General features: G+C 46.0%; 28 non-coding genes across 28 annotated transcripts; all 28 read left to right on the top strand.

Annotated features, from left to right (window-relative positions):
- Positions 1-1,134: 1,134 nt before the first annotated feature.
- LOC130306069 (U2 spliceosomal RNA) lies at positions 1,135-1,321 on the top strand. The gene has a single exon (XR_008855468.1). It is a non-coding gene; the product is annotated as a U2 spliceosomal RNA (small nuclear RNA).
- A 2,090-nt stretch (positions 1,322-3,411) lies between these two features.
- On the top strand, positions 3,412-3,602 carry LOC130306055 (U2 spliceosomal RNA). The gene has a single exon (XR_008855455.1). It is a non-coding gene; the product is annotated as a U2 spliceosomal RNA (small nuclear RNA).
- A 2,084-nt stretch (positions 3,603-5,686) lies between these two features.
- Positions 5,687-5,877, top strand: LOC130306053 (U2 spliceosomal RNA). The gene has a single exon (XR_008855453.1). It is a non-coding gene; the product is annotated as a U2 spliceosomal RNA (small nuclear RNA).
- A 2,090-nt stretch (positions 5,878-7,967) lies between these two features.
- Positions 7,968-8,158, top strand: LOC130306052 (U2 spliceosomal RNA). Its single transcript, XR_008855452.1, has one exon. It is a non-coding gene; the product is annotated as a U2 spliceosomal RNA (small nuclear RNA).
- Positions 8,159-10,249: 2,091 nt separating this feature from the next.
- Positions 10,250-10,440, top strand: LOC130306051 (U2 spliceosomal RNA). Its single transcript, XR_008855451.1, has one exon. It is a non-coding gene; the product is annotated as a U2 spliceosomal RNA (small nuclear RNA).
- A 2,091-nt stretch (positions 10,441-12,531) lies between these two features.
- On the top strand, positions 12,532-12,722 carry LOC130306050 (U2 spliceosomal RNA). The gene has a single exon (XR_008855450.1). It is a non-coding gene; the product is annotated as a U2 spliceosomal RNA (small nuclear RNA).
- A 2,086-nt stretch (positions 12,723-14,808) lies between these two features.
- Positions 14,809-14,999, top strand: LOC130306049 (U2 spliceosomal RNA). Its single transcript, XR_008855449.1, has one exon. It is a non-coding gene; the product is annotated as a U2 spliceosomal RNA (small nuclear RNA).
- A 2,091-nt stretch (positions 15,000-17,090) lies between these two features.
- On the top strand, positions 17,091-17,281 carry LOC130306048 (U2 spliceosomal RNA). The gene has a single exon (XR_008855448.1). It is a non-coding gene; the product is annotated as a U2 spliceosomal RNA (small nuclear RNA).
- Positions 17,282-19,378: 2,097 nt separating this feature from the next.
- On the top strand, positions 19,379-19,569 carry LOC130306047 (U2 spliceosomal RNA). Its single transcript, XR_008855447.1, has one exon. It is a non-coding gene; the product is annotated as a U2 spliceosomal RNA (small nuclear RNA).
- Positions 19,570-21,661: 2,092 nt separating this feature from the next.
- On the top strand, positions 21,662-21,852 carry LOC130306046 (U2 spliceosomal RNA). Its single transcript, XR_008855446.1, has one exon. It is a non-coding gene; the product is annotated as a U2 spliceosomal RNA (small nuclear RNA).
- Positions 21,853-29,523: 7,671 nt separating this feature from the next.
- Positions 29,524-29,717, top strand: LOC130306068 (U2 spliceosomal RNA). The gene has a single exon (XR_008855467.1). It is a non-coding gene; the product is annotated as a U2 spliceosomal RNA (small nuclear RNA).
- Positions 29,718-31,818: 2,101 nt separating this feature from the next.
- On the top strand, positions 31,819-32,009 carry LOC130306045 (U2 spliceosomal RNA). The gene has a single exon (XR_008855445.1). It is a non-coding gene; the product is annotated as a U2 spliceosomal RNA (small nuclear RNA).
- A 2,079-nt stretch (positions 32,010-34,088) lies between these two features.
- On the top strand, positions 34,089-34,279 carry LOC130306044 (U2 spliceosomal RNA). Its single transcript, XR_008855444.1, has one exon. It is a non-coding gene; the product is annotated as a U2 spliceosomal RNA (small nuclear RNA).
- Positions 34,280-36,357: 2,078 nt separating this feature from the next.
- LOC130306042 (U2 spliceosomal RNA) lies at positions 36,358-36,548 on the top strand. The gene has a single exon (XR_008855442.1). It is a non-coding gene; the product is annotated as a U2 spliceosomal RNA (small nuclear RNA).
- Positions 36,549-38,649: 2,101 nt separating this feature from the next.
- LOC130306041 (U2 spliceosomal RNA) lies at positions 38,650-38,840 on the top strand. The gene has a single exon (XR_008855441.1). It is a non-coding gene; the product is annotated as a U2 spliceosomal RNA (small nuclear RNA).
- Positions 38,841-40,931: 2,091 nt separating this feature from the next.
- Positions 40,932-41,122, top strand: LOC130306043 (U2 spliceosomal RNA). Its single transcript, XR_008855443.1, has one exon. It is a non-coding gene; the product is annotated as a U2 spliceosomal RNA (small nuclear RNA).
- Positions 41,123-43,211: 2,089 nt separating this feature from the next.
- Positions 43,212-43,402, top strand: LOC130306032 (U2 spliceosomal RNA). The gene has a single exon (XR_008855432.1). It is a non-coding gene; the product is annotated as a U2 spliceosomal RNA (small nuclear RNA).
- Positions 43,403-45,497: 2,095 nt separating this feature from the next.
- On the top strand, positions 45,498-45,688 carry LOC130306040 (U2 spliceosomal RNA). The gene has a single exon (XR_008855440.1). It is a non-coding gene; the product is annotated as a U2 spliceosomal RNA (small nuclear RNA).
- Positions 45,689-47,778: 2,090 nt separating this feature from the next.
- LOC130306039 (U2 spliceosomal RNA) lies at positions 47,779-47,969 on the top strand. The gene has a single exon (XR_008855439.1). It is a non-coding gene; the product is annotated as a U2 spliceosomal RNA (small nuclear RNA).
- Positions 47,970-50,065: 2,096 nt separating this feature from the next.
- LOC130306038 (U2 spliceosomal RNA) lies at positions 50,066-50,256 on the top strand. The gene has a single exon (XR_008855438.1). It is a non-coding gene; the product is annotated as a U2 spliceosomal RNA (small nuclear RNA).
- Positions 50,257-52,280: 2,024 nt separating this feature from the next.
- LOC130306037 (U2 spliceosomal RNA) lies at positions 52,281-52,471 on the top strand. The gene has a single exon (XR_008855437.1). It is a non-coding gene; the product is annotated as a U2 spliceosomal RNA (small nuclear RNA).
- Positions 52,472-54,558: 2,087 nt separating this feature from the next.
- Positions 54,559-54,749, top strand: LOC130306036 (U2 spliceosomal RNA). Its single transcript, XR_008855436.1, has one exon. It is a non-coding gene; the product is annotated as a U2 spliceosomal RNA (small nuclear RNA).
- A 2,095-nt stretch (positions 54,750-56,844) lies between these two features.
- Positions 56,845-57,035, top strand: LOC130306035 (U2 spliceosomal RNA). Its single transcript, XR_008855435.1, has one exon. It is a non-coding gene; the product is annotated as a U2 spliceosomal RNA (small nuclear RNA).
- A 2,029-nt stretch (positions 57,036-59,064) lies between these two features.
- Positions 59,065-59,255, top strand: LOC130306034 (U2 spliceosomal RNA). Its single transcript, XR_008855434.1, has one exon. It is a non-coding gene; the product is annotated as a U2 spliceosomal RNA (small nuclear RNA).
- A 2,093-nt stretch (positions 59,256-61,348) lies between these two features.
- LOC130306033 (U2 spliceosomal RNA) lies at positions 61,349-61,539 on the top strand. The gene has a single exon (XR_008855433.1). It is a non-coding gene; the product is annotated as a U2 spliceosomal RNA (small nuclear RNA).
- A 2,097-nt stretch (positions 61,540-63,636) lies between these two features.
- Positions 63,637-63,827, top strand: LOC130306071 (U2 spliceosomal RNA). The gene has a single exon (XR_008855469.1). It is a non-coding gene; the product is annotated as a U2 spliceosomal RNA (small nuclear RNA).
- A 2,105-nt stretch (positions 63,828-65,932) lies between these two features.
- On the top strand, positions 65,933-66,123 carry LOC130306066 (U2 spliceosomal RNA). The gene has a single exon (XR_008855465.1). It is a non-coding gene; the product is annotated as a U2 spliceosomal RNA (small nuclear RNA).
- A 2,086-nt stretch (positions 66,124-68,209) lies between these two features.
- On the top strand, positions 68,210-68,400 carry LOC130306054 (U2 spliceosomal RNA). The gene has a single exon (XR_008855454.1). It is a non-coding gene; the product is annotated as a U2 spliceosomal RNA (small nuclear RNA).
- Positions 68,401-69,055: the final 655 nt, after the last annotated feature.

Here is a 69,055-nt window from a genome sequence, read left to right as displayed (position 1 = left end):
GGCATGGTCTTTCCACCCCCCGAAATGATTTTAAATAAAATTATTAAAGCATGTTTTACCTTTTTATGGAGCTCCAAGAGTGAAAAATTGAGAAGAGAGATCGTCATGATGCCAAAAGGTATGGGTGGAAAGGACTTCCCCGACATCAGGGCGTTCCTTTTTACCAAGTTTTTTAGCATGTGTGTTAGCACACTTTTTAAGGATAGTTACTGGTCATATTTTATCCGTTTTAATACAGGTTTTTTTATGAGGAGGAATGGGTGGTTTAAAACTGTTTTAAGCTGTCCTTATGCTTTTAATCTTCCCCAACAATACAAGATTTTAGAGAAAATTTTCAACCTGTACAACTTTAACGGAAAAAGTATTAATGAAGTAACTAATAGCAAAAAAATGTTAAAATATATTAAAGAAAGTGGTTTTATTGCCCCTGTGAATAATTTTAATGAAGAGAAATGCAGGAAAATATGGAAGATGGCAAATATGATTTATCTTTTTAATTCACATAAAGATCTGGCCTGGAGCTGCATACACGAGTGTCTTCCATGCCGGGCATTCCAGCACCGAAGAAGGATGGCCAACACTGCAGTATGCCCGAGGGAGGGCTGCCAGGAACCCGAGACCGTGTACCACCTTTTCTGGACTTGTTTTTATGCAAAAAGGATATGGACTAAAATACTCCCTCTGGTGAAGAAGATAACAGAAATAAAGGACTTAAACTCTGCAGCTGTTTTTTATGGATGTCTGGAATGCCCAATACGGACTCAAGAGACAATGGCATGGAAGATAATAAACTGTGTTAAAGCAGCTCTATGGAATGCCAGAAACATTTTACTTTTTAAACATGAGATTTTATCTGTGAATGATGTTTTAGCTCTTTGTTTTAGTGATTTGTACCAGTACTTTTTATTAGACAAGAAATATTATCCTTTATTAGCTAGAAAATGGTATTTTAATGAATGGAACGCCCTTTTGTAAAGCCACCAAGTGCCCATTTTAAGTGTATTATGATTGTATTTATGTGAACTTTTATTGTTATATGTGATTTTATTATCAAAATTTGTTTTTATTGAAAAAAAAATTATATTTATAAATCGTAATGCACTTTGTAAAATGTTATGAATTCTAAATAAAAAGATACCCCTCAGGGGTAGCCAAGTTAAAAAAAAAATCTGTTCTTATCAGTTTAATATCTGATACGTCCCCTATCTGGGGACCATATATTAAATGGATTTTTGAGAACGGGGGCCGATTTCGAAGCTTGCTTCCGTCGCCCTATGCATTGACCCGATATGGCAGTATCTTCGGGTACAGTGCACCACCCCCTTACAGGGTTAAAAAGAAAGATTCCTACTTTCATTGCTACCTGCTTGCTGGCTAGCCAGCTAGCCAGCCCTGTGGGCCTTGCTGCTGCTGCAGCCAAAAAACAAAAGGTGGTGCTGCTGCTGCTTCTGCTGCTTCTGCTTCTGCTTGTGTCTGGCCCCTGTTGGAGCGTCCAGGCACAGGACTTCTGCTGCTGCTGACTAAATGGCCTCCTTAATTGGATCATTTGAGTAGCCAGCACACCTGTGCAGGTAGGGCATGACATGATAGGCAGCTGCCTTGATAGCGGGTGGGTGCTGAATGTTCCTAATTGACAAAATAAGATTAATGCTTATGAAGAAATATAAAATCTCATCCCTTCCCCAATATCGCGCCACACCCCTACCCCTTAATTCCCTGGTTGAACGTGATGGACATATGTCTTTTTTCGACCGTACTAACTATGTAACTATGTAACATAACATGGGGGGGGGGGGGGGGGTCTCCTGGCTGTTCACACAGGTGTGTCATTGCTGTACATTGACCATGCATTGCTTCTGTGGTATTGCAAAGGCAAAGACAAATGCTTCCAGCCATCCATTGCACTAATGGATTGGTCATCAGCTGGCTGTCTATGTCCCGCATCAATATAGACCAAAGTACAGAGGGTTAGGCTATGCTATTGTGCACCTACCTGATGCATCAGAAGGTGCGAGGCCCTTGCTAAATTCTGTGCACAGACTTTGAGATCTATGCTTTAGACTGTATCTAAACCTGCTCCAACATGGACTGACATTCTGGCCTACTTTCAGCCGATGCGACTTGTCTGTCGCTGAACAGTCGCTTTTTATGTATTCAGCACCTATGTATAATGTTGTAAAAATGCTCTAGAAGCTAAAGTCGCAGAAATGTCACACATATTTGGCCTGCAACTTTCTGTGCGACAAATTCAGACAGGAAAAATCAGTATAAATCCTTAGAAAATTATCCCCCAGTGTCTCCATCTGCTGGCGGTATTGAATAAGCATTGCTGCACTGATGGGGTATGCATTAGACGAAAAAAAAGAAGAAAAAGAAGAATAATACGCCCAGAAAAGAGGCGAAAAGGAGAAAAACGTAAAAAAACGTGAAAAAAAAGTAAGAGGAAGAGAAGGGAAAAAAAGGTGGAAATGGGTTTAAAAGTGATTTCGGCGGAGAAATATATATATATATATATATATATATATATATATATATATATGCGCACACACACACATAGATATAAACGTATTCTCCGTTGAGATATTGCAGCCGCTGCTGTGTCCAGGCCCAGGAGCCTTAGCACTGTGCTGTGATGTCACTCAATACCACTGACATCACTAGGTGTAAACAACATCTCTCCTTTGCTGTGTATGTGACTATGGAGCTGTTTGGTGATGTCGTCTATTACGGCCTTCATAGAAGCAACAGGAGATTGTTGCATCCATCTTGAACCCTCAGAACTACAGTGCTATGATGTCACTCACTTCCACAGGCCTTGCAGAGTGTAAACAACAACAACCCAGCTTTGTTGTGTATGTAACCATAGGGATTTGTGATGTCACCTAGAACCTTCACAGCAGCGACAGCTTTATGAGGAGCATCAGCACTGCTCTGCCTGAGCAGAACCATCACCGCCATAGGTTGTCAAATAACCCGGATTTAACCCACACAGGTAAGTCCAATGGGGTGCAGGCATGTCCTCTATGCTTACAGCTTCCCGTGGGTGTTGGTTTGATACCGTTTGGGGACAGCCAAGGAGGCATCTGCAGGCAACAAAGGTAGGTGTGTGCTTGTGTGTGTGTTTCCTATGCAGATCCTAAGCCCAGTGTCACATGCAAGTAGGAGGAGTAAGAAGGGTTCCTGGCAAATCCGGGTTATGGATTGCATTTAAAAAGGCCCCGTGGGAGTGCAATGGGCCCCTGTCTTGCTGCTTAGCAATAATGGTATGGGTTTAGGTTCTGCTGTGTGTACTGGTGGTTGACTGCCCCCCAGCCCAGAGTGTGCATGGAAAATTGTCTGGCAGCCTCCCTGACAGCAAGCAGTGATAGTGCCCATGAAGGGGACCTTGTTGGGCCCGCCCCTTTCACGGTTATCGCTTCTCGGCCTTTTGGCTAAGATCAAGTGTAGTATCTGTTCTTATCAGTTTAATATCTGATACGTCCCCTATCTGGGGACCATATATTAAATGGATTTTTGAGAACGGGGGCCGATTTCGAAGCTTGCTTCCGTCGCCCTATGCATTGACCCGATATGGCAGTATCTTCGGGTACAGTGCACCACCCCCTTACAGGGTTAAAAAGAAAGATTCCTACTTTCATTGCTACCTGCTTGCTGGCTAGCCAGCTAGCCAGCCCTGTGGGCCTTGCTGCTGCTGCAGCCAAAAAACAAAAGGTGGTGCTGCTGCTGCTTCTGCTGCTTCTGCTTCTGCTTGTGTCTGGCCCCTGTTGGAGCGTCCAGGCACAGGACTTCTGCTGCTGCTGACTAAATGGCCTCCTTAATTGGATCATTTGAGTAGCCAGCACACCTGTGCAGGTAGGGCATGACATGATAGGCAGCTGCCTTGATAGCGGGTGGGTGCTGAATGTTCCTAATTGACAAAATAAGATTAATGCTTATGAAGAAATATAAAATCTCATCCCTTCCCCAATATCGCGCCACACCCCTACCCCTTAATTCCCTGGTTGAACGTGATGGACATATGTCTTTTTTCGACCGTACTAACTATGTAACTATGTAACATAACATGGGGGGGGGGGGGGGGGTCTCCTGGCTGTTCACACAGGTGTGTCATTGCTGTACATTGACCATGCATTGCTTCTGTAGTATTGCAAAGGCAAAGACAAATGCTTCCAGCCATCCATTGCACTAATGGATTGGTCATCAGCTGGCTGTCTATGTCCCGCATCAATATAGACCAAAGTACAGAGGGTTAGGCTATGCTATTGTGCACCTACCTGATGCATCAGAAGGTGCGAGGCCCTTGCTAAATTCTGTGCACAGACTTTGAGATCTATGCTTTAGACTGTATCTAAACCTGCTCCAACATGGACTGACATTCTGGCCTACTTTCAGCCGATGCGACTTGTCTGTCGCTGAACAGTCGCTTTTTATGTATTCAGCACCTATGTATAATGTTGTAAAAATGCTCTAGAAGCTAAAGTCGCAGAAATGTCACACATATTTGGCCTGCAACTTTCTGTGCGACAAATTCAGACAGGAAAAATCAGTATAAATCCTTAGAAAATTATCCCCCAGTGTCTCCATCTGCTGGCGGTATTGAATAAGCATTGCTGCACTGATGGGGTATGCATTAGACGAAAAAAAAGAAGAAAAAGAAGAATAATACGCCCAGAAAAGAGGCGAAAAGGAGAAAAACGTAAAAAAACGTGAAAAAAAAGTAAGAGGAAGAGAAGGGAAAAAAAGGTGGAAATGGGTTTAAAAGTGATTTCGGCGGAGAAATATATATATATATATATATATATATATATATATATGCGCACACACACACATAGATATAAACGTATTCTCCGTTGAGATATTGCAGCCGCTGCTGTGTCCAGGCCCAGGAGCCTTAGCACTGTGCTGTGATGTCACTCAATACCACTGACATCACTAGGTGTAAACAACATCTCTCCTTTGCTGTGTATGTGACTATGGAGCTGTTTGGTGATGTCGTCTATTACGGCCTTCATAGAAGCAACAGGAGATTGTTGCATCCATCTTGAACCCTCAGAACTACAGTGCTATGATGTCACTCACTTCCACAGGCCTTGCAGAGTGTAAACAACAACAACCCAGCTTTGTTGTGTATGTAACCATAGGGATTTGTGATGTCACCTAGAACCTTCACAGCAGCGACAGCTTTATGAGGAGCATCAGCACTGCTCTGCCTGAGCAGAACCATCACCGCCATAGGTTGTCAAATAGCCCGGATTTAACCCACACAGGTAAGTCCAATGGGGTGCAGGCATGTCCTCTATGCTTACAGCTTCCCGTGGGTGTTGGTTTGATACCGTTTGGGGACAGCCAAGGAGGCATCTGCAGGCAACAAAGGTAGGTGTGTGCTTGTGTGTGTGTTTCCTATGCAGATCCTAAGCCCAGTGTCACATGCAAGTAGGAGGAGTAAGAAGGGTTCCTGGCAAATCCGGGTTATGGATTGCATTTAAAAAGGCCCCGTGGGAGTGCAATGGGCCCCTGTCTTGCTACTTAGCAATAATGGTATGGGTTTAGGTTCTGCTGTGTGTACTGGTGGTTGACTGCCCCCCAGCCCAGAGTGTGCATGGAAAATTGTCTGGCAGCCTCCCTGACAGCAAGCAGTGATAGTGCCCATGAAGGGGACCTTGTTGGGCCCGCCCCTTTCACGGTTATCGCTTCTCGGCCTTTTGGCTAAGATCAAGTGTAGTATCTGTTCTTATCAGTTTAATATCTGATACGTCCCCTATCTGGGGACCATATATTAAATGGATTTTTGAGAACGGGGGCCGATTTCGAAGCTTGCTTCCGTCGCCCTATGCATTGACCCGATATGGCAGTATCTTCGGGTACAGTGCACCACCCCCTTACAGGGTTAAAAAGAAAGATTCCTACTTTCATTGCTACCTGCTTGCTGGCTAGCCAGCTAGCCAGCCCTGTGGGCCTTGCTGCTGCTGCAGCCAAAAAACAAAAGGTGGTGCTGCTGCTGCTTCTGCTGCTTCTGCTTCTGCTTGTGTCTGGCCCCTGTTGGAGCGTCCAGGCACAGGACTTCTGCTGCTGCTGACTAAATGGCCTCCTTAATTGGATCATTTGAGTAGCCAGCACACCTGTGCAGGTAGGGCATGACATGATAGGCAGCTGCCTTGATAGCGGGTGGGTGCTGAATGTTCCTAATTGACAAAATAAGATTAATGCTTATGAAGAAATATAAAATCTCATCCCTTCCCCAATATCGCGCCACACCCCTACCCCTTAATTCCCTGGTTGAACGTGATGGACATATGTCTTTTTTCGACCGTACTAACTATGTAACTATGTAACATAACATGGGGGGGGGGGGGGGGGGGTCTCCTGGCTGTTCACACAGGTGTGTCATTGCTGTACATTGACCATGCATTGCTTCTGTGGTATTGCAAAGGCAAAGACAAATGCTTCCAGCCATCCATTGCACTAATGGATTGGTCATCAGCTGGCTGTCTATGTCCCGCATCAATATAGACCAAAGTACAGAGGGTTAGGCTATGCTATTGTGCACCTACCTGATGCATCAGAAGGTGCGAGGCCCTTGCTAAATTCTGTGCACAGACTTTGAGATCTATGCTTTAGACTGTATCTAAACCTGCTCCAACATGGACTGACATTCTGGCCTACTTTCAGCCGATGCGACTTGTCTGTCGCTGAACAGTCGCTTTTTATGTATTCAGCACCTATGTATAATGTTGTAAAAATGCTCTAGAAGCTAAAGTCGCAGAAATGTCACACATATTTGGCCTGCAACTTTCTGTGCGACAAATTCAGACAGGAAAAATCAGTATAAATCCTTAGAAAATTATCCCCCAGTGTCTCCATCTGCTGGCGGTATTGAATAAGCATTGCTGCACTGATGGGGTATGCATTAGACGAAAAAAAAGAAGAAAAAGAAGAATAATACGCCCAGAAAAGAGGCGAAAAGGAGAAAAACGTAAAAAAACGTGAAAAAAAAGTAAGAGGAAGAGAAGGGAAAAAAAGGTGGAAATGGGTTTAAAAGTGATTTCGGCGGAGAAATATATATATATATATATATATATATATATATATATATATGCGCACACACACACATAGATATAAACGTATTCTCCGTTGAGATATTGCAGCCGCTGCTGTGTCCAGGCCCAGGAGCCTTAGCACTGTGCTGTGATGTCACTCAATACCACTGACATCACTAGGTGTAAACAACATCTCTCCTTTGCTGTGTATGTGACTATGGAGCTGTTTGGTGATGTCGTCTATTACGGCCTTCATAGAAGCAACAGGAGATTGTTGCATCCATCTTGAACCCTCAGAACTACAGTGCTATGATGTCACTCACTTCCACAGGCCTTGCAGAGTGTAAACAACAACAACCCAGCTTTGTTGTGTATGTAACCATAGGGATTTGTGATGTCACCTAGAACCTTCACAGCAGCGACAGCTTTATGAGGAGCATCAGCACTGCTCTGCCTGAGCAGAACCATCACCGCCATAGGTTGTCAAATAACCCGGATTTAACCCACACAGGTAAGTCCAATGGGGTGCAGGCATGTCCTCTATGCTTACAGCTTCCCGTGGGTGTTGGTTTGATACCGTTTGGGGACAGCCAAGGAGGCATCTGCAGGCAACAAAGGTAGGTGTGTGCTTGTGTGTGTGTTTCCTATGCAGATCCTAAGCCCAGTGTCACATGCAAGTAGGAGGAGTAAGAAGGGTTCCTGGCAAATCCGGGTTATGGATTGCATTTAAAAAGGCCCCGTGGGAGTGCAATGGGCCCCTGTCTTGCTGCTTAGCAATAATGGTATGGGTTTAGGTTCTGCTGTGTGTACTGGTGGTTGACTGCCCCCCAGCCCAGAGTGTGCATGGAAAATTGTCTGGCAGCCTCCCTGACAGCAAGCAGTGATAGTGCCCATGAAGGGGACCTTGTTGGGCCCGCCCCTTTCACGGTTATCGCTTCTCGGCCTTTTGGCTAAGATCAAGTGTAGTATCTGTTCTTATCAGTTTAATATCTGATACGTCCCCTATCTGGGGACCATATATTAAATGGATTTTTGAGAACGGGGGCCGATTTCGAAGCTTGCTTCCGTCGCCCTATGCATTGACCCGATATGGCAGTATCTTCGGGTACAGTGCACCACCCCCTTACAGGGTTAAAAAGAAAGATTCCTACTTTCATTGCTACCTGCTTGCTGGCTAGCCAGCTAGCCAGCCCTGTGGGCCTTGCTGCTGCTGCAGCCAAAAAACAAAAGGTGGTGCTGCTGCTGCTTCTGCTGCTTCTGCTTCTGCTTGTGTCTGGCCCCTGTTGGAGCGTCCAGGCACAGGACTTCTGCTGCTGCTGACTAAATGGCCTCCTTAATTGGATCATTTGAGTAGCCAGCACACCTGTGCAGGTAGGGCATGACATGATAGGCAGCTGCCTTGATAGCGGGTGGGTGCTGAATGTTCCTAATTGACAAAATAAGATTAATGCTTATGAAGAAATATAAAATCTCATCCCTTCCCCAATATCGCGCCACACCCCTACCCCTTAATTCCCTGGTTGAACGTGATGGACATATGTCTTTTTTCGACCGTACTAACTATGTAACTATGTAACATAACATGGGGGGGGGGGGGGGGGGGGTCTCCTGGCTGTTCACACAGGTGTGTCATTGCTGTACATTGACCATGCATTGCTTCTGTGATATTGCAAAGGCAAAGACAAATGCTTCCAGCCATCCATTGCACTAATGGATTGGTCATCAGCTGGCTGTCTATGTCCCGCATCAATATAGACCAAAGTACAGAGGGTTAGGCTATGCTATTGTGCACCTACCTGATGCATCAGAAGGTGCGAGGCCCTTGCTAAATTCTGTGCACAGACTTTGAGATCTATGCTTTAGACTGTATCTAAACCTGCTCCAACATGGACTGACATTCTGGCCTACTTTCAGCCGATGCGACTTGTCTGTCGCTGAACAGTCGCTTTTTATGTATTCAGCACCTATGTATAATGTTGTAAAAATGCTCTAGAAGCTAAAGTCGCAGAAATGTCACACATATTTGGCCTGCAACTTTCTGTGCGACAAATTCAGACAGGAAAAATCAGTATAAATCCTTAGAAAATTATCCCCCAGTGTCTCCATCTGCTGGCGGTATTGAATAAGCATTGCTGCACTGATGGGGTATGCATTAGACGAAAAAAAAGAAGAAAAAGAAGAATAATACGCCCAGAAAAGAGGCGAAAAGGAGAAAAACGTAAAAAAACGTGAAAAAAAAGTAAGAGGAAGAGAAGGGAAAAAAAGGTGGAAATGGGTTTAAAAGTGATTTCGGCGGAGAAATATATATATATATATATATATATATATATATATATATATGCGCACACACACACATAGATATAAACGTATTCTCCGTTGAGATATTGCAGCCGCTGCTGTGTCCAGGCCCAGGAGCCTTAGCACTGTGCTGTGATGTCACTCAATACCACTGACATCACTAGGTGTAAACAACATCTCTCCTTTGCTGTGTATGTGACTATGGAGCTGTTTGGTGATGTCGTCTATTACGGCCTTCATAGAAGCAACAGGAGATTGTTGCATCCATCTTGAACCCTCAGAACTACAGTGCTATGATGTCACTCACTTCCACAGGCCTTGCAGAGTGTAAACAACAACAACCCAGCTTTGTTGTGTATGTAACCATAGGGATTTGTGATGTCACCTAGAACCTTCACAGCAGCGACAGCTTTATGAGGAGCATCAGCACTGCTCTGCCTGAGCAGAACCATCACCGCCATAGGTTGTCAAATAACCCGGATTTAACCCACACAGGTAAGTCCAATGGGGTGCAGGCATGTCCTCTATGCTTACAGCTTCCCGTGGGTGTTGGTTTGATACCGTTTGGGGACAGCCAAGGAGGCATCTGCAGGCAACAAAGGTAGGTGTGTGCTTGTGTGTGTGTTTCCTATGCAGATCCTAAGCCCAGTGTCACATGCAAGTAGGAGGAGTAAGAAGGGTTCCTGGCAAATCCGGGTTATGGATTGCATTTAAAAAGGCCCCGTGGGAGTGCAATGGGCCCCTGTCTTGCTGCTTAGCAATAATGGTATGGGTTTAGGTTCTGCTGTGTGTACTGGTGGTTGACTGCCCCCCAGCCCAGAGTGTGCATGGAAAATTGTCTGGCAGCCTCCCTGACAGCAAGCAGTGATAGTGCCCATGAAGGGGACCTTGTTGGGCCCGCCCCTTTCACGGTTATCGCTTCTCGGCCTTTTGGCTAAGATCAAGTGTAGTATCTGTTCTTATCAGTTTAATATCTGATACGTCCCCTATCTGGGGACCATATATTAAATGGATTTTTGAGAACGGGGGCCGATTTCGAAGCTTGCTTCCGTCGCCCTATGCATTGACCCGATATGGCAGTATCTTCGGGTACAGTGCACCACCCCCTTACAGGGTTAAAAAGAAAGATTCCTACTTTCATTGCTACCTGCTTGCTGGCTAGCCAGCTAGCCAGCCCTGTGGGCCTTGCTGCTGCTGCAGCCAAAAAACAAAAGGTGGTGCTGCTGCTGCTTCTGCTGCTTCTGCTTCTGCTTGTGTCTGGCCCCTGTTGGAGCGTCCAGGCACAGGACTTCTGCTGCTGCTGACTAAATGGCCTCCTTAATTGGATCATTTGAGTAGCCAGCACACCTGTGCAGGTAGGGCATGACATGATAGGCAGCTGCCTTGATAGCGGGTGGGTGCTGAATGTTCCTAATTGACAAAATAAGATTAATGCTTATGAAGAAATATAAAATCTCATCCCTTCCCCAATATCGCGCCACACCCCTACCCCTTAATTCCCTGGTTGAACGTGATGGACATATGTCTTTTTTCGACCGTACTAACTATGTAACTATGTAACATAACATGGGGGGGGGGGGGGGGGTCTCCTGGCTGTTCACACAGGTGTGTCATTGCTGTACATTGACCATGCATTGCTTCTGTGGTATTGCAAAGGCAAAGACAAATGCTTCCAGCCATCCATTGCACTAATGGATTGGTCATCAGCTGGCTGTCTATGTCCCGCATCAATATAGACCAAAGTACAGAGGGTTAGGCTATGCTATTGTGCACCTACCTGATGCATCAGAAGGTGCGAGGCCCTTGCTAAATTCTGTGCACAGACTTTGAGATCTATGCTTTAGACTGTATCTAAACCTGCTCCAACATGGACTGACATTCTGGCCTACTTTCAGCCGATGCGACTTGTCTGTCGCTGAACAGTCGCTTTTTATGTATTCAGCACCTATGTATAATGTTGTAAAAATGCTCTAGAAGCTAAAGTCGCAGAAATGTCACACATATTTGGCCTGCAACTTTCTGTGCGACAAATTCAGACAGGAAAAATCAGTATAAATCCTTAGAAAATTATCCCCCAGTGTCTCCATCTGCTGGCGGTATTGAATAAGCATTGCTGCACTGATGGGGTATGCATTAGACGAAAAAAAAGAAGAAAAAGAAGAATAATACGCCCAGAAAAGAGGCGAAAAGGAGAAAAACGTAAAAAACGTGAAAAAAAAGTAAGAGGAAGAGAAGGGAAAAAAAGGTGGAAATGGGTTTAAAAGTGATTTCGGCGGAGAAATATATATATATATATATATATATATATATATATATATATATATGCGCACACACACACATAGATATAAACGTATTCTCCGTTGAGATATTGCAGCCGCTGCTGTGTCCAGGCCCAGGAGCCTAAGCACTGTGCTGTGATGTCACTCAATACCACTGACATCACTAGGTGTAAACAACATCTCTCCTTTGCTGTGTATGTGACTATGGAGCTGTTTGGTGATGTCGTCTATTACGGCCTTCATAGAAGCAACAGGAGATTGTTGCATCCATCTTGAACCCTCAGAACTACAGTGCTATGATGTCACTCACTTCCACAGGCCTTGCAGAGTGTAAACAACAGCAACCCAGCTTTGTTGTGTATGTAACCATAGGGATTTGTGATGTCACCTAGAACCTTCACAGCAGCGACAGCTTTATGAGGAGCATCAGCACTGCTCTGCCTGAGCAGAACCATCACCGCCATAGGTTGTCAAATAACCCGGATTTAACCCACACAGGTAAGTCCAATGGGGTGCAGGCATGTCCTCTATGCTTACAGCTTCCCGTGGGTGTTGGTTTGATACCGTTTGGGGACAGCCAAGGAGGCATCTGCAGGCAACAAAGGTAGGTGTGTGCTTGTGTGTGTGTTTCCTATGCAGATCCTAAGCCCAGTGTCACATGCAAGTAGGAGGAGTAAGAAGGGTTCCTGGCAAATCCGGGTTATGGATTGCATTTAAAAAGGCCCCGTGGGAGTGCAATGGGCCCCTGTCTTGCTGCTTAGCAATAATGGTATGGGTTTAGGTTCTGCTGTGTGTACTGGTGGTTGACTGCCCCCCAGCCCAGAGTGTGCATGGAAAATTGTCTGGCAGCCTCCCTGACAGCAAGCAGTGATAGTGCCCATGAAGGGGACCTTGTTGGGCCCGCCCCTTTCACGGTTATCGCTTCTCGGCCTTTTGGCTAAGATCAAGTGTAGTATCTGTTCTTATCAGTTTAATATCTGATACGTCCCCTATCTGGGGACCATATATTAAATGGATTTTTGAGAACGGGGGCCGATTTCGAAGCTTGCTTCCGTCGCCCTATGCATTGACCCGATATGGCAGTATCTTCGGGTACAGTGCACCACCCCCTTACAGGGTTAAAAAGAAAGATTCCTACTTTCATTGCTACCTGCTTGCTGGCTAGCCAGCTAGCCAGCCCTGTGGGCCTTGCTGCTGCTGCAGCCAAAAAACAAAAGGTGGTGCTGCTGCTGCTTCTGCTGCTTCTGCTTCTGCTTGTGTCTGGCCCCTGTTGGAGCGTCCAGGCACAGGACTTCTGCTGCTGCTGACTAAATGGCCTCCTTAATTGGATCATTTGAGTAGCCAGCACACCTGTGCAGGTAGGGCATGACATGATAGGCAGCTGCCTTGATAGCGGGTGGGTGCTGAATGTTCCTAATTGACAAAATAAGATTAATGCTTATGAAGAAATATAAAATCTCATCCCTTCCCCAATATCGCGCCACACCCCTACCCCTTAATTCCCTGGTTGAACGTGATGGACATATGTCTTTTTTCGACCGTACTAACTATGTAACTATGTAACATAACATGGGGGGGGGGGGGGGTCTCCTGGCTGTTCACACAGGTGTGTCATTGCTGTACATTGACCATGCATTGCTTCTGTGGTATTGCAAAGGCAAAGACAAATGCTTCCAGCCATCCATTGCACTAATGGATTGGTCATCAGCTGGCTGTCTATGTCCCGCATCAATATAGACCAAAGTACAGAGGGTTAGGCTATGCTATTGTGCACCTACCTGATGCATCAGAAGGTGCGAGGCCCTTGCTAAATTCTGTGCACAGACTTTGAGATCTATGCTTTAGACTGTATCTAAACCTGCTCCAACATGGACTGACATTCTGGCCTACTTTCAGCCGATGCGACTTGTCTGTCGCTGAACAGTCGCTTTTTATGTATTCAGCACCTATGTATAATGTTGTAAAAATGCTCTAGAAGCTAAAGTCGCAGAAATGTCACACATATTTGGCCTGCAACTTTCTGTGCGACAAATTCAGACAGGAAAAATCAGTATAAATCCTTAGAAAATTATCCCCCAGTGTCTCCATCTGCTGGCGGTATTGAATAAGCATTGCTGCACTGATGGGGTATGCATTAGACGAAAAAAAAGAAGAAAAAGAAGAATAATGCGCCCAGAAAAGAGGCGAAAAGGAGAAAAACGTAAAAAAACGTGAAAAAAAAGTAAGAGGAAGAGAAGGGAAAAAAAGGTGGAAATGGGTTTAAAAGTGATTTCGGCGGAGAAATATATATATATATATATATATATATATATATATATATATGCGCACACACACACATAGATATAAACGTATTCTCCGTTGAGATATTGCAGCCGCTGCTGTGTCGAGGCCCAGGAGCCTTAGCACTGTGCTGTGATGTCACTCAATACCACTGACATCACTAGGTGTAAACAACATCTCTCCTTTGCTGTGTATGTGACTATGGAGCTGTTTGGTGATGTCGTCTATTACGGCCTTCATAGAAGCAACAGGAGATTGTTGCATCCATCTTGAACCCTCAGAACTACAGTGCTATGATGTCACTCACTTCCACAGGCCTTGCAGAGTGTAAACAACAACAACCCAGCTTTGTTGTGTATGTAACCATAGGGATTTGTGATGTCACCTAGAACCTTCACAGCAGCGACAGCTTTATGAGGAGCATCAGCACTGCTCTGCCTGAGCAGAACCATCACCGCCATAGGTTGTCAAATAACCCGGATTTAACCCACACAGGTAAGTCCAATGGGGTGCAGGCATGTCCTCTATGCTTACAGCTTCCCGTGGGTGTTGGTTTGATACCGTTTGGGGACAGCCAAGGAGGCATCTGCAGGCAACAAAGGTAGGTGTGTGCTTGTGTGTGTGTTTCCTATGCAGATCCTAAGCCCAGTGTCACATGCAAGTAGGAGGAGTAAGAAGGGTTCCTGGCAAATCCGGGTTATGGATTGCATTTAAAAAGGCCCCGTGGGAGTGCAATGGGCCCCTGTCTTGCTGCTTAGCAATAATGGTATGGGTTTAGGTTCTGCTGTGTGTACTGGTGGTTGACTGCCCCCCAGCCCAGAGTGTGCATGGAAAATTGTCTGGCAGCCTCCCTGACAGCAAGCAGTGATAGTGCCCATGAAGGGGACCTTGTTGGGCCCGCCCCTTTCACGGTTATCGCTTCTCGGCCTTTTGGCTAAGATCAAGTGTAGTATCTGTTCTTATCAGTTTAATATCTGATACGTCCCCTATCTGGGGACCATATATTAAATGGATTTTTGAGAACGGGGGCCGATTTCGAAGCTTGCTTCCGTCGCCCTATGCATTGACCCGATATGGCAGTATCTTCGGGTACAGTGCACCACCCCCTTACAGGGTTAAAAAGAAAGATTCCTACTTTCATTGCTACCTGCTTGCTGGCTAGCCAGCTAGCCAGCCCTGTGGGCCTTGCTGCTGCTGCAGCCAAAAAACAAAAGGTGGTGCTGCTGCTGCTTCTGCTGCTTCTGCTTCTGCTTGTGTCTGGCCCCTGTTGGAGCGTCCAGGCACAGGACTTCTGCTGCTGCTGACTAAATGGCCTCCTTAATTGGATCATTTGAGTAGCCAGCACACCTGTGCAGGTAGGGCATGACATGATAGGCAGCTGCCTTGATAGCGGGTGGGTGCTGAATGTTCCTAATTGACAAAATAAGATTAATGCTTATGAAGAAATATAAAATCTCATCCCTTCCCCAATATCGCGCCACACCCCTACCCCTTAATTCCCTGGTTGAACGTGATGGACATATGTCTTTTTTCGACCGTACTAACTATGTAACTATGTAACATAACATGGGGGGGGGGGGGGGGGTCTCCTGGCTGTTCACACAGGTGTGTCATTGCTGTACATTGACCATGCATTGCTTCTGTGGTATTGCAAAGGCAAAGACAAATGCTTCCAGCCATCCATTGCACTAATGGATTGGTCATCAGCTGGCTGTCTATGTCCCGCATCAATATAGACCAAAGTACAGAGGGTTAGGCTATGCTATTGTGCACCTACCTGATGCATCAGAAGGTGCGAGGCCCTTGCTAAATTCTGTGCACAGACTTTGAGATCTATGCTTTAGACTGTATCTAAACCTGCTCCAACATGGACTGACATTCTGGCCTACTTTCAGCCGATGCGACTTGTCTGTCGCTGAACAGTCGCTTTTTATGTATTCAGCACCTATGTATAATGTTGTAAAAATGCTCTAGAAGCTAAAGTCGCAGAAATGTCACACATATTTGGCCTGCAACTTTCTGTGCGACAAATTCAGACAGGAAAAATCAGTATAAATCCTTAGAAAATTATCCCCCAGTGTCTCCATCTGCTGGCGGTATTGAATAAGCATTGCTGCACTGATGGGGTATGCATTAGACGAAAAAAAAGAAGAAAAAGAAGAATAATACGCCCAGAAAAGAGGCGAAAAGGAGAAAAACGTAAAAAAAACGTGAAAAAAAAGTAAGAGGAAGAGAAGGGAAAAAAAGGTGGAAATGGGTTTAAAAGTGATTTCGGCGGAGAAATATATATATATATATATATATATATATATATATATATATATGCGCACACACACACATAGATATAAACGTATTCTCCGTTGAGATATTGCAGCCGCTGCTGTGTCCAGGCCCAGGAGCCTTAGCACTGTGCTGTGATGTCACTCAATACCACTGACATCACTAGGTGTAAACAACATCTCTCCTTTGCTGTGTATGTGACTATGGAGCTGTTTGGTGATGTCGTCTATTACGGCCTTCATAGAAGCAACAGGAGATTGTTGCATCCATCTTGAACCCTCAGAACTACAGTGCTATGATGTCACTCACTTCCACAGGCCTTGCAGAGTGTAAACAACAACAACCCAGCTTTGTTGTGTATGTAACCATAGGGATTTGTGATGTCACCTAGAACCTTCACAGCAGCGACAGCTTTATGAGGAGCATCAGCACTGCTCTGCCTGAGCAGAACCATCACCGCCATAGGTTGTCAAATAACCCGGATTTAACCCACACAGGTAAGTCCAATGGGGTGCAGGCATGTCCTCTATGCTTACAGCTTCCCGTGGGTGTTGGTTTGATACCGTTTGGGGACAGCCAAGGAGGCATCTGCAGGCAACAAAGGTAGGTGTGTGCTTGTGTGTGTGTTTCCTATGCAGATCCTAAGCCCAGTGTCACATGCAAGTAGGAGGAGTAAGAAGGGTTCCTGGCAAATCCGGGTTATGGATTGCATTTAAAAAGGCCCCGTGGGAGTGCAATGGGCCCCTGTCTTGCTGCTTAGCAATAATGGTATGGGTTTAGGTTCTGCTGTGTGTACTGGTGGTTGACTGCCCCCCAGCCCAGAGTGTGCATGGAAAATTGTCTGGCAGCCTCCCTGACAGCAAGCAGTGATAGTGCCCATGAAGGGGACCTTGTTGGGCCCGCCCCTTTCACGGTTATCGCTTCTCGGCCTTTTGGCTAAGATCAAGTGTAGTATCTGTTCTTATCAGTTTAATATCTGATACGTCCCCTATCTGGGGACCATATATTAAATGGATTTTTGAGAACGGGGGCCGATTTCGAAGCTTGCTTCCGTCGCCCTATGCATTGACCCGATATGGCAGTATCTTCGGGTACAGTGCACCACCCCCTTACAGGGTTAAAAAGAAAGATTCCTACTTTCATTGCTACCTGCTTGCTGGCTAGCCAGCTAGCCAGCCCTGTGGGCCTTGCTGCTGCTGCAGCCAAAAAACAAAAGGTGGTGCTGCTGCTGCTTCTGCTGCTTCTGCTTCTGCTTGTGTCTGGCCCCTGTTGGAGCGTCCAGGCACAGGACTTCTGCTGCTGCTGACTAAATGGCCTCCTTAATTGGATCATTTGAGTAGCCAGCACACCTGTGCAGGTAGGGCATGACATGATAGGCAGCTGCCTTGATAGCGGGTGGGTGCTGAATGTTCCTAATTGACAAAATAAGATTAATGCTTATGAAGAAATATAAAATCTCATCCCTTCCCCAATATCGCGCCACACCCCTACCCCTTAATTCCCTGGTTGAACGTGATGGACATATGTCTTTTTTCGACCGTACTAACTATGTAACTATGTAACATAACATGGGGGGGGGGGGGGGGTCTCCTGGCTGTTCACACAGGTGTGTCATTGCTGTACATTGACCATGCATTGCTTCTGTGGTATTGCAAAGGCAAAGACAAATGCTTCCAGCCATCCATTGCACTAATGGATTGGTCATCAGCTGGCTGTCTATGTCCCGCATCAATATAGACCAAAGTACAGAGGGTTAGGCTATGCTATTGTGCACCTACCTGATGCATCAGAAGGTGCGAGGCCCTTGCTAAATTCTGTGCACAGACTTTGAGATCTATGCTTTAGACTGTATCTAAACCTGCTCCAACATGGACTGACATTCTGGCCTACTTTCAGCCGATGCGACTTGTCTGTCGCTGAACAGTCGCTTTTTATGTATTCAGCACCTATGTATAATGTTGTAAAAATGCTCTAGAAGCTAAAGTCGCAGAAATGTCACACATATTTGGCCTGCAACTTTCTGTGCGACAAATTCAGACAGGAAAAATCAGTATAAATCCTTAGAAAATTATCCCCCAGTGTCTCCATCTGCTGGCGGTATTGAATAAGCATTGCTGCACTGATGGGGTATGCATTAGACGAAAAAAAAGAAGAAAAAGAAGAATAATACGCCCAGAAAAGAGGCGAAAAGGAGAAAAACGTAAAAAAACGTGAAAAAAAAGTAAGAGGAAGAGAAGGGAAAAAAAGGTGGAAATGGGTTTAAAAGTGATCTCGGCGGAGAAATATATATATATATATATATATATATATATATATATATATATATATATATGCGCACACACACACATAGATATAAACGTATTCTCCGTTGAGATATTGCAGCCGCTGCTGTGTCCAGGCCCAGGAGCCTTAGCACTGTGCTGTGATGTCACTCAATACCACTGACATCACTAGGTGTAAACAACATCTCTCCTTTGCTGTGTATGTGACTATGGAGCTGTTTGGTGATGTCGTCTATTACGGCCTTCATAGAAGCAACAGGAGATTGTTGCATCCATCTTGAACCCTCAGAACTACAGTGCTATGATGTCACTCACTTCCACAGGCCTTGCAGAGTGTAAACAACAACAACCCAGCTTTGTTGTGTATGTAACCATAGGGATTTGTGATGTCACCTAGAACCTTCACAGCAGCGACAGCTTTATGAGGAGCATCAGCACTGCTCTGCCTGAGCAGAACCATCACCGCCATAGGTTGTCAAATAACCCGGATTTAACCCACACAGGTAAGTCCAATGGGGTGCAGGCATGTCCTCTATGCTTACAGCTTCCCGTGGGTGTTGGTTTGATACCGTTTGGGGACAGCCAAGGAGGCATCTGCAGGCAACAAAGGTAGGTGTGTGCTTGTGTGTGTGTTTCCTATGCAGATCCTAAGCCCAGTGTCACATGCAAGTAGGAGGAGTAAGAAGGGTTCCTGGCAAATCCGGGTTATGGATTGCATTTAAAAAGGCCCCGTGGGAGTGCAATGGGCCCCTGTCTTGCTGCTTAGCAATAATGGTATGGGTTTAGGTTCTGCTGTGTGTACTGGTGGTTGACTGCCCCCCAGCCCAGAGTGTGCATGGAAAATTGTCTGGCAGCCTCCCTGACAGCAAGCAGTGATAGTGCCCATGAAGGGGACCTTGTTGGGCCCGCCCCTTTCACGGTTATCGCTTCTCGGCCTTTTGGCTAAGATCAAGTGTAGTATCTGTTCTTATCAGTTTAATATCTGATACGTCCCCTATCTGGGGACCATATATTAAATGGATTTTTGAGAACGGGGGCCGATTTCGAAGCTTGCTTCCGTCGCCCTATGCATTGACCCGATATGGCAGTATCTTCGGGTACAGTGCACCACCCCCTTACAGGGTTAAAAAGAAAGATTCCTACTTTCATTGCTACCTGCTTGCTGGCTAGCCAGCTAGCCAGCCCTGTGGGCCTTGCTGCTGCTGCAGCCAAAAAACAAAAGGTGGTGCTGCTGCTGCTTCTGCTGCTTCTGCTTCTGCTTGTGTCTGGCCCCTGTTGGAGCGTCCAGGCACAGGACTTCTGCTGCTGCTGACTAAATGGCCTCCTTAATTGGATCATTTGAGTAGCCAGCACACCTGTGCAGGTAGGGCATGACATGATAGGCAGCTGCCTTGATAGCGGGTGGGTGCTGAATGTTCCTAATTGACAAAATAAGATTAATGCTTATGAAGAAATATAAAATCTCATCCCTTCCCCAATATCGCGCCACACCCCTACCCCTTAATTCCCTGGTTGAACGTGATGGACATATGTCTTTTTTCGACCGTACTAACTATGTAACTATGTAACATAACATGGGGGGGGGTCTCCTGGCTGTTCACACAGGTGTGTCATTGCTGTACATTGACCATGCATTGCTTCTGTGGTATTGCAAAGGCAAAGACAAATGCTTCCAGCCATCCATTGCACTAATGGATTGGTCATCAGCTGGCTGTCTATGTCCCGCATCAATATAGACCAAAGTACAGAGGGTTAGGCTATGCTATTGTGCACCTACCTGATGCATCAGAAGGTGCGAGGCCCTTGCTAAATTCTGTGCACAGACTTTGAGATCTATGCTTTAGACTGTATCTAAACCTGCTCCAACATGGACTGACATTCTGGCCTACTTTCAGCCGATGCGACTTGTCTGTCGCTGAACATTCGCTTTTTATGTATTCAGCACCTATGTATAATGTTGTAAAAATGCTCTAGAAGCTAAAGTCGCAGAAATGTCACACATATTTGGCCTGCAACTTTCTGTGCGACAAATTCAGACAGGAAAAATCAGTATAAATCCTTAGAAAATTATCCCCCAGTGTCTCCATCTGCTGGCGGTATTGAATAAGCATTGCTGCACTGATGGGGTATGCATTAGACGAAAAAAAAGAAGAAAAAGAAGAATAATACGCCCAGAAAAGAGGCGAAAAGGAGAAAAACGTAAAAAAACGTGAAAAAAAAGTAAGAGGAAGAGAAGGGAAAAAAAGGTGGAAATGGGTTTAAAAGTGATTTCGGCGGAGAAATATATATATATATATATATATATATATATATATATATATATATATATATATGCGCACACACACACATAGATATAAACGTATTCTCCGTTGAGATATTGCAGCCGCTGCTGTGTCCAGGCCCAGGAGCCTTAGCATTGTGCTGTGATGTCACTCAATACCACTGACATCACTAGGTGTAAACAACATCTCTCCTTTGCTGTGTATGTGACTATGGAGCTGTTTGGTGATGTTGTCTATTACGGCCTTCATAGAAGCAACAGGAGATTGTTGCATCCATCTTGAACCCTCAGAACTACAGTGCTATGATGTCACTCACTTCCACAGGCCTTGCAGAGTGTAAACAACAACAACCCAGCTTTGTTGTGTATGTAACCATAGGGATTTGTGATGTCACCTAGAACCTTCACAGCAGCGACAGCTTTATGAGGAGCATCAGCACTGCTCTGCCTGAGCAGAACCATCACCGCCATAGGTTGTCAAATAACCCGGATTTAACCCACACAGGTAAGTCCAATGGGGTGCAGGCATGTCCTCTATGCTTACAGCTTCCCGTGGGTGTTGGTTTGATACCGTTTGGGGACAGCCAAGGAGGCATCTGCAGGCAACAAAGGTAGGTGTGTGCTTGTGTGTGTGTTTCCTATGCAGATCCTAAGCCCAGTGTCACATGCAAGTAGGAGGAGTAAGAAGGGTTCCTGGCAAATCCGGGTTATGGATTGCATTTAAAAAGGCCCCGTGGGAGTGCAATGGGCCCCTGTCTTGCTGCTTAGCAATAATGGTATGGGTTTAGGTTCTGCTGTGTGTACTGGTGGTTGACTGCCCCCCAGCCCAGAGTGTGCATGGAAAATTGTCTGGCAGCCTCCCTGACAGCAAGCAGTGATAGTGCCCATGAAGGGGACCTTGTTGGGCCCGCCCCTTTCACGGTTATCGCTTCTCGGCCTTTTGGCTAAGATCAAGTGTAGTATCTGTTCTTATCAGTTTAATATCTGATACGTCCCCTATCTGGGGACCATATATTAAATGGATTTTTGAGAACGGGGGCCGATTTCGAAGCTTGCTTCCGTCGCCCTATGCATTGACCCGATATGGCAGTATCTTCGGGTACAGTGCACCACCCCCTTACAGGGTTAAAAAGAAAGATTCCTACTTTCATTGCTACCTGCTTGCTGGCTAGCCAGCTAGCCAGCCCTGTGGGCCTTGCTGCTGCTGCAGCCAAAAAACAAAAGGTGGTGCTGCTGCTGCTTCTGCTGCTTCTGCTTCTGCTTGTGTCTGGCCCCTGTTGGAGCGTCCAGGCACAGGACTTCTGCTGCTGCTGACTAAATGGCCTCCTTAATTGGATCATTTGAGTAGCCAGCACACCTGTGCAGGTAGGGCATGACATGATAGGCAGCTGCCTTGATAGCGGGTGGGTGCTGAATGTTCCTAATTGACAAAATAAGATTAATGCTTATGAAGAAATATAAAATCTCATCCCTTCCCCAATATCGCGCCACACCCCTACCCCTTAATTCCCTGGTTGAACGTGATGGACATATGTCTTTTTTCGACCGTACTAACTATGTAACTATGTAACATAACATGGGGGGGGGGGGGGGTCTCCTGGCTGTTCACACAGGTGTGTCATTGCTGTACATTGACCATGCATTGCTTCTGTGGTATTGCAAAGGCAAAGACAAATGCTTCCAGCCATCCATTGCACTAATGGATTGGTCATCAGCTGGCTGTCTATGTCCCGCATCAATATAGACCAAAGTACAGAGGGTTAGGCTATGCTATTGTGCACCTACCTGATGCATCAGAAGGTGCGAGGCCCTTGCTAAATTCTGTGCACAGACTTTGAGATCTATGCTTTAGACTGTATCTAAACCTGCTCCAACATGGACTGACATTCTGGCCTACTTTCAGCCGATGCGACTTGTCTGTCGCTGAACAGTCGCTTTTTATGTATTCAGCACCTATGTATAATGTTGTAAAAATGCTCTAGAAGCTAAAGTCGCAGAAATGTCACACATATTTGGCCTGCAACTTTCTGTGCGACAAATTCAGACAGGAAAAATCAGTATAAATCCTTAGAAAATTATCCCCCAGTGTCTCCATCTGCTGGCGGTATTGAATAAGCATTGCTGCACTGATGGGGTATGCATTAGACGAAAAAAAAGAAGAAAAAGAAGAATAATACGCCCAGAAAAGAGGCGAAAAGGAGAAAAACGTAAAAAAACGTGAAAAAAAAGTAAGAGGAAGAGAAGGGAAAAAAAGGTGGAAATGGGTTTAAAAGTGATTTCGGCGGAGAAATATATATATATATATATATATATATATATATATATATATATATATGCGCACACACACACATAGATATAAACGTATTCTCCGTTGAGATATTGCAGCCGCTGCTGTGTCCAGGCCCAGGAGCCTTAGCACTGTGCTGTGATGTCACTCAATACCACTGACATCACTAGGTGTAAACAACATCTCTCCTTTGCTGTGTATGTGACTATGGAGCTGTTTGGTGATGTCGTCTATTACGGCCTTCATAGAAGCAACAGGAGATTGTTGCATCCATCTTGAACCCTCAGAACTACAGTGCTATGATGTCACTCACTTCCACAGGCCTTGCAGAGTGTAAACAACAACAACCCAGCTTTGTTGTGTATGTAACCATAGGGATTTGTGATGTCACCTAGAACCTTCACAGCAGCGACAGCTTTATGAGGAGCATCAGCACTGCTCTGCCTGAGCAGAACCATCACCGCCATAGGTTGTCAAATAACCCGGATTTAACCCACACAGGTAAGTCCAATGGGGTGCAGGCATGTCCTCTATGCTTACAGCTTCCCGTGGGTGTTGGTTTGATACCGTTTGGGGACAGCCAAGGAGGCATCTGCAGGCAACAAAGGTAGGTGTGTGCTTGTGTGTGTGTTTCCTATGCAGATCCTAAGCCCAGTGTCACATGCAAGTAGGAGGAGTAAGAAGGGTTCCTGGCAAATCCGGGTTATGGATTGCATTTAAAAAGGCCCCGTGGGAGTGCAATGGGCCCCTGTCTTGCTGCTTAGCAATAATGGTATGGGTTTAGGTTCTGCTGTGTGTACTGGTGGTTGACTGCCCCCCAGCCCAGAGTGTGCATGGAAAATTGTCTGGCAGCCTCCCTGACAGCAAGCAGTGATAGTGCCCATGAAGGGGACCTTGTTGGGCCCGCCCCTTTCACGGTTATCGCTTCTCGGCCTTTTGGCTAAGATCAGGTGTAGTAACTGCATTTGGTCTGGTCGGAAGGTGTCTGTGGTACCCCGCTTCTCGGCCTTGGGGGATTGTCTCTCCTTACGGAGGGACTTCACCCCCTTGCTGCTATTGGGGAGCGGGCTGCGATCCCCCTGTCTCTGGGACCTTGTGTCTCAGAAGGCATTTTCGGTACGTTGAGCGTTACCTGTAGCTTCGGAAGCACCTAGGGTACCCCCGACCTCTGCCTTGGGTAAGGGTTCCGCTTTTATAGCGGGATTCCGAGCCCCTGCTGCTATTGGGGAAGGGGCTTAGTCCCTGGGTGTGGAAGATGCCGTTCTCCTGGGCTTTCCCCTCTGGGGAAATGTCGATGCAAAATACCATCCGCATAGAGGTGTCGGAGAGCCATCGTCAGTTGAAGAACCTCCGCTTCATTGCGGAGGTGATTCTTCTTGACTACTTCCGCCTCAATAGGGAGGACATCCTGTGTCTAAATGACCAGGAAAGCCGTGGCCTGTATACCGTCACCTTCACGGCCACGGCGTGTTGCGATAACATCTATGCAACCTTGTCTGGTGCGGACCAGAGGGACGATCGACTCGACGGTCTTTCGTTCCAGTTCCTCTATGGTGAGGAACATATACCGTTGGTGGTGGCTATGCACAGCCCTCATGTGACCACGGAGGATATAGCCACTTTTCTTCAGCGATACTGCGAAGAGGTGCGATTCGCAAACAAAATCTTGAACTCCGTGCGGTTCTGGAACGGCAAGAGGAAGTTCTGGGTCAAGCTCCGTAAGGATCCCGGTGGTATTGGGGGTCTTTGCCATCCGCCCCCAAATTTTGCCATCGGGAGAGTTCGGGGCTTCCTGTTCTATCCTCAAATGCCTATGTATTGCCGAAATTGCTTGAGGTTTGGCCACACCCAGGAGACCTGCGGCGCGGAGCGTGTGATTCGCTGCAATAGGTGTGGCCAAGAAGGTCACATAGCCTCAAGATGTAGCCATACGATAAGGTGCAACCTCTGCGGAGAGGAAAATCACGATTTTAATTCCTGTCCCCATAAAGCAAAAACTACGATGGGTGGGTCAAGGCTGGGCCCACCCAAAGAGGGGACAGGACAAAAGACGTCCTTTTTTAAGATGCCCAAACCCCAGATGGCAGGTACTGATGGGTCCAGGCCCAAGACCTCTGGTGCTCCATCGGGGGGCCCACCGGTGGTAGTGCTAGGGGGAGGCCATGGGGATTCCACGAAGCCCGGGCGGGTGATCGAGTTTACTGCCCGGGAAATTGAAAGACGTCGATCGACTTCCTACCTGGCTCAAGAGCCCGCCGAAACTTCTGAAGGGGGCTCACCTGTGGCGGGTGGCAGCCGACGGGCCTCGGTGGGGGCAGAGGTGGACCCAAAATTGCAGCATAAGCCAGGTACTGGCTTGGCCCAGGGTCGCCCTGCTCCGGACGAAGAGGCCCCGGTGAAAGCCCGCCGGAAGGGGAGCCAGGTGGCCAGGTCTGAGCCTGGTCCTGTTACTCCGCCTATACAGGACAGGGCCAAGAAGACAAGTGGCGCCAAACCAGGGTTTGCTGCCCCGCCAGCAGTGGACCCGGTGGGTAAAACTGGCCATCGTCGATCGATGGGGAAGTTGGAGCAACAGTCCTCAGCAACGCTTGCTGGGGAACAAGCGATGAAAACTTCCCAAGGTAGCGGCAAAGGTTCCGGAAAAGAGGCCTCACAGGCCCCTGTGCAGCAGTTCCAGTCGTCAAAAGATGAAAGAAGACGCAGATCCATCAGCCGGGGGCCAGAGATTACATCGAGTGAGAGCAACACAGAGGATATGGATAGCAGTGTGACATTTAAAAGACAAAGAGAAGAAGAAGAGGAAGACATTCAAAGGAAAGCGGCGTGCCGTAGTTCGGACGAGAGCGAGCTCAGGGTCGGGGCATCATCGATCTCAAGCTCCGACCCTCAGAACATCAAGGAGCTGATGACCCCGCAGGCGGGGGATGACGGTACGCAGCTTATTATTGACTTTGATTCTCCAAGCACGGACTCTCCATAAACTATGCCTATCCCTGTAAAAATTGCCTCACTCAATGTGAGGTCCTTAAAGAGCCCTGATCGCAGGGCTGCTTTATTTTCTTATCTAGAGACATGTGACTTTGACCTTTGCCTGCTACAAGAATGTGGAATCCCTAGTAAAATGGACTATAAAGACTTAAAAGAAGACTGGAAGCTGGGCCCATCCATATGGTCCGGTGCAAATGACTGTCGTTCTGTGGGTGTTGGGCTGCTCTGCCGAGGCCAGTCCTTTTCTATTCATACAGTAACTGAGATTGTGCCTGGCAGAGCTCTTTTAATTCATCTATATTTTAATGGACTTTTAATTCGTGTTTTAAATGTGTATGCCCCTCCTGATAAACAGGAGCGGGCAGAACTATTTGAAATTTTACCACTGTTTTGTGTTGGGTCTTCCCCCCTGCTGGTGGGAGGTGATTTTAACTGCATACGTGATGGGGAACACCGGCAGGGTGGGGATATTAATCGTAAAGACCGCACTTCTTACCTGCTTAAAAATGTTATTGATGATTTTAATTTGAAAGATTGCTGGAAGGATCTCTTGCCGGAGGACCCGGGCGCCACATGGTCCAATGGAAGAGTGAGCTCCAGAATCGATTTTATTTTTTCCTCTAGAGCTTTTAAACCCCTGAAATGCACGCTCGAGCAGAATATCTTCTCTGATCATAAGCTCCTCTTGGTGGGCCTGGAGCTAGAGGGGGAGCAAAAAGCAAAAAGGGGCCTCTGGAGATTAAACACCACACTCCTAGAGGACCCTGAGATAAAAGAGGAGTTTGTGCGGACCTACCAATGCTGGCAATCACAAAGAAAACCCCACGAGCCTATGCTGCACTGGTGGGAGGGCACCAAATCTAAAATCAGATTTTTTTTTATCAAAGCAGGTAAGAAGAAGGCAAAAATGGAAAAACAGTGGTTTTATGTTCTTAACATGCGTTTAAATGTACTTTTTAAATTGAAAGAAGCTGGTATGGATGTAGAAAATGATATTTTAAACCTTAAAACTGAAATAAAACATGCCATAGAAAAGAAAGGGAAACAAATCATTTTTAACTCACATGTGCAGCACCTGGAGGAGGGCGAGAAATGTTCCCGTTTCTTTTTTAAAAAAGTGATGAATAGGAGGGATATCATCCAAAACCTTGAGGGTGAATCCACTCCAAAAGGCATGTTAGATGCAGTTTTTAACTTCTACCAGCTTCTTTTTAATAAGAAAGATCTTAATCCATCCTTTTTAGAACATGTTCTTAATTCCCTTGATTTTAAGCTAGATGTTTTAGACCAGGAGGTTTTATCCCGTGATCTTAACTTAGATGAACTTTTATTTGTTTTTAAAAGTTTTTCTAGTGGGAAGGCCCCTGGGGAAGATGGTTTACCCATCGAATTTTATTTAGCTTTTTGGGATATTTTAAAGGATGATATGGTTTTATTGTATAAAGAAACTTTTATTGTTAATGAACTTCCCCCTTCCTGGAGGAGGGGGATTGTATCATTACTTTTTAAAAAGGGTGAAAAGGATATGCTAAAAAATTGGCGCCCCATCACACTTTTAAATGTCGATTATAAAGTTTTAGCCAAGTTATTAGCTGTCCGTTTTAAACCTTTTATTCATAAATTAATTCACCCAAATCAGGTTTGTGGGGTACCTGGAAGGTCTATAGCTGAATCCCTAAATATTTTAAGAGATGTTTTATGGTATTTTAAGGATAGAAATCAAACTGTAGCAATTTTATCCTTAGACTTTGAAAAAGCCTTTGATAGGGTCTCCCATGAATACCTGTTTTTAGTTCTTAAAAAGATGGCAGTGCCTGAAACGATTTTAAGCCGAATCATGCTTTTATACCGATCCTGTTTTAGTCAAGTCTCTGTTAATGGCTTTTTAACCAGCGGTGTTCCTCTTTTATCAGGTGTCAAACAGGGCTGCCCCCTGTCCCCACTCCTTTTTATTTGCGCAATCGAACCACTGATGGCCCTCCTCAGAAAAGACCGGGTAGTAAGAGGCGTACCGATACCTGGTGGAGGAGGGACCCATCTAAAGGTGTTGGGGTACATGGATGATGTCACCATACTGTGCCCGGACTCTCCATCCATGAGGGGGGCATTGAGGAACACCAGCTATTTCTGCGAGGTCTCTGGTTTTAAGCTAAACACAGATAAATGTGACTGTTTTTATATTGGCTCCTGGGATTCATCCATCACCCCAGGAGTCACAATGCAACAGGATCAAATTAAAGTTTTAGGTATTGTTTTTAACCAGGTCAATGATGGGAGCCCTAACTGGGATTCAGCTATAGCTAAGATGGAGAAGAAGATTTTAATGTGGAATCTTAGAAACCTTACCATGGAGGGGAAGATTTTAATAATAAAGATGGTTTTACTCCCTATTATGCTATACATTGCCATGGTATTTCCTCCATCTATTTTATACATAAAAAAAGTAACTAGAATTGTTTTTACTTTTTTATGGGGTTCAAAAATGGAGAAATTAAAGCGTGATTTTATGTACAAAAGTAAAGATAATGGCGGGAAAGATGTTCCTAACCTTTTTACTTTCTTTTACATAAAGTATTTCTGTTTCTGTTTTAAAATTATTAAATCCGATGGCATTTTTAGCTGCTTTTTAAGGTACGCTGCGGGCATGGTTTTTAAAAGATGGTTGCGCATCCCTCTGAACGCTCCGGTGCTTCTGTGTCCCCCAAAACATTATGTGGTGTTGGAAAAGACAGTCAGGCTCCTAGGTCTCCAAGATTTGGAGCCTGACATACTGGGGGACCAGAGAAAGGTATCAAAGGTCCTCAGGCGGAGTGAGGTTACCCTGGCAGTGTCCAATTTCACACAGGCAAGATCCAAAAAGGTATGGCGGAACGTGTACGGGAAGTTTCTGGCGAATGTACACAGGGATCTTGCCTGGGCAATCGTCCACCAGTGCCTCCCTACTCGTGAGTTCCAGCACAGGCGAGGACTGGTGGCGAGAGCCAAGTGCCCGAGAGATGGCTGCGGAGTGGACGAAACGGTGCTGCACATATTTTGGAACTGCCCTTTTGCACGGGAGCTTTGGAGGAAGGTAGGCCCACTTTTGAAGTGGGCCTGCGGCCTAAAAGATTTTAATCACGAATGTGTCTTTTACGGTCTTTTTAACTGCCCCAATTTTAAACAGCAGATGATCTGCTGGATGATTATTAATTGTTTTAAAAATGCCATCTGGAAAGTTAGGAACATCTTACTTTTTAAACATGATTTTATTGATGTTAAAAACTGTATAAAGCTGGCCCTGAGTGAGATGTACATCTATTACCTAAGAGACAAGAAACAGTTGGGGGCCAGCGAGGCAGCATCCATGTGGTGTCTGCCTCTATGGAACGAAATAACAATATAATCAGTTTTTATGACATTTGTATAATGTTTTATCCTGCCATTTTTATTTTTTCTCCTTTTATTACTGGTTTTATTATTTGTATTTTAAAACTTTTGTGAACCTTTTATTATTTTGCATTTTAAATTTTGTATGGTTTCTTATTTATTGAATAAAATTTTGTTGAAACCTTATCTGTTCTTATCAGTTTAATATCTGATACGTCCCCTATCTGGGGACCATATATTAAATGGATTTTTGAGAACGGGGGCCGATTTCGAAGCTTGCTTCCGTCGCCCTATGCATTGACCCGATATGGCAGTATCTTCGGGTACAGTGCACCACCCCCTTACAGGGTTAAAAAGAAAGATTCCTACTTTCATTGCTACCTGCTTGCTGGCTAGCCAGCTAGCCAGCCCTGTGGGCCTTGCTGCTGCTGCAGCCAAAAAACAAAAGGTGGTGCTGCTGCTGCTTCTGCTGCTTCTGCTTCTGCTTGTGTCTGGCCCCTGTTGGAGCGTCCAGGCACAGGACTTCTGCTGCTGCTGACTAAATGGCCTCCTTAATTGGATCATTTGAGTAGCCAGCACACCTGTGCAGGTAGGGCATGACATGATAGGCAGCTGCCTTGATAGCGGGTGGGTGCTGAATGTTCCTAATTGACAAAATAAGATTAATGCTTATGAAGAAATATAAAATCTCATCCCTTCCCCAATATCGCGCCACACCCCTACCCCTTAATTCCCTGGTTGAACGTGATGGACATATGTCTTTTTTCGACCGTACTAACTATGTAACTATGTAACATAACATGGGGGGGGGGGGGGGGGTCTCCTGGCTGTTCACACAGGTGTGTCATTGCTGTACATTGACCATGCATTGCTTCTGTGGTATTGCAAAGGCAAAGACAAATGCTTCCAGCCATCCATTGCACTAATGGATTGGTCATCAGCTGGCTGTCTATGTCCCGCATCAATATAGACCAAAGTACAGAGGGTTAGGCTATGCTATTGTGCACCTACCTGATGCATCAGAAGGTGCGAGGCCCTTGCTAAATTCTGTGCACAGACTTTGAGATCTATGCTTTAGACTGTATCTAAACCTGCTCCAACATGGACTGACATTCTGGCCTACTTTCAGCCGATGCGACTTGTCTGTCGCTGAACAGTCGCTTTTTATGTATTCAGCACCTATGTATAATGTTGTAAAAATGCTCTAGAAGCTAAAGTCGCAGAAATGTCACACATATTTGGCCTGCAACTTTCTGTGCGACAAATTCAGACAGGAAAAATCAGTATAAATCCTTAGAAAATTATCCCCCAGTGTCTCCATCTGCTGGCGGTATTGAATAAGCATTGCTGCACTGATGGGGTATGCATTAGACGAAAAAAAAGAAGAAAAAGAAGAATAATACGCCCAGAAAAGAGGCGAAAAGGAGAAAAACGTAAAAAAACGTGAAAAAAAAGTAAGAGGAAGAGAAGGGAAAAAAAGGTGGAAATGGGTTTAAAAGTGATTTCGGCGGAGAATATATATATATATATATATATATATATATATATATATATATATATATATATATGCGCACACACACACATAGATATAAACGTATTCTCCGTTGAGATATTGCAGCCGCTGCTGTGTCCAGGCCCAGGAGCCTTAGCACTGTGCTGTGATGTCACTCAATACCACTGACATCACTAGGTGTAAACAACATCTCTCCTTTGCTGTGTATGTGACTATGGAGCTGTTTGGTGATGTCGTCTATTACGGCCTTCATAGAAGCAACAGGAGATTGTTGCATCCATCTTGAACCCTCAGAACTACAGTGCTATGATGTCACTCACTTCCACAGGCCTTGCAGAGTGTAAACAACAACAACCCAGCTTTGTTGTGTATGTAACCATAGGGATTTGTGATGTCACCTAGAACCTTCACAGCAGCGACAGCTTTATGAGGAGCATCAGCACTGCTCTGCCTGAGCAGAACCATCACCGCCATAGGTTGTCAAATAACCCGGATTTAACCCACACAGGTAAGTCCAATGGGGTGCAGGCATGTCCTCTATGCTTACAGCTTCCCGTGGGTGTTGGTTTGATACCGTTTGGGGACAGCCAAGGAGGCATCTGCAGGCAACAAAGGTAGGTGTGTGCTTGTGTGTGTGTTTCCTATGCAGATCCTAAGCCCAGTGTCACATGCAAGTAGGAGGAGTAAGAAGGGTTCCTGGCAAATCCGGGTTATGGATTGCATTTAAAAAGGCCCCGTGGGAGTGCAATGGGCCCCTGTCTTGCTGCTTAGCAATAATGGTATGGGTTTAGGTTCTGCTGTGTGTACTGGTGGTTGACTGCCCCCCAGCCCAGAGTGTGCATGGAAAATTGTCTGGCAGCCTCCCTGACAGCAAGCAGTGATAGTGCCCATGAAGGGGACCTTGTTGGGCCCGCCCCTTTCACGGTTATCGCTTCTCGGCCTTTTGGCTAAGATCAAGTGTAGTATCTGTTCTTATCAGTTTAATATCTGATACGTCCCCTATCTGGGGACCATATATTAAATGGATTTTTGAGAACGGGGGCCGATTTCGAAGCTTGCTTCCGTCGCCCTATGCATTGACCCGATATGGCAGTATCTTCGGGTACAGTGCACCACCCCCTTACAGGGTTAAAAAGAAAGATTCCTACTTTCATTGCTACCTGCTTGCTGGCTAGCCAGCTAGCCAGCCCTGTGGGCCTTGCTGCTGCTGCAGCCAAAAAACAAAAGGTGGTGCTTCTGCTGCTTCTGCTTCTGCTTGTGTCTGGCCCCTGTTGGAGCGTCCAGGCACAGGACTTCTGCTGCTGCTGACTAAATGGCCTCCTTAATTGGATCATTTGAGTAGCCAGCACACCTGTGCAGGTAGGGCATGACATGATAGGCAGCTGCCTTGATAGCGGGTGGGTGCTGAATGTTCCTAATTGACAAAATAAGATTAATGCTTATGAAGAAATATAAAATCTCATCCCTTCCCCAATATCGCGCCACACCCCTACCCCTTAATTCCCTGGTTGAACGTGATGGACATATGTCTTTTTTCGACCGTACTAACTATGTAACTATGTAACATAACATGGGGGGGGGGGGGGGGGGTCTCCTGGCTGTTCACACAGGTGTGTCATTGCTGTACATTGACCATGCATTGCTTCTGTGGTATTGCAAAGGCAAAGACAAATGCTTCCAGCCATCCATTGCACTAATGGATTGGTCATCAGCTGGCTGTCTATGTCCCGCATCAATATAGACCAAAGTACAGAGGGTTAGGCTATGCTATTGTGCACCTACCTGATGCATCAGAAGGTGCGAGGCCCTTGCTAAATTCTGTGCACAGACTTTGAGATCTATGCTTTAGACTGTATCTAAACCTGCTCCAACATGGACTGACATTCTGGCCTACTTTCAGCCGATGCGACTTGTCTGTCGCTGAACAGTCGCTTTTTATGTATTCAGCACCTATGTATAATGTTGTAAAAATGCTCTAGAAGCTAAAGTCGCAGAAATGTCACACATATTTGGCCTGCAACTTTCTGTGCGACAAATTCAGACAGGAAAAATCAGTATAAATCCTTAGAAAATTATCCCCCAGTGTCTCCATCTGCTGGCGGTATTGAATAAGCATTGCTGCACTGATGGGGTATGCATTAGACGAAAAAAAGAAGAAAAAGAAGAATAATACGCCCAGAAAAGAGGCGAAAAGGAGAAAAACGTAAAAAAACGTGAAAAAAAAGTAAGAGGAAGAGAAGGGAAAAAAAGGTGGAAATGGGTTTAAAAGTGATTTCGGCGGAGAAATATATATATATATATATATATATATATATATATATATATATGCGCACACACACATAGATATAAACGTATTCTCCGTTGAGATATTGCAGCCGCTGCTGTGTCCAGGCCCAGGAGCCTTAGCACTGTGCTGTGATGTCACTCAATACCACTGACATCACTAGGTGTAAACAACATCTCTCCTTTGCTGTGTATGTGACTATGGAGCTGTTTGGTGATGTCGTCTATTACGGCCTTCATAGAAGCAACAGGAGATTGTTGCATCCATCTTGAACCCTCAGAACTACAGTGCTATGATGTCACTCACTTCCACAGGCCTTGCAGAGTGTAAACAACAACAACCCAGCTTTGTTGTGTATGTAACCATAGGGATTTGTGATGTCACCTAGAACCTTCACAGCAGCGACAGCTTTATGAGGAGCATCAGCACTGCTCTGCCTGAGCAGAACCATCACCGCCATAGGTTGTCAAATAACCCGGATTTAACCCACACAGGTAAGTCCAATGGGGTGCAGGCATGTCCTCTATGCTTACAGCTTCCCGTGGGTGTTGGTTTGATACCGTTTGGGGACAGCCAAGGAGGCATCTGCAGGCAACAAAGGTAGGTGTGTGCTTGTGTGTGTGTTTCCTATGCAGATCCTAAGCCCAGTGTCACATGCAAGTAGGAGGAGTAAGAAGGGTTCCTGGCAAATCCGGGTTATGGATTGCATTTAAAAAGGCCCCGTGGGAGTGCAATGGGCCCCTGTCTTGCTGCTTAGCAATAATGGTATGGGTTTAGGTTCTGCTGTGTGTACTGGTGGTTGACTGCCCCCCAGCCCAGAGTGTGCATGGAAAATTGTCTGGCAGCCTCCCTGACAGCAAGCAGTGATAGTGCCCATGAAGGGGACCTTGTTGGGCCCGCCCCTTTCACGGTTATCGCTTCTCGGCCTTTTGGCTAAGATCAAGTGTAGTATCTGTTCTTATCAGTTTAATATCTGATACGTCCCCTATCTGGGGACCATATATTAAATGGATTTTTGAGAACGGGGGCCGATTTCGAAGCTTGCTTCCGTCGCCCTATGCATTGACCCGATATGGCAGTATCTTCGGGTACAGTGCACCACCCCCTTACAGGGTTAAAAAGAAAGATTCCTACTTTCATTGCTACCTGCTTGCTGGCTAGCCAGCTAGCCAGCCCTGTGGGCCTTGCTGCTGCTGCAGCCAAAAAACAAAAGGTGGTGCTTCTGCTGCTTCTGCTTCTGCTTGTGTCTGGCCCCTGTTGGAGCGTCCAGGCACAGGACTTCTGCTGCTGCTGACTAAATGGCCTCCTTAATTGGATCATTTGAGTAGCCAGCACACCTGTGCAGGTAGGGCATGACATGATAGGCAGCTGCCTTGATAGCGGGTGGGTGCTGAATGTTCCTAATTGACAAAATAAGATTAATGCTTATGAAGAAATATAAAATCTCATCCCTTCCCCAATATCGCGCCACACCCCTACCCCTTAATTCCCTGGTTGAACGTGATGGACATATGTCTTTTTTCGACCGTACTAACTATGTAACTATGTAACATAACATGGGGGGGGGGGGGGGGGTCTCCTGGCTGTTCACACAGGTGTGTCATTGCTGTACATTGACCATGCATTGCTTCTGTGGTATTGCAAAGGCAAAGACAAATGCTTCCAGCCATCCATTGCACTAATGGATTGGTCATCAGCTGGCTGTCTATGTCCCGCATCAATATAGACCAAAGTACAGAGGGTTAGGCTATGCTATTGTGCACCTACCTGATGCATCAGAAGGTGCGAGGCCCTTGCTAAATTCTGTGCACAGACTTTGAGATCTATGCTTTAGACTGTATCTAAACCTGCTCCAACATGGACTGACATTCTGGCCTACTTTCAGCCGATGCGACTTGTCTGTCGCTGAACAGTCGCTTTTTATGTATTCAGCACCTATGTATAATGTTGTAAAAATGCTCTAGAAGCTAAAGTCGCAGAAATGTCACACATATTTGGCCTGCAACTTTCTGTGCGACAAATTCAGACAGGAAAAATCAGTATAAATCCTTAGAAAATTATCCCCCAGTGTCTCCATCTGCTGGCGGTATTGAATAAGCATTGCTGCACTGATGGGGTATGCATTAGACGAAAAAAAGAAGAAAAAGAAGAATAATACGCCCAGAAAAGAGGCGAAAAGGAGAAAAACGTAAAAAAACGTGAAAAAAAAGTAAGAGGAAGAGAAGGGAAAAAAAGGTGGAAATGGGTTTAAAAGTGATTTCGGCGGAGAAATATATATATATATATATATATATATATATATATATATATATGCGCACACACACATAGATATAAACGTATTCTCCGTTGAGATATTGCAGCCGCTGCTGTGTCCAGGCCCAGGAGCCTTAGCACTGTGCTGTGATGTCACTCAATACCACTGACATCACTAGGTGTAAACAACATCTCTCCTTTGCTGTGTATGTGACTATGGAGCTGTTTGGTGATGTCGTCTATTACGGCCTTCATAGAAGCAACAGGAGATTGTTGCATCCATCTTGAACCCTCAGAACTACAGTGCTATGATGTCACTCACTTCCACAGGCCTTGCAGAGTGTAAACAACAACAACCCAGCTTTGTTGTGTATGTAACCATAGGGATTTGTGATGTCACCTAGAACCTTCACAGCAGCGACAGCTTTATGAGGAGCATCAGCACTGCTCTGCCTGAGCAGAACCATCACCGCCATAGGTTGTCAAATAACCCGGATTTAACCCACACAGGTAAGTCCAATGGGGTGCAGGCATGTCCTCTATGCTTACAGCTTCCCGTGGGTGTTGGTTTGATACCGTTTGGGGACAGCCAAGGAGGCATCTGCAGGCAACAAAGGTAGGTGTGTGCTTGTGTGTGTGTTTCCTATGCAGATCCTAAGCCCAGTGTCACATGCAAGTAGGAGGAGTAAGAAGGGTTCCTGGCAAATCCGGGTTATGGATTGCATTTAAAAAGGCCCCGTGGGAGTGCAATGGGCCCCTGTCTTGCTGCTTAGCAATAATGGTATGGGTTTAGGTTCTGCTGTGTGTACTGGTGGTTGACTGCCCCCCAGCCCAGAGTGTGCATGGAAAATTGTCTGGCAGCCTCCCTGACAGCAAGCAGTGATAGTGCCCATGAAGGGGACCTTGTTGGGCCCGCCCCTTTCACGGTTATCGCTTCTCGGCCTTTTGGCTAAGATCAAGTGTAGTATCTGTTCTTATCAGTTTAATATCTGATACGTCCCCTATCTGGGGACCATATATTAAATGGATTTTTGAGAACGGGGGCCGATTTCGAAGCTTGCTTCCGTCGCCCTATGCATTGACCCGATATGGCAGTATCTTCGGGTACAGTGCACCACCCCCTTACAGGGTTAAAAAGAAAGATTCCTACTTTCATTGCTACCTGCTTGCTGGCTAGCCAGCTAGCCAGCCCTGTGGGCCTTGCTGCTGCTGCAGCCAAAAAACAAAAGGTGGTGCTGCTGCTGCTTCTGCTGCTTCTGCTTCTGCTTGTGTCTGGCCCCTGTTGGAGCGTCCAGGCACAGGGACTTCTGCTGCTGCTGACTAAATGGCCTCCTTAATTGGATCATTTGAGTAGCCAGCACACCTGTGCAGGTAGGGCATGACATGATAGGCAGCTGCCTTGATAGCGGGTGGGTGCTGAATGTTCCTAATTGACAAAATAAGATTAATGCTTATGAAGAAATATAAAATCTCATCCCTTCCCCAATATCGCGCCACACCCCTACCCCTTAATTCCCTGGTTGAACGTGATGGACATATGTCTTTTTTCGACCGTACTAACTATGTAACTATGTAACATAACATGGGGGGGGGGGGGGGGGGGGGTCTCCTGGCTGTTCACACAGGTGTGTCATTGCTGTACATTGACCATGCATTGCTTCTGTGGTATTGCAAAGGCAAAGACAAATGCTTCCAGCCATCCATTGCACTAATGGATTGGTCATCAGCTGGCTGTCTATGTCCCGCATCAATATAGACCAAAGTACAGAGGGTTAGGCTATGCTATTGTGCACCTACCTGATGCATCAGAAGGTGCGAGGCCCTTGCTAAATTCTGTGCACAGACTTTGAGATCTATGCTTTAGACTGTATCTAAACCTGCTCCAACATGGACTGACATTCTGGCCTACTTTCAGCCGATGCGACTTGTCTGTCGCTGAACAGTCGCTTTTTATGTATTCAGCACCTATGTATAATGTTGTAAAAATGCTCTAGAAGCTAAAGTCGCAGAAATGTCACACATATTTGGCCTGCAAACTTTCTGTGCGACAAATTCAGACAGGAAAAATCAGTATAAATCCTTAGAAAATTATCCCCCAGTGTCTCCATCTGCTGGCGGTATTGAATAAGCATTGCTGCACTGATGGGGTATGCATTAGACGAAAAAAAAGAAGAAAAAGAAGAATAATACGCCAGAAAAGAGGCGAAAAGGAGAAAAACGTAAAAAAACGTGAAAAAAAAGTAAGAGGAAGAGAAGGGAAAAAAAGGTGGAAATGGGTTTAAAAGTGATTTCGGCGGAGAAATATATATATATATATATATATATATATATATATATATATATATATATGCGCACACACACACATAGATATAAACGTATTCTCCGTTGAGATATTGCAGCCGCTGCTGTGTCCAGGCCCAGGAGCCTTAGCACTGTGCTGTGATGTCACTCAATACCACTGACATCACTAGGTGTAAACAACATCTCTCCTTTGCTGTGTATGTGACTATGGAGCTGTTTGGTGATGTCGTCTATTACGGCCTTCATAGAAGCAACAGGAGATTGTTGCATCCATCTTGAACCCTCAGAACTACAGTGCTATGATGTCACTCACTTCCACAGGCCTTGCAGAGTGTAAACAACAACAACCCAGCTTTGTTGTGTATGTAACCATAGGGATTTGTGATGTCACCTAGAACCTTCACAGCAGCGACAGCTTTATGAGGAGCATCAGCACTGCTCTGCCTGAGCAGAACCATCACCGCCATAGGTTGTCAAATAACCCGGATTTAACCCACACAGGTAAGTCCAATGGGGTGCAGGCATGTCCTCTATGCTTACAGCTTCCCGTGGGTGTTGGTTTGATACCGTTTGGGGACAGCCAAGGAGGCATCTGCAGGCAACAAAGGTAGGTGTGTGCTTGTGTGTGTGTTTCCTATGCAGATCCTAAGCCCAGTGTCACATGCAAGTAGGAGGAGTAAGAAGGGTTCCTGGCAAATCCGGGTTATGGATTGCATTTAAAAAGGCCCCGTGGGAGTGCAATGGGCCCCTGTCTTGCTGCTTAGCAATAATGGTATGGGTTTAGGTTCTGCTGTGTGTACTGGTGGTTGACTGCCCCCCAGCCCAGAGTGTGCATGGAAAATTGTCTGGCAGCCTCCCTGACAGCAAGCAGTGATAGTGCCCATGAAGGGGACCTTGTTGGGCCCGCCCCTTTCACGGTTATCGCTTCTCGGCCTTTTGGCTAAGATCAAGTGTAGTATCTGTTCTTATCAGTTTAATATCTGATACGTCCCCTATCTGGGGACCATATATTAAATGGATTTTTGAGAACGGGGGCCGATTTCGAAGCTTGCTTCCGTCGCCCTATGCATTGACCCGATATGGCAGTATCTTCGGGTACAGTGCACCACCCCCTTACAGGGTTAAAAAGAAAGATTCCTACTTTCATTGCTACCTGCTTGCTGGCTAGCCAGCTAGCCAGCCCTGTGGGCCTTGCTGCTGCTGCAGCCAAAAAACAAAAGGTGGTGCTGCTGCTGCTTCTGCTGCTTCTGCTTCTGCTTGTGTCTGGCCCCTGTTGGAGCGTCCAGGCACAGGACTTCTGCTGCTGCTGACTAAATGGCCTCCTTAATTGGATCATTTGAGTAGCCAGCACACCTGTGCAGGTAGGGCATGACATGATAGGCAGCTGCCTTGATAGCGGGTGGGTGCTGAATGTTCCTAATTGACAAAATAAGATTAATGCTTATGAAGAAATATAAAATCTCATCCCTTCCCCAATATCGCGCCACACCCCTACCCCTTAATTCCCTGGTTGAACTTGATGGACATATGTCTTTTTTCGACCGTACTAACTATGTAACTATGTAACATAACATGGGGGGGGGGGGTCTCCTGGCTGTTCACACAGGTGTGTCATTGCTGTACATTGACCATGCATTGCTTCTGTGGTATTGCAAAGGCAAAGACAAATGCTTCCAGCCATCCATTGCACTAATGGATTGGTCATCAGCTGGCTGTCTATGTCCCGCATCAATATAGACCAAAGTACAGAGGGTTAGGCTATGCTATTGTGCACCTACCTGATGCATCAGAAGGTGCGAGGCCCTTGCTAAATTCTGTGCACAGACTTTGAGATCTATGCTTTAGACTGTATCTAAACCTGCTCCAACATGGACTGACATTCTGGCCTACTTTCAGCCGATGCGACTTGTCTGTCGCTGAACAGTCGCTTTTTATGTATTCAGCACCTATGTATAATGTTGTAAAAATGCTCTAGAAGCTAAAGTCGCAGAAATGTCACACATATTTGGCCTGCAACTTTCTGTGCGACAAATTCAGACAGGAAAAATCAGTATAAATCCTTAGAAAATTATCCCCCAGTGTCTCCATCTGCTGGCGGTATTGAATAAGCATTGCTGCACTGATGGGGTATGCATTAGACGAAAAAAAAGAAGAAAAAGAAGAATAATACGCCCAGAAAAGAGGCGAAAAGGAGAAAAACGTAAAAAAACGTGAAAAAAAAGTAAGAGGAAGAGAAGGGAAAAAAAGGTGGAAATGGGTTTAAAAGTGATTTCGGCGGAGAAATATATATATATATATATATATATATATATATATATATATATATATATGCGCACACACACACATAGATATAAACGTATTCTCCGTTGAGATATTGCAGCCGCTGCTGTGTCCAGGCCCAGGAGCCTTAGCACTGTGCTGTGATGTCACTCAATACCACTGACATCACTAGGTGTAAACAACATCTCTCCTTTGCTGTGTATGTGACTATGGAGCTGTTTGGTGATGTCGTCTATTACGGCCTTCATAGAAGCAACAGGAGATTGTTGCATCCATCTTGAACCCTCAGAACTACAGTGCTATGATGTCACTCACTTCCACAGGCCTTGCAGAGTGTAAACAACAACAACCCAGCTTTGTTGTGTATGTAACCATAGGGATTTGTGATGTCACCTAGAACCTTCACAGCAGCGACAGCTTTATGAGGAGCATCAGCACTGCTCTGCCTGAGCAGAACCATCACCGCCATAGGTTGTCAAATAACCCGGATTTAACCCACACAGGTAAGTCCAATGGGGTGCAGGCATGTCCTCTATGCTTACAGCTTCCCGTGGGTGTTGGTTTGATACCGTTTGGGGACAGCCAAGGAGGCATCTGCAGGCAACAAAGGTAGGTGTGTGCTTGTGTGTGTGTTTCCTATGCAGATCCTAAGCCCAGTGTCACATGCAAGTAGGAGGAGTAAGAAGGGTTCCTGGCAAATCCGGGTTATGGATTGCATTTAAAAAGGCCCCGTGGGAGTGCAATGGGCCCCTGTCTTGCTGCTTAGCAATAATGGTATGGGTTTAGGTTCTGCTGTGTGTACTGGTGGTTGACTGCCCCCCAGCCCAGAGTGTGCATGGAAAATTGTCTGGCAGCCTCCCTGACAGCAAGCAGTGATAGTGCCCATGAAGGGGACCTTGTTGGGCCCGCCCCTTTCACGGTTATCGCTTCTCGGCCTTTTGGCTAAGATCAAGTGTAGTATCTGTTCTTATCAGTTTAATATCTGATACGTCCCCTATCTGGGGACCATATATTAAATGGATTTTTGAGAACGGGGGCCGATTTCGAAGCTTGCTTCCATCGCCCTATGCATTGACCCGATATGGCAGTATCTTCGGGTACAGTGCACCACCCCCTTACAGGGTTAAAAAGAAAGATTCCTACTTTCATTGCTACCTGCTTGCCAGCTAGCCAGCCCTGTGGGCCTTGCTGCTGCTGCAGCCAAAAAACAAAAGGTGGTGCTGCTGCTGCTTCTGCTGCTTCTGCTGCTGCTTGTGTCTGGCCCCTGTTGGAGCGTCCAGGCACAGGACTTCTGCTGCTGCTGACTAAATGGCCTCCTTAATTGGATCATTTGAGTAGCCAGCACACCTGTGCAGGTAGGGCATGACATGATAGGCAGCTGCCTTGATAGCGGGTGGGTGCTGAATGTTCCTAATTGACAAAATAAGATTAATGCTTATGAAGAAATATAAAATCTCATCCCTTCCCCAATATCGCGCCACACCCCTACCCCTTAATTCCCTGGTTGAACGTGATGGACATATGTCTTTTTTCGACCGTACTAACTATGTAACTATGTAACATAACATGGGGGGGGGGGGGGGGGGTCTCCTGGCTGTTCACACAGGTGTGTCATTGCTGTACATTGACCATGCATTGCTTCTGTGGTATTGCAAAGGCAAAGACAAATGCTTCCAGCCATCCATTGCACTAATGGATTGGTCATCAGCTGGCTGTCTATGTCCCGCATCAATATAGACCAAAGTACAGAGGGTTAGGCTATGCTATTGTGCACCTACCTGATGCATCAGAAGGTGCGAGGCCCTTGCTAAATTCTGTGCACAGACTTTGAGATCTATGCTTTAGACTGTATCTAAACCTGCTCCAACATGGACTGACATTCTGGCCTACTTTCAGCCGATGCGACTTGTCTGTCGCTGAACAGTCGCTTTTTATGTATTCAGCACCTATGTATAATGTTGTAAAAATGCTCTAGAAGCTAAAGTCGCAGAAATGTCACACATATTTGGCCTGCAACTTTCTGTGCGACAAATTCAGACAGGAAAAATCAGTATAAATCCTTAGAAAATTATCCCCCAGTGTCTCCATCTGCTGGCGGTATTGAATAAGCATTGCTGCACTGATGGGGTATGCATTAGACGAAAAAAAAGAAGAAAAAGAAGAATAATACGCCCAGAAAAGAGGCGAAAAGGAGAAAAACGTAAAAAAACGTGAAAAAAAAGTAAGAGGAAGAGAAGGGAAAAAAAGGTGGAAATGGGTTTAAAAGTGATTTCGGCGGAGAAATATATATATATATATATATATATATATATATATATATATATATATATGCGCACACACACACATAGATATAAACGTATTCTCCGTTGAGATATTGCAGCCGCTGCTGTGTCCAGGCCCAGGAGCCTTAGCACTGTGCTGTGATGTCACTCAATACCACTGACATCACTAGGTGTAAACAACATCTCTCCTTTGCTGTGTATGTGACTATGGAGCTGTTTGGTGATGTCGTCTATTACGGCCTTCATAGAAGCAACAGGAGATTGTTGCATCCATCTTGAACCCTCAGAACTACAGTGCTATGATGTCACTCACTTCCACAGGCCTTGCAGAGTGTAAACAACAACAACCCAGCTTTGTTGTGTATGTAACCATAGGGATTTGTGATGTCACCTAGAACCTTCACAGCAGCGACAGCTTTATGAGGAGCATCAGCACTGCTCTGCCTGAGCAGAACCATCACCGCCATAGGTTGTCAAATAACCCGGATTTAACCCACACAGGTAAGTCCAATGGGGTGCAGGCATGTCCTCTATGCTTACAGCTTCCCGTGGGTGTTGGTTTGATACCGTTTGGGGACAGCCAAGGAGGCATCTGCAGGCAACAAAGGTAGGTGTGTGCTTGTGTGTGTGTTTCCTATGCAGATCCTAAGCCCAGTGTCACATGCAAGTAGGAGGAGTAAGAAGGGTTCCTGGCAAATCCGGGTTATGGATTGCATTTAAAAAGGCCCCGTGGGAGTGCAATGGGCCCCTGTCTTGCTGCTTAGCAATAATGGTATGGGTTTAGGTTCTGCTGTGTGTACTGGTGGTTGACTGCCCCCCAGCCCAGAGTGTGCATGGAAAATTGTCTGGCAGCCTCCCTGACAGCAAGCAGTGATAGTGCCCATGAAGGGGACCTTGTTGGGCCCGCCCCTTTCACGGTTATCGCTTCTCGGCCTTTTGGCTAAGATCAAGTGTAGTATCTGTTCTTATCAGTTTAATATCTGATACGTCCCCTATCTGGGGACCATATATTAAATGGATTTTTGAGAACGGGGGGCGATTTCGAAGCTTGCTTCCGTCGCCCTATGCATTGACCCGATATGGCAGTATCTTCGGGTACAGTGCACCACCCCCTTACAGGGTTAAAAAGAAAGATTCCTACTTTCATTGCTACCTGCTTGCTGGCTAGCCAGCTAGCCAGCCCTGTGGGCCTTGCTGCTGCTGCAGCCAAAAAACAAAAGGTGGTGCTGCTGCTGCTTCTGCTGCTTCTGCTTCTGCTTGTGTCTGGCCCCTGTTGGAGCGTCCAGGCACAGGACTTCTGCTGCTGCTGACTAAATGGCCTCCTTAATTGGATCATTTGAGTAGCCAGCACACCTGTGCAGGTAGGGCATGACATGATAGGCAGCTGCCTTGATAGCGGGTGGGTGCTGAATGTTCCTAATTGACAAAATAAGATTAATGCTTATGAAGAAATATAAAATCTCATCCCTTCCCCAATATCGCGCCACACCCCTACCCCTTAATTCCCTGGTTGAACTTGATGGACATATGTCTTTTTTCGACCGTACTAACTATGTAACTATGTAACATAACATGGGGGGGGGGGTCTCCTGGCTGTTCACACAGGTGTGTCATTGCTGTACATTGACCATGCATTGCTTCTGTGGTATTGCAAAGGCAAAGACAAATGCTTCCAGCCATCCATTGCACTAATGGATTGGTCATCAGCTGGCTGTCTATGTCCCGCATCAATATAGACCAAAGTACAGAGGGTTAGGCTATGCTATTGTGCACCTACCTGATGCATCAGAAGGTGCGAGGCCCTTGCTAAATTCTGTGCACAGACTTTGAGATCTATGCTTTAGACTGTATCTAAACCTGCTCCAACATGGACTGACATTCTGGCCTACTTTCAGCCGATGCGACTTGTCTGTCGCTGAACAGTCGCTTTTTATGTATTCAGCACCTATGTATAATGTTGTAAAAATGCTCTAGAAGCTAAAGTCGCAGAAATGTCACACATATTTGGCCTGCAACTTTCTGTGCGACAAATTCAGACAGGAAAAATCAGTATAAATCCTTAGAAAATTATCCCCCAGTGTCTCCATCTGCTGGCGGTATTGAATAAGCATTGCTGCACTGATGGGGTATGCATTAGACGAAAAAAAAGAAGAAAAAGAAGAATAATACGCCCAGAAAAGAGGCGAAAAGGAGAAAAACGTAAAAAAACGTGAAAAAAAAGTAAGAGGAAGAGAAGGGAAAAAAAGGTGGAAATGGGTTTAAAAGTGATTTCGGCGGAGAAATATATATATATATATATATATATATATATATATATATATATATATATATGCGCACACACACACATAGATATAAACGTATTCTCCGTTGAGATATTGCAGCCGCTGCTGTGTCCAGGCCCAGGAGCCTTAGCACTGTGCTGTGATGTCACTCAATACCACTGACATCACTAGGTGTAAACAACATCTCTCCTTTGCTGTGTATGTGACTATGGAGCTGTTTGGTGATGTCGTCTATTACGGCCTTCATAGAAGCAACAGGAGATTGTTGCATCCATCTTGAACCCTCAGAACTACAGTGCTATGATGTCACTCACTTCCACAGGCCTTGCAGAGTGTAAACAACAACAACCCAGCTTTGTTGTGTATGTAACCATAGGGATTTGTGATGTCACCTAGAACCTTCACAGCAGCGACAGCTTTATGAGGAGCATCAGCACTGCTCTGCCTGAGCAGAACCATCACCGCCATAGGTTGTCAAATAACCCGGATTTAACCCACACAGGTAAGTCCAATGGGGTGCAGGCATGTCCTCTATGCTTACAGCTTCCCGTGGGTGTTGGTTTGATACCGTTTGGGGACAGCCAAGGAGGCATCTGCAGGCAACAAAGGTAGGTGTGTGCTTGTGTGTGTGTTTCCTATGCAGATCCTAAGCCCAGTGTCACATGCAAGTAGGAGGAGTAAGAAGGGTTCCTGGCAAATAATCCGGGTTATGGATTGCATTTAAAAAGGCCCCGTGGGAGTGCAATGGGCCCCTGTCTTGCTGCTTAGCAATAATGGTATGGGTTTAGGTTCTGCTGTGTGTACTGGTGGTTGACTGCCCCCCAGCCCAGAGTGTGCATGGAAAATTGTCTGGCAGCCTCCCTGACAGCAAGCAGTGATAGTGCCCATGAAGGGGACCTTGTTGGGCCCGCCCCTTTCACGGTTATCGCTTCTCGGCCTTTTGGCTAAGATCAAGTGTAGTATCTGTTCTTATCAGTTTAATATCTGATACGTCCCCTATCTGGGGACCATATATTAAATGGATTTTTGAGAACGGGGGCCGATTTCGAAGCTTGCTTCCGTCGCCCTATGCATTGACCCGATATGGCAGTATCTTCGGGTACAGTGCACCACCCCCTTACAGGGTTAAAAAGAAAGATTCCTACTTTCATTGCTACCTGCTTGCTGGCTAGCCAGCTAGCCAGCCCTGTGGGCCTTGCTGCTGCTGCAGCCAAAAAACAAAAGGTGGTGCTGCTGCTGCTTCTGCTGCTTCTGCTTCTGCTTGTGTCTGGCCCCTGTTGGAGCGTCCAGGCACAGGACTTCTGCTGCTGCTGACTAAATGGCCTCCTTAATTGGATCATTTGAGTAGCCAGCACACCTGTGCAGGTAGGGCATGACATGATAGGCAGCTGCCTTGATAGCGGGTGGGTGCTGAATGTTCCTAATTGACAAAATAAGATTAATGCTTATGAAGAAATATAAAATCTCATCCCTTCCCCAATATCGCGCCACACCCCTACCCCTTAATTCCCTGGTTGAACGTGATGGACATATGTCTTTTTTCGACCGTACTAACTATGTAACTATGTAACATAACATGGGGGGGGGGGGGGGTCTCCTGGCTGTTCACACAGGTGTGTCATTGCTGTACATTGACCATGCATTGCTTCTGTGGTATTGCAAAGGCAAAGACAAATGCTTCCAGCCATCCATTGCACTAATGGATTGGTCATCAGCTGGCTGTCTATGTCCCGCATCAATATAGACCAAAGTACAGAGGGTTAGGCTATGCTATTGTGCACCTACCTGATGCATCAGAAGGTGCGAGGCCCTTGCTAAATTCTGTGCACAGACTTTGAGATCTATGCTTTAGACTGTATCTAAACCTGCTCCAACATGGACTGACATTCTGGCCTACTTTCAGCCGATGCGACTTGTCTGTCGCTGAACAGTCGCTTTTTATGTATTCAGCACCTATGTATAATGTTGTAAAAATGCTCTAGAAGCTAAAGTCGCAGAAATGTCACACATATTTGGCCTGCAACTTTCTGTGCGACAAATTCAGACAGGAAAAATCAGTATAAATCCTTAGAAAATTATCCCCCAGTGTCTCCATCTGCTGGCGGTATTGAATAAGCATTGCTGCACTGATGGGGTATGCATTAGACGAAAAAAAAGAAGAAAAAGAAGAATAATACGCCCAGAAAAGAGGCGAAAAGGAGAAAAACGTAAAAAAACGTGAAAAAAAAGTAAGAGGAAGAGAAGGGAAAAAAAGGTGGAAATGGGTTTAAAAGTGATTTCGGCGGAGAAATATATATATATATATATATATATATATATATATATATATATATGCGCACACACACACATAGATATAAACGTATTCTCCGTTGAGATATTGCAGCCGCTGCTGTGTCCAGGCCCAGGAGCCTTAGCACTGTGCTGTGATGTCACTCAATACCACTGACATCACTAGGTGTAAACAACATCTCTCCTTTGCTGTGTATGTGACTATGGAGCTGTTTGGTGATGTCGTCTATTACGGCCTTCATAGAAGCAACAGGAGATTGTTGCATCCATCTTGAACCCTCAGAACTACAGTGCTATGATGTCACTCACTTCCACAGGCCTTGCAGAGTGTAAACAACAACAACCCAGCTTTGTTGTGTATGTAACCATAGGGATTTGTGATGTCACCTAGAACCTTCACAGCAGCGACAGCTTTATGAGGAGCATCAGCACTGCTCTGCCTGAGCAGAACCATCACCGCCATAGGTTGTCAAATAACCCGGATTTAACCCACACAGGTAAGTCCAATGGGGTGCAGGCATGTCCTCTATGCTTACAGCTTCCCGTGGGTGTTGGTTTGATACCGTTTGGGGACAGCCAAGGAGGCATCTGCAGGCAACAAAGGTAGGTGTGTGCTTGTGTGTGTGTTTCCTATGCAGATCCTAAGCCCAGTGTCACATGCAAGTAGGAGGAGTAAGAAGGGTTCCTGGCAAATCCGGGTTATGGATTGCATTTAAAAAGGCCCCGTGGGAGTGCAATGGGCCCCTGTCTTGCTGCTTAGCAATAATGGTATGGGTTTAGGTTCTGCTGTGTGTACTGGTGGTTGACTGCCCCCCAGCCCAGAGTGTGCATGGAAAATTGTCTGGCAGCCTCCCTGACAGCAAGCAGTGATAGTGCCCATGAAGGGGACCTTGTTGGGCCCGCCCCTTTCACGGTTATCGCTTCTCGGCCTTTTGGCTAAGATCAAGTGTAGTATCTGTTCTTATCAGTTTAATATCTGATACGTCCCCTATCTGGGGACCATATATTAAATGGATTTTTGAGAACGGGGGCCGATTTCGAAGCTTGCTTCCGTCGCCCTATGCATTGACCCGATATGGCAGTATCTTCGGGTACAGTGCACCACCCCCTTACAGGGTTAAAAAGAAAGATTCCTACTTTCATTGCTACCTGCTTGCTGGCTAGCCAGCTAGCCAGCCCTGTGGGCCTTGCTGCTGCTGCAGCCAAAAAACAAAAGGTGGTGCTGCTGCTGCTTCTGCTGCTTCTGCTTCTGCTTGTGTCTGGCCCCTGTTGGAGCGTCCAGGCACAGGACTTCTGCTGCTGCTGACTAAATGGCCTCCTTAATTGGATCATTTGAGTAGCCAGCACACCTGTGCAGGTAGGGCATGACATGATAGGCAGCTGCCTTGATAGCGGGTGGGTGCTGAATGTTCCTAATTGACAAAATAAGATTAATGCTTATGAAGAAATATAAAATCTCATCCCTTCCCCAATATCGCGCCACACCCCTACCCCTTAATTCCCTGGTTGAACGTGATGGACATATGTCTTTTTTCGACCGTACTAACTATGTAACTATGTAACATAACATGGGGGGGGGGGGGGGGGGGTCTCCTGGCTGTTCACACAGGTGTGTCATTGCTGTACATTGACCATGCATTGCTTCTGTGGTATTGCAAAGGCAAAGACAAATGCTTCCAGCCATCCATTGCACTAATGGATTGGTCATCAGCTGGCTGTCTATGTCCCGCATCAATATAGACCAAAGTACAGAGGGTTAGGCTATGCTATTGTGCACCTACCTGATGCATCAGAAGGTGCGAGGCCCTTGCTAAATTCTGTGCACAGACTTTGAGATCTATGCTTTAGACTGTATCTAAACCTGCTCCAACATGGACTGACATTCTGGCCTACTTTCAGCCGATGCGACTTGTCTGTCGCTGAACAGTCGCTTTTTATGTATTCAGCACCTATGTATAATGTTGTAAAAATGCTCTAGAAGCTAAAGTCGCAGAAATGTCACACATATTTGGCCTGCAACTTTCTGTGCGACAAATTCAGACAGGAAAAATCAGTATAAATCCTTAGAAAATTATCCCCCAGTGTCTCCATCTGCTGGCGGTATTGAATAAGCATTGCTGCACTGATGGGGTATGCATTAGACGAAAAAAAAGAAGAAAAAGAAGAATAATACGCCCAGAAAAGAGGCGAAAAGGAGAAAAACGTAAAAAAACGTGAAAAAAAAGTAAGAGGAAGAGAAGGGAAAAAAAGGTGGAAATGGGTTTAAAAGTGATTTCGGCGGAGAAATATATATATATATATATATATATATATATATATATATATATATATGCGCACACACACACATAGATATAAACGTATTCTCCGTTGAGATATTGCAGCCGCTGCTGTGTCCAGGCCCAGGAGCCTTAGCACTGTGCTGTGATGTCACTCAATACCACTGACATCACTAGGTGTAAACAACATCTCTCCTTTGCTGTGTATGTGACTATGGAGCTGTTTGGTGATGTCGTCTATTACGGCCTTCATAGAAGCAACAGGAGATTGTTGCATCCATCTTGAACCCTCAGAACTACAGTGCTATGATGTCACTCACTTCCACAGGCCTTGCAGAGTGTAAACAACAACAACCCAGCTTTGTTGTGTATGTAACCATAGGGATTTGTGATGTCACCTAGAACCTTCACAGCAGCGACAGCTTTATGAGGAGCATCAGCACTGCTCTGCCTGAGCAGAACCATCACCGCCATAGGTTGTCAAATAACCCGGATTTAACCCACACAGGTAAGTCCAATGGGGTGCAGGCATGTCCTCTATGCTTACAGCTTCCCGTGGGTGTTGGTTTGATACCGTTTGGGGACAGCCAAGGAGGCATCTGCAGGCAACAAAGGTAGGTGTGTGCTTGTGTGTGTGTTTCCTATGCAGATCCTAAGCCCAGTGTCACATGCAAGTAGGAGGAGTAAGAAGGGTTCCTGGCAAATCCGGGTTATGGATTGCATTTAAAAAGGCCCCGTGGGAGTGCAATGGGCCCCTGTCTTGCTGCTTAGCAATAATGGTATGGGTTTAGGTTCTGCTGTGTGTACTGGTGGTTGACTGCCCCCCAGCCCAGAGTGTGCATGGAAAATTGTCTGGCAGCCTCCCTGACAGCAAGCAGTGATAGTGCCCATGAAGGGGACCTTGTTGGGCCCGCCCCTTTCACGGTTATCGCTTCTCGGCCTTTTGGCTAAGATCAAGTGTAGTATCTGTTCTTATCAGTTTAATATCTGATACGTCCCCTATCTGGGGACCATATATTAAATGGATTTTTGAGAACGGGGGCCGATTTCGAAGCTTGCTTCCGTCGCCCTATGCATTGACCCGATATGGCAGTATCTTCGGGTACAGTGCACCACCCCCTTACAGGGTTAAAAAGAAAGATTCCTACTTTCATTGCTACCTGCTTGCTGGCTAGCCAGCTAGCCAGCCCTGTGGGCCTTGCTGCTGCTGCAGCCAAAAAACAAAAGGTGGTGCTGCTGCTGCTTCTGCTGCTTCTGCTTCTGCTTGTGTCTGGCCCCTGTTGGAGCGTCCAGGCACAGGACTTCTGCTGCTGCTGACTAAATGGCCTCCTTAATTGGATCATTTGAGTAGCCAGCACACCTGTGCAGGTAGGGCATGACATGATAGGCAGCTGCCTTGATAGCGGGTGGGTGCTGAATGTTCCTAATTGACAAAATAAGATTAATGCTTATGAAGAAATATAAAATCTCATCCCTTCCCCAATATCGCGCCACACCCCTACCCCTTAATTCCCTGGTTGAACGTGATGGACATATGTCTTTTTTCGACCGTACTAACTATGTAACTATGTAACATAACATGGGGGGGGGGGGGGGTCTCCTGGCTGTTCACACAGGTGTGTCATTGCTGTACATTGACCATGCATTGCTTCTGTGGTATTGTCTATGTCCCGCATCAATATAGACCAAAGTACAGAGGGTTAGGCTATGCTATTGTGCACCTACCTGATGCATCAGAAGGTGCGAGGCCCTTGCTAAATTCTGTGCACAGACTTTGAGATCTATGCTTTAGACTGTATCTAAACCTGCTCCAACATGGACTGACATTCTGGCCTACTTTCAGCCGATGCGACTTGTCTGTCGCTGAACAGTCGCTTTTTATGTATTCAGCACCTATGTATAATGTTGTAAAAATGCTCTAGAAGCTAAAGTCGCAGAAATGTCACACATATTTGGCCTGCAACTTTCTGTGCGACAAATTCAGACAGGAAAAATCAGTATAAATCCTTAGAAAATTATCCCCCAGTGTCTCCATCTGCTGGCGGTATTGAATAAGCATTGCTGCACTGATGGGGTATGCATTAGACGAAAAAAAAGAAGAAAAAGAAGAATAATACGCCCAGAAAAGAGGCGAAAAGGAGAAAAACGTAAAAAAACGTGAAAAAAAGTAAGAGGAAGAGAAGGGAAAAAAAGGTGGAAATGGGTTTAAAAGTGATTTCGGCGGAGAAATATATATATATATATATATATATATATATATATATATATATGCGCACACACACACATAGATATAAACGTATTCTCCGTTGAGATATTGCAGCCGCTGCTGTGTCCAGGCCCAGGAGCCTTAGCACTGTGCTGTGATGTCACTCAATACCACTGACATCACTAGGTGTAAACAACATCTCTCCTTTGCTGTGTATGTGACTATGGAGCTGTTTGGTGATGTCGTCTATTACGGCCTTCATAGAAGCAACAGGAGATTGTTGCATCCATCTTGAACCCTCAGAACTACAGTGCTATGATGTCACTCACTTCCACAGGCCTTGCAGAGTGTAAACAACAACAACCCAGCTTTGTTGTGTATGTAACCATAGGGATTTGTGATGTCACCTAGAACCTTCACAGCAGCGACAGCTTTATGAGGAGCATCAGCACTGCTCTGCCTGAGCAGAACCATCACCGCCATAGGTTGTCAAATAACCCGGATTTAACCCACACAGGTAAGTCCAATGGGGTGCAGGCATGTCCTCTATGCTTACAGCTTCCCGTGGGTGTTGGTTTGATACCGTTTGGGGACAGCCAAGGAGGCATCTGCAGGCAACAAAGGTAGGTGTGTGCTTGTGTGTGTGTTTCCTATGCAGATCCTAAGCCCAGTGTCACATGCAAGTAGGAGGAGTAAGAAGGGTTCCTGGCAAATCCGGGTTATGGATTGCATTTAAAAAGGCCCCGTGGGAGTGCAATGGGCCCCTGTCTTGCTGCTTAGCAATAATGGTATGGGTTTAGGTTCTGCTGTGTGTACTGGTGGTTGACTGCCCCCCAGCCCAGAGTGTGCATGGAAAATTGTCTGGCAGCCTCCCTGACAGCAAGCAGTGATAGTGCCCATGAAGGGGACCTTGTTGGGCCCGCCCCTTTCACGGTTATCGCTTCTCGGCCTTTTGGCTAAGATCAAGTGTAGTATCTGTTCTTATCAGTTTAATATCTGATACGTCCCCTATCTGGGGACCATATATTAAATGGATTTTTGAGAACGGGGGCCGATTTCGAAGCTTGCTTCCGTCGCCCTATGCATTGACCCGATATGGCAGTATCTTCGGGTACAGTGCACCACCCCCTTACAGGGTTAAAAGAAAGATTCCTACTTTCATTGCTACCTGCTTGCTGGCTAGCCAGCTAGCCAGCCCTGTGGGCCTTGCTGCTGCTGCAGCCAAAAAACAAAAGGTGGTGCTGCTGCTGCTTCTGCTGCTTCTGCTTCTGCTTGTGTCTGGCCCCTGTTGGAGCGTCCAGGCACAGGACTTCTGCTGCTGCTGACTAAATGGCCTCCTTAATTGGATCATTTGAGTAGCCAGCACACCTGTGCAGGTAGGGCATGACATGATAGGCAGCTGCCTTGATAGCGGGTGGGTGCTGAATGTTCCTAATTGACAAAATAAGATTAATGCTTATGAAGAAATATAAAATCTCATCCCTTCCCCAATATCGCGCCACACCCCTACCCCTTAATTCCCTGGTTGAACGTGATGGACATATGTCTTTTTTCGACCGTACTAACTATGTAACTATGTAACATAACATGGGGGGGGGGGGGGGGTCTCCTGGCTGTTCACACAGGTGTGTCATTGCTGTACATTGACCATGCATTGCTTCTGTGGTATTGCAAAGGCAAAGACAAATGCTTCCAGCCATCCATTGCACTAATGGATTGGTCATCAGCTGGCTGTCTATGTCCCGCATCAATATAGACCAAAGTACAGAGGGTTAGGCTATGCTATTGTGCACCTACCTGATGCATCAGAAGGTGCGAGGCCCTTGCTAAATTCTGTGCACAGACTTTGAGATCTATGCTTTAGACTGTATCTAAACCTGCTCCAACATGGACTGACATTCTGGCCTACTTTCAGCCGATGCGACTTGTCTGTCGCTGAACAGTCGCTTTTTATGTATTCAGCACCTATGTATAATGTTGTAAAAATGCTCTAGAAGCTAAAGTCGCAGAAATGTCACACATATTTGGCCTGCAACTTTCTGTGTGACAAATTCAGACAGGAAAAATCAGTATAAATCCTTAGAAAATTATCCCCCAGTGTCTCCATCTGCTGGCGGTATTGAATAAGCATTGCTGCACTGATGGGGTATGCATTAGACGAAAAAAAAGAAGAAAAAGAAGAATAATACGCCCAGAAAAGAGGCGAAAAGGAGAAAAACGTAAAAAAACGTGAAAAAAAAGTAAGAGGAAGAGAAGGGAAAAAAAGGTGGAAATGGGTTTAAAAGTGATTTCGGCGGAGAAATATATATATATATATATATATATATATATATATATATATATGCGCACACACACACATAGATATAAACGTATTCTCCGTTGAGATATTGCAGCCGCTGCTGTGTCCAGGCCCAGGAGCCTTAGCACTGTGCTGTGATGTCACTCAATACCACTGACATCACTAGGTGTAAACAACATCTCTCCTTTGCTGTGTATGTGACTATGGAGCTGTTTGGTGATGTCGTCTATTACGGCCTTCATAGAAGCAACAGGAGATTGTTGCATCCATCTTGAACCCTCAGAACTACAGTGCTATGATGTCACTCACTTCCACAGGCCTTGCAGAGTGTAAACAACAACAACCCAGCTTTGTTGTGTATGTAACCATAGGGATTTGTGATGTCACCTAGAACCTTCACAGCAGCGACAGCTTTATGAGGAGCATCAGCACTGCTCTGCCTGAGCAGAACCATCACCGCCATAGGTTGTCAAATAACCCGGATTTAACCCACACAGGTAAGTCCAATGGGGTGCAGGCATGTCCTCTATGCTTACAGCTTCCGTGGGTGTTGGTTTGATACCGTTTGGGGACAGCCAAGGAGGCATCTGCAGGCAACAAAGGTAGGTGTGTGCTTGTGTGTGTGTTTCCTATGCAGATCCTAAGCCCAGTGTCACATGCAAGTAGGAGGAGTAAGAAGGGTTCCTGGCAAATCCGGGTTATGGATTGCATTTAAAAAGGCCCCGTGGGAGTGCAATGGGCCCCTGTCTTGCTGCTTAGCAATAATGGTATGGGTTTAGGTTCTGCTGTGTGTACTGGTGGTTGACTGCCCCCCAGCCCAGAGTGTGCATGGAAAATTGTCTGGCAGCCTCCCTGACAGCAAGCAGTGATAGTGCCCATGAAGGGGACCTTGTTGGGCCCGCCCCTTTCACGGTTATCGCTTCTCGGCCTTTTGGCTAAGATCAAGTGTAGTATCTGTTCTTATCAGTTTAATATCTGATACGTCCCCTATCTGGGGACCATATATTAAATGGATTTTTGAGAACGGGGGCCGATTTCGAAGCTTGCTTCCGTCGCCCTATGCATTGACCCGATATGGCAGTATCTTCGGGTACAGTGCACCACCCCCTTACAGGGTTAAAAAGAAAGATTCCTACTTTCATTGCTACCTGCTTGCTGGCTAGCCAGCTAGCCAGCCCTGTGGGCCTTGCTGCTGCTGCAGCCAAAAAACAAAAGGTGGTGCTGCTGCTGCTTCTGCTGCTTCTGCTTCTGCTTGTGTCTGGCCCCTGTTGGAGCGTCCAGGCACAGGACTTCTGCTGCTGCTGACTAAATGGCCTCCTTAATTGGATCATTTGAGTAGCCAGCACACCTGTGCAGGTAGGGCATGACATGATAGGCAGCTGCCTTGATAGCGGGTGGGTGCTGAATGTTCCTAATTGACAAAATAAGATTAATGCTTATGAAGAAATATAAAATCTCATCCCTTCCCCAATATCGCGCCACACCCCTACCCCTTAATTCCCTGGTTGAACGTGATGGACATATGTCTTTTTCGACCGTACTAACTATGTAACTATGTAACATAACATGGGGGGGGGGGGGGGGGTCTCCTGGCTGTTCACACAGGTGTGTCATTGCTGTACATTGACCATGCATTGCTTCTGTGGTATTGCAAAGGCAAAGACAAATGCTTCCAGCCATCCATTGCACTAATGGATTGGTCATCAGCTGGCTGTCTATGTCCCGCATCAATATAGACCAAAGTACAGAGGGTTAGGCTATGCTATTGTGCACCTACCTGATGCATCAGAAGGTGCGAGGCCCTTGCTAAATTCTGTGCACAGACTTTGAGATCTATGCTTTAGACTGTATCTAAACCTGCTCCAACATGGACTGACATTCTGGCCTACTTTCAGCCGATGCGACTTGTCTGTCGCTGAACAGTCGCTTTTTATGTATTCAGCACCTATGTATAATGTTGTAAAAATGCTCTAGAAGCTAAAGTCGCAGAAATGTCACACATATTTGGCCTGCAACTTTCTGTGCGACAAATTCAGACAGGAAAAATCAGTATAAATCCTTAGAAAATTATCCCCCAGTGTCTCCATCTGCTGGCGGTATTGAATAAGCATTGCTGCACTGATGGGGTATGCATTAGACGAAAAAAAAGAAGAAAAAGAAGAATAATACGCCCAGAAAAGAGGCGAAAAGGAGAAAAACGTAAAAAAACGTGAAAAAAAAGTAAGAGGAAGAGAAGGGAAAAAAAGGTGGAAATGGGTTTAAAAGTGATTTCGGCGGAGAAATATATATATATATATATATATATATATATATATATATATATATATATGCGCACACACACACATAGATATAAACGTATTCTCCGTTGAGATATTGCAGCCGCTGCTGTGTCCAGGCCCAGGAGCCTTAGCACTGTGCTGTGATGTCACTCAATACCACTGACATCACTAGGTGTAAACAACATCTCTCCTTTGCTGTGTATGTGACTATGGAGCTGTTTGGTGATGTCGTCTATTACGGCCTTCATAGAAGCAACAGGAGATTGTTGCATCCATCTTGAACCCTCAGAACTACAGTGCTATGATGTCACTCACTTCCACAGGCCTTGCAGAGTGTAAACAACAACAACCCAGCTTTGTTGTGTATGTAACCATAGGGATTTGTGATGTCACCTAGAACCTTCACAGCAGCGACAGCTTTATGAGGAGCATCAGCACTGCTCTGCCTGAGCAGAACCATCACCGCCATAGGTTGTCAAATAACCCGGATTTAACCCACACAGGTAAGTCCAATGGGGTGCAGGCATGTCCTCTATGCTTACAGCTTCCCGTGGGTGTTGGTTTGATACCGTTTGGGGACAGCCAAGGAGGCATCTGCAGGCAACAAAGGTAGGTGTGTGCTTGTGTGTGTGTTTCCTATGCAGATCCTAAGCCCAGTGTCACATGCAAGTAGGAGGAGTAAGAAGGGTTCCTGGCAAATCCGGGTTATGGATTGCATTTAAAAAGGCCCCGTGGGAGTGCAATGGGCCCCTGTCTTGCTGCTTAGCAATAATGGTATGGGTTTAGGTTCTGCTGTGTGTACTGGTGGTTGACTGCCCCCCAGCCCAGAGTGTGCATGGAAAATTGTCTGGCAGCCTCCCTGACAGCAAGCAGTGATAGTGCCCATGAAGGGGACCTTGTTGGGCCCGCCCCTTTCACGGTTATCGCTTCTCGGCCTTTTGGCTAAGATCAAGTGTAGTATCTGTTCTTATCAGTTTAATATCTGATACGTCCCCTATCTGGGGACCATATATTAAATGGATTTTTGAGAACGGGGGCCGATTTCGAAGCTTGCTTCCGTCGCCCTATGCATTGACCCGATATGGCAGTATCTTCGGGTACAGTGCACCACCCCCTTACAGGGTTAAAAAGAAAGATTCCTACTTTCATTGCTACCTGCTTGCTGGCTAGCCAGCTAGCCAGCCCTGTGGGCCTTGCTGCTGCTGCAGCCAAAAAACAAAAGGTGGTGCTGCTGCTGCTTCTGCTGCTTCTGCTTCTGCTTGTGTCTGGCCCCTGTTGGAGCGTCCAGGCACAGGACTTCTGCTGCTGCTGACTAAATGGCCTCCTTAATTGGATCATTTGAGTAGCCAGCACACCTGTGCAGGTAGGGCATGACATGATAGGCAGCTGCCTTGATAGCGGGTGGGTGCTGAATGTTCCTAATTGACAAAATAAGATTAATGCTTATGAAGAAATATAAAATCTCATCCCTTCCCCAATATCGCGCCACACCCCTACCCCTTAATTCCCTGGTTGAACATGGGGGGGGGGGGGGGGGGTCTCCTGGCTGTTCACACAGGTGTGTCATTGCTGTACATTGACCATGCATTGCTTCTGTGGTATTGCAAAGGCAAAGACAAATGCTTCCAGCCATCCATTGCACTAATGGATTGGTCATCAGCTGGCTGTCTATGTCCCGCATCAATATAGACCAAAGTACAGAGGGTTAGGCTATGCTATTGTGCACCTACCTGATGCATCAGAAGGTGCGAGGCCCTTGCTAAATTCTGTGCACAGACTTTGAGATCTATGCTTTAGACTGTATCTAAACCTGCTCCAACATGGACTGACATTCTGGCCTACTTTCAGCCGATGCGACTTGTCTGTCGCTGAACAGTCGCTTTTTATGTATTCAGCACCTATGTATAATGTTGTAAAAATGCTCTAGAAGCTAAAGTCGCAGAAATGTCACACATATTTGGCCTGCAACTTTCTGTGCGACAAATTCAGACAGGAAAAATCAGTATAAATCCTTAGAAAATTATCCCCCAGTGTCTCCATCTGCTGGCGGTATTGAATAAGCATTGCTGCACTGATGGGGTATGCATTAGACGAAAAAAAAGAAGAAAAAGAAGAATAATACGCCCAGAAAAGAGGCGAAAAGGAGAAAAACGTTAAAAAACGTGAAAAAAAAGTAAGAGGAAGAGAAGGGAAAAAAAGGTGGAAATGGGTTTAAAAGTGATTTCGGCGGAGAAATATATATATATATATATATATATATATATATATATGCGCACACACACACATAGATATAAACGTATTCTCCGTTGAGATATTGCAGCCGCTGCTGTGTCCAGGCCCAGGAGCCTTAGCACTGTGCTGTGATGTCACTCAATACCACTGACATCACTAGGTGTAAACAACATCTCTCCTTTGCTGTGTATGTGACTATGGAGCTGTTTGGTGATGTCGTCTATTACGGCCTTCATAGAAGCAACAGGAGATTGTTGCATCCATCTTGAACCCTCAGAACTACAGTGCTATGATGTCACTCACTTCCACAGGCCTTGCAGAGTGTAAACAACAACAACCCAGCTTTGTTGTGTATGTAACCAAAGGGATTTGTGATGTCACCTAGAACCTTCACAGCAGCGACAGCTTTATGAGGAGCATCAGCACTGCTCTGCCTGAGCAGAACCATCACCGCCATAGGTTGTCAAATAACCCGGATTTAACCCACACAGGTAAGTCCAATGGGGTGCAGGCATGTCCTCTATGCTTACAGCTTCCCGTGGGTGTTGGTTTGATACCGTTTGGGGACAGCCAAGGAGGCATCTGCAGGCAACAAAGGTAGGTGTGTGCTTGTGTGTGTGTTTCCTATGCAGATCCTAAGCCCAGTGTCACATGCAAGTAGGAGGAGTAAGAAGGGTTCCTGGCAAATCCGGGTTATGGATTGCATTTAAAAAGGCCCCGTGGGAGTGCAATGGGCCCCTGTCTTGCTGCTTAGCAATAATGGTATGGGTTTAAGTTCTGCTGTGTGTACTGGTGGTTGACTGCCCCCCAGCCCAGAGTGTGCATGGAAAATTGTCTGGCAGCCTCCCTGACAGCAAGCAGTGATAGTGCCCATGAAGGGGACCTTGTTGGGCCCACCCCTTTCACGGTTATCGCTTCTCGGCCTTTTGGCTAAGATCAAGTGTAGTATCTGTTCTTATCAGTTTAATATCTGATACGTCCCCTATCTGGGGACCATATATTAAATGGATTTTTGAGAACGGGGGCCGATTTCGAAGCTTGCTTCCGTCGCCCTATGCATTGACCCGATATGGCAGTATCTTCGGGTACAGTGCACCACCCCCTTACAGGGTTAAAAAGAAAGATTCCTACTTTCATTGCTACCTGCTTGCTGGCTAGCCAGCTAGCCAGCCCTGTGGGCCTTGCTGCTGCTGCAGCCAAAAAACAAAAGGTGGTGCTGCTGCTGCTTCTGCTGCTTCTGCTTCTGCTTGTGTCTGGCCCCTGTTGGAGCGTCCAGGCACAGGACTTCTGCTGCTGCTGACTAAATGGCCTCCTTAATTGGATCATTTGAGTAGCCAGCACACCTGTGCAGGTAGGGCATGACATGATAGGCAGCTGCCTTGATAGCGGGTGGGTGCTGAATGTTCCTAATTGACAAAATAAGATTAATGCTTATGAAGAAATATAAAATCTCATCCCTTCCCCAATATCGCGCCACACCCCTACCCCTTAATTCCCTGGTTGAACGTGATGGACATATGTCTTTTTTCGACCGTACTAACTATGTAACTATGTAACATAACATGGGGGGGGGGGGGGGGTCTCCTGGCTGTTCACACAGGTGTGTCATTGCTGTACATTGACCATGCATTGCTTCTGTGGTATTGCAAAGGCAAAGACAAATGCTTCCAGCCATCCATTGCACTAATGGATTGGTCATCAGCTGGCTGTCTATGTCCCGCATCAATATAGACCAAAGTACAGAGGGTTAGGCTATGCTATTGTGCACCTACCTGATGCATCAGAAGGTGCGAGGCCCTTGCTAAATTCTGTGCACAGACTTTGAGATCTATGCTTTAGACTGTATCTAAACCTGCTCCAACATGGACTGACATTCTGGCCTACTTTCAGCCGATGCGACTTGTCTGTCGCTGAACAGTCGCTTTTTATGTATTCAGCACCTATGTATAATGTTGTAAAAATGCTCTAGAAGCTAAAGTCGCAGAAATGTCACACATATTTGGCCTGCAACTTTCTGTGCGACAAATTCAGACAGGAAAAATCAGTATAAATCCTTAGAAAATTATCCCCCAGTGTCTCCATCTGCTGGCGGTATTGAATAAGCATTGCTGCACTGATGGGGTATGCATTAGACGAAAAAAAAGAAGAAAAAGAAGAATAATACGCCCAGAAAAGAGGCGAAAAGGAGAAAAACGTAAAAAAACGTGAAAAAAAAGTAAGAGGAAGAGAAGGGAAAAAAAGGTGGAAATGGGTTTAAAAGTGATTTCGGCGGAGAAATATATATATATATATATATATATATATATATATATATATATATATGCGCACACACACACATAGATATAAACGTATTCTCCGTTGAGATATTGCAGCCGCTGCTGTGTCCAGGCCCAGGAGCCTTAGCACTGTGCTGTGATGTCACTCAATACCACTGACATCACTAGGTGTAAACAACATCTCTCCTTTGCTGTGTATGTGACTATGGAGCTGTTTGGTGATGTCGTCTATTACGGCCTTCATAGAAGCAACAGGAGATTGTTGCATCCATCTTGAACCCTCAGAACTACAGTGCTATGATGTCACTCACTTCCACAGGCCTTGCAGAGTGTAAACAACAACAACCCAGCTTTGTTGTGTATGTAACCAAAGGGATTTGTGATGTCACCTAGAACCTTCACAGCAGCGACAGCTTTATGAGGAGCATCAGCACTGCTCTGCCTGAGCAGAACCATCACCGCCATAGGTTGTCAAATAACCCGGATTTAACCCACACAGGTAAGTCCAATGGGGTGCAGGCATGTCCTCTATGCTTACAGCTTCCCGTGGGTGTTGGTTTGATACCGTTTGGGGACAGCCAAGGAGGCATCTGCAGGCAACAAAGGTAGGTGTGTGCTTGTGTGTGTGTTTCCTATGCAGATCCTAAGCCCAGTGTCACATGCAAGTAGGAGGAGTAAGAAGGGTTCCTGGCAAATCCGGGTTATGGATTGCATTTAAAAAGGCCCCGTGGGAGTGCAATGGGCCCCTGTCTTGCTGCTTAGCAATAATGGTATGGGTTTAGGTTCTGCTGTGTGTACTGGTGGTTGACTGCCCCCCAGCCCAGAGTGTGCATGGAAAATTGTCTGGCAGCCTCCCTGACAGCAAGCAGTGATAGTGCCCATGAAGGGGACCTTGTTGGGCCCGCCCCTTTCACGGTTATCGCTTCTCGGCCTTTTGGCTAAGATCAAGTGTAGTATCTGTTCTTATCAGTTTAATATCTGATACGTCCCCTATCTGGGGACCATATATTAAATGGATTTTTGAGAACGGGGGCCGATTTCGAAGCTTGCTTCCGTCGCCCTATGCATTGACCCGATATGGCAGTATCTTCGGGTACAGTGCACCACCCCCTTACAGGGTTAAAAAGAAAGATTCCTACTTTCATTGCTACCTGCTTGCTGGCTAGCCAGCTAGCCAGCCCTGTGGGCCTTGCTGCTGCTGCAGCCAAAAAACAAAAGGTGGTGCTGCTGCTGCTTCTGCTGCTTCTGCTTCTGCTTGTGTCTGGCCCCTGTTGGAGCGTCCAGGCACAGGACTTCTGCTGCTGCTGACTAAATGGCCTCCTTAATTGGATCATTTGAGTAGCCAGCACACCTGTGCAGGTAGGGCATGACATGATAGGCAGCTGCCTTGATAGCGGGTGGGTGCTGAATGTTCCTAATTGACAAAATAAGATTAATGCTTATGAAGAAATATAAAATCTCATCCCCTCCCCAATATCGCGCCACACCCCTACCCCTTAATTCCCTGGTTGAACGTGATGGACATATGTCTTTTTTCGACCGTACTAACTATGTAACTATGTAACATAACATGGGGGGGGGGGGGGGGGGGGTCTCCTGGCTGTTCACACAGGTGTGTCATTGCTGTACATTGACCATGCATTGCTTCTGTGGTATTGCAAAGGCAAAGACAAATGCTTCCAGCCATCCATTGCACTAATGGATTGGTCATCAGCTGGCTGTCTATGTCCCGCATCAATATAGACCAAAGTACAGAGGGTTAGGCTATGCTATTGTGCACCTACCTGATGCATCAGAAGGTGCGAGGCCCTTGCTAAATTCTGTGCACAGACTTTGAGATCTATGCTTTAGACTGTATCTAAACCTGCTCCAACATGGACTGACATTCTGGCCTACTTTCAGCCGATGCGACTTGTCTGTCGCTGAACAGTCGCTTTTTATGTATTCAGCACCTATGTATAATGTTGTAAAAATGCTCTAGAAGCTAAAGTCGCAGAAATGTCACACATATTTGGCCTGCAACTTTCTGTGCGACAAATTCAGACAGGAAAAATCAGTATAAATCCTTAGAAAATTATCCCCCAGTGTCTCCATCTGCTGGCGGTATTGAATAAGCATTGCTGCACTGATGGGGTATGCATTAGACGAAAAAAAAGAAGAAAAAGAAGAATAATACGCCCAGAAAAGAGGCGAAAAGGAGAAAAACGTAAAAAAACGTGAAAAAAAAGTAAGAGGAAGAGAAGGGAAAAAAAGGTGGAAATGGGTTTAAAAGTGATTTCGGCGGAGAAATATATATATATATATATATATATATATATATATATATATATATATGCGCACACACACACATAGATATAAACGTATTCTCCGTTGAGATATTGCAGCCGCTGCTGTGTCCAGGCCCAGGAGCCTTAGCACTGTGCTGTGATGTCACTCAATACCACTGACATCACTAGGTGTAAACAACATCTCTCCTTTGCTGTGTATGTGACTATGGAGCTGTTTGGTGATGTCGTCTATTACGGCCTTCATAGAAGCAACAGGAGATTGTTGCATCCATCTTGAACCCTCAGAACTACAGTGCTATGATGTCACTCACTTCCACAGGCCTTGCAGAGTGTAAACAACAACAACCCAGCTTTGTTGTGTATGTAACCAAAGGGATTTGTGATGTCACCTAGAACCTTCACAGCAGCGACAGCTTTATGAGGAGCATCAGCACTGCTCTGCCTGAGCAGAACCATCACCGCCATAGGTTGTCAAATAACCCGGATTTAACCCACACAGGTAAGTCCAATGGGGTGCAGGCATGTCCTCTATGCTTACAGCTTCCCGTGGGTGTTGGTTTGATACCGTTTGGGGACAGCCAAGGAGGCATCTGCAGGCAACAAAGGTAGGTGTGTGCTTGTGTGTGTGTTTCCTATGCAGATCCTAAGCCCAGTGTCACATGCAAGTAGGAGGAGTAAGAAGGGTTCCTGGCAAATCCGGGTTATGGATTGCATTTAAAAAGGCCCCGTGGGAGTGCAATGGGCCCCTGTCTTGCTGCTTAGCAATAATGGTATGGGTTTAGGTTCTGCTGTGTGTACTGGTGGTTGACTGCCCCCCAGCCCAGAGTGTGCATGGAAAATTGTCTGGCAGCCTCCCTGACAGCAAGCAGTGATAGTGCCCATGAAGGGGACCTTGTTGGGCCCGCCCCTTTCACGGTTATCGCTTCTCGGCCTTTTGGCTAAGATCAAGTGTAGTATCTGTTCTTATCAGTTTAATATCTGATACGTCCCCTATCTGGGGACCATATATTAAATGGATTTTTGAGAACGGGGGCCGATTTCGAAGCTTGCTTCCGTCGCCCTATGCATTGACCCGATATGGCAGTATCTTCGGGTACAGTGCACCACCCCCTTACAGGGTTAAAAAGAAAGATTCCTACTTTCATTGCTACCTGCTTGCTGGCTAGCCAGCTAGCCAGCCCTGTGGGCCTTGCTGCTGCTGCAGCCAAAAAACAAAAGGTGGTGCTGCTGCTGCTTCTGCTGCTTCTGCTTCTGCTTGTGTCTGGCCCCTGTTGGAGCGTCCAGGCACAGGACTTCTGCTGCTGCTGACTAAATGGCCTCCTTAATTGGATCATTTGAGTAGCCAGCACACCTGTGCAGGTAGGGCATGACATGATAGGCAGCTGCCTTGATAGCGGGTGGGTGCTGAATGTTCCTAATTGACAAAATAAGATTAATGCTTATGAAGAAATATAAAATCTCATCCCTTCCCCAATATCGCGCCACACCCCTACCCCTTAATTCCCTGGTTGAACGTGATGGACATATGTCTTTTTTCGACCGTACTAACTATGTAACTATGTAACATAACATGGGGGGGGGGGGGGGGGGTCTCCTGGCTGTTCACACAGGTGTGTCATTGCTGTACATTGACCATGCATTGCTTCTGTGGTATTGCAAAGGCAAAGACAAATGCTTCCAGCCATCCATTGCACTAATGGATTGGTCATCAGCTGGCTGTCTATGTCCCGCATCAATATAGACCAAAGTACAGAGGGTTAGGCTATGCTATTGTGCACCTACCTGATGCATCAGAAGGTGCGAGGCCCTTGCTAAATTCTGTGCACAGACTTTGAGATCTATACTTTAGACTGTATCTAAACCTGCTCCAACATGGACTGACATTCTGGCCTACTTTCAGCCGATGCGACTTGTCTGTCGCTGAACAGTCGCTTTTTATGTATTCAGCACCTATGTATAATGTTGTAAAAATGCTCTAGAAGCTAAAGTCGCAGAAATGTCACACATATTTGGCCTGCAACTTTCTGTGCGACAAATTCAGACAGGAAAAATCAGTATAAATCCTTAGAAAATTATCCCCCACTGTCTCCATCTGCTGGCGGTATTGAATAAGCATTGCTGCACTGATGGGGTATGCATTAGACGAAAAAAAAGAAGAAAAAGAAGAATAATACGCCCAGAAAAGAGGCGAAAAGGAGAAAAACGTAAAAAAACGTGAAAAAAAAGTAAGAGGAAGAGAAGGGAAAAAAAGGTGGAAATGGGTTTAAAAGTGATTTCGGCGGAGAAATATATATATATATATATATATATATATATATATATATATATATATATATATATATGCGCACACACACACATAGATATAAACGTATTCTCCGTTGAGATATTGCAGCCGCTGCTGTGTCCAGGCCCAGGAGCCTTAGCACTGTGCTGTGATGTCACTCAATACCACTGACATCACTAGGTGTAAACAACATCTCTCCTTTGCTGTGTATGTGACTATGGAGCTGTTTGGTGATGTCGTCTATTACGGCCTTCATAGAAGCAACAGGAGATTGTTGCATCCATCTTGAACCCTCAGAACTACAGTGCTATGATGTCACTCACTTCCACAGGCCTTGCAGAGTGTAAACAACAACAACCCAGCTTTGTTGTGTATGTAACCAAAGGGATTTGTGATGTCACCTAGAACCTTCACAGCAGCGACAGCTTTATGAGGAGCATCAGCACTGCTCTGCCTGAGCAGAACCATCACCGCCATAGGTTGTCAAATAACCCGGATTTAACCCACACAGGTAAGTCCAATGGGGTGCAGGCATGTCCTCTATGCTTACAGCTTCCCGTGGGTGTTGGTTTGATACCGTTTGGGGACAGCCAAGGAGGCATCTGCAGGCAACAAAGGTAGGTGTGTGCTTGTGTGTGTGTTTCCTATGCAGATCCTAAGCCCAGTGTCACATGCAAGTAGGAGGAGTAAGAAGGGTTCCTGGCAAATCCGGGTTATGGATTGCATTTAAAAAGGCCCCGTGGGAGTGCAATGGGCCCCTGTCTTGCTGCTTAGCAATAATGGTATGGGTTTAGGTTCTGCTGTGTGTACTGGTGGTTGACTGCCCCCCAGCCCAGAGTGTGCATGGAAAATTGTCTGGCAGCCTCCCTGACAGCAAGCAGTGATAGTGCCCATGAAGGGGACCTTGTTGGGCCCGCCCCTTTCACGGTTATCGCTTCTCGGCCTTTTGGCTAAGATCAAGTGTAGTATCTGTTCTTATCAGTTTAATATCTGATACGTCCCCTATCTGGGGACCATATATTAAATGGATTTTTGAGAACGGGGGCCGATTTCGAAGCTTGCTTCCGTCGCCCTATGCATTGACCCGATATGGCAGTATCTTCGGGTACAGTGCACCACCCCCTTACAGGGTTAAAAAGAAAGATTCCTACTTTCATTGCTACCTGCTTGCTGGCTAGCCAGCTAGCCAGCCCTGTGGGCCTTGCTGCTGCTGCAGCCAAAAAACAAAAGGTGGTGCTGCTGCTGCTTCTGCTGCTTCTGCTTCTGCTTGTGTCTGGCCCCTGTTGGAGCGTCCAGGCACAGGACTTCTGCTGCTGCTGACTAAATGGCCTCCTTAATTGGATCATTTGAGTAGCCAGCACACCTGTGCAGGTAGGGCATGACATGATAGGCAGCTGCCTTGATAGCGGGTGGGTGCTGAATGTTCCTAATTGACAAAATAAGATTAATGCTTATGAAGAAATATAAAATCTCATCCCTTCCCCAATATCGCGCCACACCCCTACCCCTTAATTCCCTGGTTGAACGTGATGGACATATGTCTTTTTTCGACCGTACTAACTATGTAACTATGTAACATAACATGGGGGGGGGGGGGGGTCTCCTGGCTGTTCACACAGGTGTGTCATTGCTGTACATTGACCATGCATTGCTTCTGTGGTATTGCAAAGGCAAAGACAAATGCTTCCAGCCATCCATTGCACTAATGGATTGGTCATCAGCTGGCTGTCTATGTCCCGCATCAATATAGACCAAAGTACAGAGGGTTAGGCTATGCTATTGTGCACCTACCTGATGCATCAGAAGGTGCGAGGCCCTTGCTAAATTCTGTGCACAGACTTTGAGATCTATGCTTTAGACTGTATCTAAACCTGCTCCAACATGGACTGACATTCTGGCCTACTTTCAGCCGATGCGACTTGTCTGTCGCTGAACAGTCGCTTTTTATGTATTCAGCACCTATGTATAATGTTGTAAAAATGCTCTAGAAGCTAAAGTCGCAGAAATGTCACACATATTTGGCCTGCAACTTTCTGTGCGACAAATTCAGACAGGAAAAATCAGTATAAATCCTTAGAAAATTATCCCCCAGTGTCTCCATCTGCTGGCGGTATTGAATAAGCATTGCTGCACTGATGGGGTATGCATTAGACGAAAAAAAAGAAGAAAAAGAAGAATAATACGCCCAGAAAAGAGGCGAAAAGGAGAAAAACGTAAAAAAACGTGAAAAAAAAGTAAGAGGAAGAGAAGGGAAAAAAAGGTGGAAATGGGTTTAAAAGTGATTTCGGCGGAGAAATATATATATATATATATATATATATATATATATATATATGCGCACACACACACATAGATATAAACGTATTCTCCGTTGAGATATTGCAGCCGCTGCTGTGTCCAGGCCCAGGAGCCTTAGCACTGTGCTGTGATGTCACTCAATACCACTGACATCACTAGGTGTAAACAACATCTCTCCTTTGCTGTGTATGTGACTATGGAGCTGTTTGGTGATGTCGTCTATTACGGCCTTCATAGAAGCAACAGGAGATTGTTGCATCCATCTTGAACCCTCAGAACTACAGTGCTATGATGTCACTCACTTCCACAGGCCTTGCAGAGTGTAAACAACAACAACCCAGCTTTGTTGTGTATGTAACCAAAGGGATTTGTGATGTCACCTAGAACCTTCACAGCAGCGACAGCTTTATGAGGAGCATCAGCACTGCTCTGCCTGAGCAGAACCATCACCGCCATAGGTTGTCAAATAACCCGGATTTAACCCACACAGGTAAGTCCAATGGGGTGCAGGCATGTCCTCTATGCTTACAGCTTCCCGTGGGTGTTGGTTTGATACCGTTTGGGGACAGCCAAGGAGGCATCTGCAGGCAACAAAGGTAGGTGTGTGCTTGTGTGTGTGTTTCCTATGCAGATCCTAAGCCCAGTGTCACATGCAAGTAGGAGGAGTAAGAAGGGTTCCTGGCAAATCCGGGTTATGGATTGCATTTAAAAAGGCCCCGTGGGAGTGCAATGGGCCCCTGTCTTGCTGCTTAGCAATAATGGTATGGGTTTAGGTTCTGCTGTGTGTACTGGTGGTTGACTGCCCCCCAGCCCAGAGTGTGCATGGAAAATTGTCTGGCAGCCTCCCTGACAGCAAGCAGTGATAGTGCCCATGAAGGGGACCTTGTTGGGCCCGCCCCTTTCACGGTTATCGCTTCTCGGCCTTTTGGCTAAGATCAAGTGTAGTATCTGTTCTTATCAGTTTAATATCTGATACGTCCCCTATCTGGGGACCATATATTAAATGGATTTTTGAGAACGGGGGCCGATTTCGAAGCTTGCTTCCGTCGCCCTATGCATTGACCCGATATGGCAGTATCTTCGGGTACAGTGCACCACCCCCTTACAGGGTTAAAAAGAAAGATTCCTACTTTCATTGCTACCTGCTTGCTGGCTAGCCAGCTAGCCAGCCCTGTGGGCCTTGCTGCTGCTGCAGCCAAAAAACAAAAGGTGGTGCTGCTGCTGCTTCTGCTGCTTCTGCTTCTGCTTGTGTCTGGCCCCTGTTGGAGCGTCCAGGCACAGGACTTCTGCTGCTGCTGACTAAATGGCCTCCTTAATTGGATCATTTGAGTAGCCAGCACACCTGTGCAGGTAGGGCATGACATGATAGGCAGCTGCCTTGATAGCGGGTGGGTGCTGAATGTTCCTAATTGACAAAATAAGATTAATGCTTATGAAGAAATATAAAATCTCATCCCTTCCCCAATATCGCGCCACACCCCTACCCCTTAATTCCCTGGTTGAACGTGATGGACATATGTCTTTTTTCGACCGTACTAACTATGTAACTATGTAACATAACATGGGGGGGGGGGGGGGTCTCCTGGCTGTTCACACAGGTGTGTCATTGCTGTACATTGACCATGCATTGCTTCTGTGGTATTGCAAAGGCAAAGACAAATGCTTCCAGCCATCCATTGCACTAATGGATTGGTCATCAGCTGGCTGTCTATGTCCCGCATCAATATAGACCAAAGTACAGAGGGTTAGGCTATG

Source organism: Hyla sarda, unplaced genomic scaffold (assembly GCF_029499605.1).
Source record: "Hyla sarda isolate aHylSar1 unplaced genomic scaffold, aHylSar1.hap1 scaffold_1352, whole genome shotgun sequence".
NCBI lineage: Eukaryota > Metazoa > Chordata > Amphibia > Anura > Hylidae > Hyla > Hyla sarda.
Note: the sequence above shows the minus strand (reverse complement) of the source record. Positions and strands in the feature narration are given on the sequence as shown.